The sequence below is a fragment of the Ascidiella aspersa genome, chromosome 3 (assembly GCF_963924565.1).
Source record: "Ascidiella aspersa chromosome 3, kaAscAspe10.2, whole genome shotgun sequence".
Taxonomy (NCBI): domain Eukaryota; kingdom Metazoa; phylum Chordata; class Ascidiacea; order Phlebobranchia; family Ascidiidae; genus Ascidiella; species Ascidiella aspersa.
The window spans coordinates 28,637,013-28,691,981 of record NC_139449.1 but is presented as its reverse complement, the minus strand read 5'-3'; the positions used below and the strand labels follow the sequence as shown (position 1 = coordinate 28,691,981).

Below are 54,969 nucleotides of genomic sequence, written 5' to 3'. Positions count from 1 at the left end.
CCCATTTAATGTTACAAATATATTATATAAAGTCTACGAAAGTGTGGTAGGATTCTAGACCAGCGCCTAAACTTTTCTCTCCTTTGTTCTGATGGCAAAATAATAAACGCGTTGCCTAGTTTATGCTGGTAACAAAGATATCAGCGATTATGTAGCGGATACGTTTGACGTATTCGAGATAATATGAAAAGACTTCCCTGATTAACGATACGGAATACACACAGATAACATCCTGATCTAAAACGGGTTGAAACTGTTAAAAGAACGAATTTATGAAACGTTATGTCGCAATGACTTGTTGTTTCGCACGGATTGCGACGCACATAAGAAATCGCGTTTCTCTGAACTCGCGTCGACTTTAAAACTCCAAACCTCAACGGGACAGGTAATTTCAAAACACGATTCACCTCAGACGTCAGTGCTGGCTCTCATCAACACTTTGCCGGCAGAGTGGACGTGTTGCTGCGCATGACGGCTGGCTTGTTTGCATGGACGCTTGAAATCGCCAACACCTCTGAACCCGACCGGTTCACCAGCCAGCGCCTCGAAGCAATGTGTTTACCGCCAAAACGGAATCGCGCATCATAGCGAAAACGCGCGGAACAGGCGTTCGCCGCGTGCACACGGCGTGCACACGGCGTGCCAACCCGGCACCACGTGCGCAAAACTGCGTGAAATCAAGCGCTTAGCCGGCTGCATTGTGCGTGGAGAGCGCGTCGGTGCAGCGATGTTGCTGTTGCGCAACGTGACCAGTTCCCTGTGTTTTCATTTCTGGCTCGCCAGTAGCTACCGGCGTGAGTCCGAGCAATTTCATTCATGCTATAAGGTGGATGACGCAACGTCGGGTGGAAAATCACGCGTTTTGTTGTGATTTGGCGAGTATATATAAGAGTACAGTCTGCTGTACTCCCGGCATCACAAAGGAAATGCGTTGTTCGAGAATTAGGTCGCACTGCATTGACTGCATTTGCGTGGCAAGCATGTTGAAGTGCAGTTGGTTATGTTATTAAGCAGCAGGAGACAGACAAGCTAATCCCGAGAAGGCAGGTTGTTGTTAATGGTTAACCAAAGCTTAAGCCGAGTCAGTACAATTCTGTTAGCTGACCTTTCTGAGTTCGAGTACACGGTTATTTGTTCATATTGAACCTAGTGGATTTTCGTTCGATATTTATTGCCCTGATTGATTTGTAAGGTAGTTGTCTTGTGACTAAACGTTTTGAAGAATTAGTGCAGAAACAGTGCATCAGAGGTCTCAAAACTTCGTTGATTATGGCACATAATGGGAATACCGGCTTCGTGTAATAGGCAAGCGCATTTAGTCATGTTTTTATTGCCTATATGTCCCCCTCATGCGCGCCCTCCCTGTAAGTCTATGTATGTGTGGCAAAACGACAGTAAAACCAAAATAGGTCTGGCGGCCACAGCCCGGCAGATGGTGCTGAGCTCATGGATAAGTCCGCTCGCTGATCACGCACCGATCACGCGTCGCCAGCGTGCCGCGTCTCGCAAACTAAGTCGATCGGAAAGCCGGCAGCAAGGCGTTGTGCAGGAGATTGCAGTCGGTCCTTGCAATGTTTGCTTTGTCCCGCCTCGAACGGGCGCTCAAGTGTACAGGCGTTGGGTTACAAGCTGATGTCGAAAGCTTTTGTAGAAATATGGAAGCCCATATAATACATAATATAGATATAATACATTTATATTATAGAAGTAGGTAACATTTTAAACGTTTCGAATAAAAATAACGTTTGATTCATTTTCAACATGATGGACTTTGGTATTCCTATTCGTCTAACTAAAACGCCAAACCAGTAGGCTTGATAGCTTTAGATTCGTTTATATACGACGGTTATCTCTTTTGCGGTGGGCGATTTTAGAAGTTTGTAGCGGAGCGAAACGCAGCAGTCAGATCAGTATGGCCGCAATAGAAAAACATGTTGACCGAATTCGCGTGCCAAAGCTCGCGCGAACTCGCGTGAACTGGTCAACACATCCGAGTCGCAATCTCGTTAGCCGCCGACGTAGCAGGTCGGTATAACGCGCATTGTTTTCGCAGTGTCAAACAGGGATCGGTTACCAGCCTTGTTCACTGCGCTTTGCTATTGTCGTTGCGCGCCGCGCTGCTCTTTGTGAGCCTTCTTCTCCGCGCAGAAGAAAGAAATCGCCGGCGAATAAGCGCCAGCAACAGGATACAGCGCTCTCGAGGTCATACGTCACGCAGCATTGGACGGCTGAACGTTCGGGAAAAAAGGAGCGTCGCGGCAAGCGACTTTGCACTGTGCCTGTGCTATTTATCGCGGCTCGCGTCTGGCCGCGGCAATTATTTCTTGCGCAATTGCAAACTGAAAGAGATAAATACCGGCATCTGTTGGTTGTTGTGCGATTTTAAGAGAGAACGAGTTATGGATAATGACGCGAAGTGTTGATTTTTGGTATTATAATAACCAATTTAAGGTCTTCCGCAGTGAACATAAGTTAATAAATAGCGTTAAAATTTAGTTGTTTGTCAGCCTGGAAAATGACTGGTAGTTTCTAGTTTGTGCGTGTTCAGACATATTTATATCGCACTAGAAAACTGGTTTATTTAGTAGTATTTGTGAGTTTTTTTGTCTTGTGCAGGCCAAAAATGGCGTCTTTTTAACCTAGTCTTTTGCTTTTTTGTGTGTGCAGAGTTAATTTCATGACAACCTAGACTTTTGCAATTCCCACTCAGGGAATTACACGAAGAGAGAACTACAACAAACAAAAATGGTGCTGTGTGGATTATCGCAAGAGCAGGAGAAGTGCAAGCACGCCTCCTACCTCTTTAACGAGATGAGCAAGTTCCAGAAGGTGGGCATCCTCTGCGACGTTCAGGTCCCAGGCCAATTGCACGTGGTAGACGCCCACCGGATCGTACTAATGAGCGCTCGACCCTCTTCAGACGGGTCTTCCTGCTCAAGCCTTTCCTCTGCCACCGATCAAGTGACCAACGTCGATTATCCGATGGAGGACGTGTTCGTTGAGCAAGCCTACTCCTCGGCATCCTCAGCTGAAGACAGCGGTGACGAAAGCGATGACAACTGCGCCGGGCCGCGACGTGAAAGCCTTGGTGAGCGACTTGGCGCGCTCAACGACCTTCGGCTGCACCACTGCTGCTGTGACGTCACCCTGGTGGCCGACGAGATCCGATGCGATGCGCACAAGGTGGTCCTTGCCGCGTGCAGCGACTACTTCCGCGCCATGTTCACGTCGAATATGCGCGAGGCCGCCGACCGCACCGTTACGCTTCGCGGCGTCGGCGCCGGTCAGCTGCGACGCGTCGTCGACTTCATGTACACCGCCGAGGTGAGCCTTGACTTTAACGACGCCGTCGACCTGCTGAAGGTCGCCCTCTACTACCAGATCGCGCCCCTAATCAACCGCTGCCAGGCCTACCTGCTTGAAGAGCTGAACGCTGACAACTGTTGCTACCTCGCCTGTCTTGCGCGCGACCTTGCCCTGGACGATTTTGCGCTTGCTTGCTGCGAGCGCGTTTTCCAGCACTTCCTCGAGCTGGACGCCGACGACTCCGAGGTTGAGCTTCTCCGCGGGGAAGATCTGCTCCGTTGCCTTGCCGACGGGCGTCTGGGCGGCGACGCGTCCGGCTCCTCCGCCGAGCGCACGATCCTCCGCGTCCTCCTGCGTTGGCTCTGTTCCAACCGCTCCGAGTGCGACGACGTCGAGCTAGATCGCATCCTCACCGAGGTGCGCTTCGCGTTGATCCCAGCCGACGAGATTCTGTCCTGCGTACGTGAATTCGCGACAGAAAACAACAACAAAAACAGTGAAGAGGAGGACGACTTCATTGAAGCGTATGGTCCGGTGTTCAAACGTCATTTGGGCGCCGCGTTGGACTACCATAGGCGCGTGTTCGAGCAGCCGCTTCTGCAAACCGCCAAGACGCAGCTGCGCGCTTGTAAGCCGCAGTGGGCTTGTATCGACGGCGTCCTTGCCCAGAACCCGGTGCTGCTGCCTTCGCAGTCTCGTCGGATCACGGTTGGCATCCAGGACGCCCCGGCGCCCGTGCAGACGACCGACAACGGAGATTCGTGCAAACAGCCGATCCGCGACCCTTACCACAATGTGGTAGAGCACAACGGCTTTCTTTTCGCGCTCGGCTCGACCCGGAAAGCGAACTGCAGTTACACGTGAGTTTACATTCAAGCGCATTGTGTTGTTAAGCGCATTGTGTACAACGAACAAAGGGTTCCCGGCGTTAATCGTTAGTCATAAACAACAATGGGTAAACGCCATCGTCATGCGCACTAGCGATTCTATTTTGATGATGACAATTTGGCCGTGCTTCGGCCGTTGTCTTTGTTGTACAAAGGAATTGGGGCCGGGGTAGTGACATAGTTGAATTTTTAAGTTTGACTTATATCCACAGTTTAAATCGTTCTTTCTATAAATAGTTTCAATCGGCCTCAAAATGCAAGACTCTATCGCCGATGGCATACCATTTGCCTAAATCTAGCCCTACATAATACGTACCGTTTCGAATTTTGTTTTGAACCCGAACTTGGACTTATATGTAGATTTTATAACGTTAAATTGCTAAGATAGTTTACGCTTCATGACGAAACTGTTTACACCTTACAGGCGCACAGTGGTGCGGTACGATCCTCGCCTGGACTGCACGACCAGGCTGGCCGACATGACCGTCGAGAGGGGCGACTTCGTGGCCTGCGTCCTTGGCGCACATATTTACGTCATTGGTGGCCGGAACAGACACGGCGCCCTCCGCTCCTGTGAGCGTTACGACATTCGAAACGACGTTTGGGAAAAAATGGCCGACCTGCCGCAGGTAAAAACTGCGAAAAAATCGTTGTTAATGTTGGTCGTTTGAGTTGGGAACTCCTATGGAAAACGTAACGAATATTGGGCGCCATTTTGGAGTTGTTGTTTGCTACGATTTAAAGGACACGTTGACCGTTTCGTGAATCGTGGCAGTCAATAAGGTCTGGAAATTCCCAAGTGCGTTTTAACGATTTTGAAATTAAAGGGCTTAGCGGCAGTAAAGGCTGTGGTTGACAACCACCAGGCACTTGCCAATACACCATAGATATTCTGAATCCTATCTTTTAAATGATCATAACAATTGTATCCATACAGCTTCCTTGTACGAAATCCTTACAATGCTAAGCAATCATGAAAATAAAGTTACACCCAAGTTTAAGTTAATAATGCACATCCGTGCCGTTATAGTCGGTCAGTACGACTACAGACGAGCTTGGTCACAGATAATACGCATTTCGTGTAATGAATGTTTTAATACTTACAACTGTTCCCGTTAAAAGTCACTCGTTTCTGTAAACTGTGATTCAGGTAGCATATTTTGTCAACAGTGTCACTTGAATGTCAAATCTATACATAATAAGGCAAATGTAGCCCAGGGACGCTTCAGTTACCGAGCTCGAAATTAGGCAAATTAATAGTTTATTATATTATTTGTAAACCCGCTTTTTTTGTTCGCGCAGGGCCTTTACATGTCGTCGGGCGCCAGTCACGGCGATGACGCCATCTACGTGTGCGGAGGGTTTAACGACTGGGAGACGGTCAACTGCACGCTGCGATACTCCCCGTCGACCGATTGCTGGAACGACGTGCAAGCCTCCATGATGTGCGAACGCGGCTTTCACGCCTTGGTTCAAGGGCACGACGGGCGCCTTTGGGCGGTGGGCGGTGTCGACAACCCCTTCTCAGGCCGCAACGTTTGGGAAGTGGAGGCCTTTTGCCCACAAGACGAAACATGGGGCTTCGTAGGCCAGGTGCTGCCTGTACAGCCCTTCCTCTCTACGATGCGACTCAACGCCGCGCTCCGGACCACTGGGGTCGAGGAGAACGGCGACGCTGCCGCCCCGGATCGTCGGTGCCTGTGCGTGTTCGCCGTCACCGGCCCTCACCGCCTACCCATGCTCGAATACGTGCCCGCCAAGCGCATGTGGTTCGAGATGCGCTCGCGACTAGCCCTTTCCGAGGTTGACGTGGATTAAAGTGCAGCTGATGCTTTGGTCCTCGCAACGGCCTTCACCCAAAATTTGTTTTCGCTCTTTTTTTGACCGAAAAAAAGCGAGGCTTGCTTAGTACCGAATACGTACGTTCGGCGGCCCAGGGGTTTAATTATATTTGCTCGGGCGATAAAGGGTTCCGCTTTGGGCCCTATGCTTTAGTTATTTAACTTGAACGTGCGACGTAACTGTGTAAGTAACCTCAAAGGGTCCTAAAAGGTTAAGGTTGGACCCAAACCTCTAACGGGTTTATATTCTCCGCCAAGTTGGCTTCCTAATTTTATCTTCGTTTTAGCGCAACACGCGCTCGCAAGGCTTAAAATTTAAAAGCTGTGGTTCTTACCATACTTAATTCGGCGCTGACCGCGATAATTCCAAATTATTGTTCATGAAACCTGCGAATATATGAAACAACGTGATCTCTACGTTTTACCCATCTCTTAAAAATCGCTTAAATCTTAATTTGAGTGGTTTCGAACCTTGTATTCTCTATTTCTTTTATGGTGGTCGTTTTCTTTGTTGGCATTCGTTGTTCTTCGTTCGTACGAAACCCGTGGTATATGAGTACTGTACTTTTCGGTGCCAGTGTTTTCGCTGTGACGCAAAAACGCCAACAGCCAGTCGTTTTCTTTTGCTTTTTAATTGCTTTTTTTCGACGCCTGCCTGAAATTAGTTCGTTCTCGCCGACCGCGGAAAAAACTGTTCGCGAAAGTTCCATTCGCCCACTCCTCCTTCAACTGCCATTTTGCCCGACTCGTAAAAACGCAGCGGAATTCCGAATTCGCCATTCGGTCCGGCGCAAAAACGAGTCTCCTTTTTTTTCGCCTAATTTCTCTTTCGTTGTTTCGCTTAACGGCGTTATACCGGGTACCTCGAAACAAGAGTTTTCCTTCGAGAGCGTTGTTTGTAGCAAAGCTGGAAACGCATTGCTGCATCCACGATTCGCCACCAGCCATTGTATGTTTGCCCGCCAAATCGCGTTCGCTCGCCGACCCGAACAACTTGTTGTTTTTGCGCTCCTTCCCGATCCAACAGATGGATTTCAGTGTTGCTATACTCGCCTAACCTCCGTGTAACGTTAAGGTGTAGAAAACGGTGCAAGGGCAAAGACCGAACCACCGTAACTAGTTCTTCCTTTGTAGCCTCAAGTGAAGCCCCCGTGCTTTAAACGTTTGTATTTCCGCATTTCAGACTTACGTGTTTTACGTTGAACTGGGTTTCGTGTAATTCCGCAAATCCGCCCCTGTTCGTCAATAGAAACACATTTTGTTCTTAATCTCCCGGCCAACCTGTCGAGGGTCATTTTTTCAGCATACGTAAACGTTAAAAACGTGTCAGTTTTCTTTGTTCTGTTCGTGGTATAACCTTCGTTCTATTCGTACTGAATAATGTTTTTGTTCGGCCACCCAAGTGGCGCCTTCTTTATTTCTGTTTTTCGTTCGTTCGCTTGGATTGAAAATTCGCGACGAGCTCTATTCGCGCGACCAAAAACGCAAATAGATTCGAAAACACTAAATGTGTGTCACTATGTGATGAAACTTAGCTGCTGTAATCAGATTTCCTATTGGACAGGCAATTAGTCCCGATTTCTATATCGTTATTCGTGTTTAATAGTTTTTGGTTATGACTGTATAGCAAGCTGGTGCCTTAGGACCAGGCGATTTGTACAGCCATTAGGGATAGACGAGGCAGAATATTGTAATCATGGCACAAGTGCAGTCAAAACTATGTGCTGAAACTTAGCTGTTGTAGTCATTGGATAGGCAATTAATCCGGATTTTCAAACGTCCCCAGTCAAAGTAATTCTTAGTTATTGCGGTAGATCGTGTACCTTAATACCAGGCGATTTGCGATAGAGGATCTACAAGGCAGAATGTTGTAATGATGACACAAGCGTAGTCAAGAGTTGTTGGATAATGGTCGTTTGTTCAGACGAGTGTGTACTTGGACGCAAGTTAAGCGATTGGGTGAAACGCCCGCAAAAGAGCTTACATGTGTGCTAAGTATTTAAAACACGCAGAAACCAAGGCCTTCGATGATATTGTGTACGTGACCTTGCTATACAGGATAAATCTAGGTCGGCCTTGCATCTGGAAAAACACTCGGCAAACATGTTGCGGTTTATTGCCATCGTGAATAAACACGCATTCGAAATGCTCATACAAGGATCAAAGTTGGCTTGCAAAAATCGCTGCGCTGTGATTTATTGCATTGCTGACAGCACAAACCTGCAAAAGGAATGTTGCTGAAGGCTTAAACGTACAGACGCCAATGACTAGGTTATGCATTTTGTTGGCCTGATCCTGGGCGAGTTTGCCTGACCTTCTGCGGAAAACCCGCGAGCAGTAGGCCAGTGGGCGAAAAAATCACGGAGCTTGCTTCGCGCAATGTTGGGAAAATAAGTTCAATGCATAATAACTCTGAGCTTACGGGACAGTTTGTTGTAAGTCGCGTTCTGTGCTTTCACAGATAGAAATATGGATTTTTATGTGGACTAACACGCAAGTCTAACTCTTGTCAACGTTTGTTTTCGAACCCAACCCGTAGCTTTACAAATTATTGAACGGTTATAACAACAGACCTATTTTAAACTCTAACTAAATTACAATCATTTTTATTGTTGCTCGCGTGCAGGAACATGTTGCAAAAATCGCTGTTAAAATTGCGAAGAGAAAGGCGCCGTGCGTCATTTGTTTGCTCGTCAAGCTGTTATATTTCGTCAACGAACTCATACTGTTGTAAAAGGGAGAAAAGGCCTTCGCTGGTCGAGAAACATAAAGGCTTCGCGACAACAAGCCTGTTGTTCTTAAACTTTCCATACAGACTCGATGAGATTTGAAAGTTCCATTCTACGTCAATTGTAAAGGTCAAACATCGTCAAGTGTTCCTAAAAGTATAGTAAACTAATTCAAGGTCACTCTTGAAAAGTGCTTCACTCCACTCAATTTATATAAAAATAACTCACTTGACTTGCTTTAAGTAATTTTAGTTGAAACAAAACTTGAAATATTGTCACTTTCTTCAAATGCACACCATGAATTGCGTTCTATTTTATTTTAACGTTTATCACGAGAAGTATAAATGGGTATGTCGATTTTGTTTTTTACTTTTTACCAGTGTTGTAGTCAAGTTATTTTAAAAGAACTTAAGTCCCAGTCAAGTATTTTGAATAAATAGCAAGTCAAGTCCCAGTCAAGTCATAATTCGAGCAAGTGAATTTTAGGTGAAGTCCAACTGTACATATTGGAACTTGTACGATAAGCAATAACTTGAGCAACTAACAATATAAAAATATAAAAAATGCAAGATATAGCATGCGAATTGTTTTCTGTGCAAAAACAAATATAAATAGCCCATTTTAAGAAAAAATCCTACCGAAAACACTTCATTTCAACCCAAGTGCTTTATCCAAATCTCTTAGGTCAAGTCATGTTATTTGAAAACAGTGACTTAAGAGCACTTAATTCAAGTCATTGACTCAACAACACTGTAGATATTTTACTTGGCATCTAGAGCAAACGGTTTTTTGGATACAGATTTGACTTTCGCTTGGCAATATTAGAAGTTCATAAACATTGGTAATTTACTTGTAATTTGTACGTAAACTGCAAACCGGTATCGTGCAGCTTTTGCAAAAACACAAAAAAGCATATTTGCACTCCGGGTAAAAACACATAACCAACGGAACGTGGCAAGTCGCACGTTTTTGTCAACTCCACTCCTTGTTTTCGTCAAAAAGTCGTCTGAGTTGATAGGGTTCGCCGCGCACGAGCCGAAAACTCGACGGCAAAGGCGCAAACGGGCGGAATACACGGCGCGGAGACACAATGCGCGCGGATTAGCAATGCGAGGTGTTTTCGACGCTTGAGATTCAACAAACGGTCAACAATCTGGAACGTGCAAGCGGGCACGCTAACGCTGTTTCGACTGCTGTTGATGGTGACGAAATTTGTTTTGCTGCATTTTCGCCGACCGTGCCGATCGAGGCCTCGGGGCGACTCGAACTCAAAGCTCGGCCAAAATCTGTTATGTAATGCATTCATGTGTCTTTGCGGTTTGTCAACCGTTCGGGAGCGGCGTTCTCGGTCAAAACCGTCGTTTCGTAGAACCGGGTTTGTTGTTAGCAACGACAATCTGCCACACGTAACCACCGCGTGATTCCACCACGTTAAAGCACCTTTGACCGTGTCCGGAATAAATAGGACAAATATTTTTGACTTGGCAAAAAAAAGTTGTCAAAATTTACACGTCGGGTCACAATTTGTCAAAATTATGTCGGGCCAAAACCGTTTAAAACAGGGGTCGGCAACCTTGTTGGCCCTCCGGACCGGTTGGAAACTAAACTTTTTCCGCGGACCGGCTTTAAAAAACAACAAATGTTCAAAAAGGCAATTTATTACAACCCCTTTTTCAAGGAACCAATTAAAATGTATACGTTTGTTTCAAAAACTTTCCTGCATGAACATCAAAATAATAAATCATTTTGCAATGCATCTCATATGGTCACAACACACTGATTTGTTTTGAACCTCACCAGTGCTTAATACTAATTGAGATTTTTTATCATATCCATCAATCATGGAGTATGATAAAACGAAAGTTAATGTGTATTGAATAGAAAACTACATGTAATTGTTTTTGACTTACTTTTTAGTTTTTTCGGCACGGTTTGGGTTTAAATCAAAATTTTAATCTGGCAACCCTGTTACGGACCGGTAACGAACTCCTCGCGGACCGGCGGTTGCCGACCACTGGTTTAAAATATGCACGAAAATGGCTTACAAAACTAAGGAAAAATGTAAACACCTTTTCAAACTTGTCGTTCAGTTAAACATTTTATCAAAGTGTAGTTTTAATTAGATCCAATAACATTTTAATTGCATTGTATCTTCATTAAATTGTACGCGAGTCGGCCTAATTAATCACACCGGCATGTTTACCGTGTTAGGTTGAGCAATGAGCACTAACTTCGATTTTGCTTGAAAGTTGTGGATCTTTGGTCTCGGCAAATGCATTCGACAACATTTACCGTGTTTCTTTAGGTTGGGATTTGCGATTATCTCTTTCCGATTTGGATAATATAATAGGTCTTTGTTATTTTTGCAATTATTTTTACCTTGTATTTAAACCCATTTAACCAACAACTGTTTAAAAGACCAGCGCCCTAAATAAATTCCCTAATAATAACACAAATCCTCAGACGGATCACTAAAGGCAGAAAATAAACCAAGCCAGTTGCTGATGTTAAACTAGTGGTTCCCTACCAGGGTTCAGAAAAAGTGAGTGTTTTTGGACAAAATATTTCCGTGAGTGTTTTTGGACAAATATCAACTTATTTATTAAGTATGCCATAAATCATAGATAGCGTACACGATTAAATGCTTACATTTTTTTAATTCGAATACAATAAAGAATTTAAAGATGGCAAACATTTATAAACGTTGTACTTTTTGTAAAATGAATGTTTAAAGCCTGTAATAAAACTGTTAAGTGGCCTAAGAGTTCCGAAAAATATAAAGCTCCGAAATATGTCCATGACTACAAAAACGTTCGAAGACCAAACGAAAACAAAAAAAGGTAACACTTTGCCCAAGATATATTATTCTTGTTTACCTTAAACTACGCGCGTGACTTGACGCCGAACATCGAATGCGTTTGCAAAAACGAATGCCGGATTTCGTCAAATAGATTTTTTTTTCCTTCAAGGCCGACAACTACAATTTGTAGTGTGGTTATGACATAAGTGCCCTTAATTGTTTTCGGGAAAATTGTTTTACTTAAATTGAGCCGATTTGATGTACGACTTGACTAGAACATAGTCCTTTTCGCAAATGATCTAAAATTCATTGCTTTATTTGAAGACATATAGTAACGTTCGGCTATTATGTCAATTTTTAGTAAATGTAAAAATCTTAGCTGTGCTATTTGTTATGTTTTTATGTTCGCTATGCGAAAGATTGCTGTTTTGAATGATAATGACGCGCCTTGGATATGACTTGTTGCAGCAATGACTTTTGACTTTGACTTATTTTACTAATGGCCTTATACTTGACTTGCTTTTTGTTGAAAACAACTTTGATTTTAACAAGTTGTTTCCAAAAAATATGACTGGAGTAGAACTTATGTATTCCAAAAAAACGTGTGTCCAACACGGGTAATTTGCGAAACCAGCAGTCATTGCAGAATCGCCACCCGCACGTTATGCCGACGTAAGCCTATATACCGGTTGACAGCAGCCTAGACCATGCCCTTGGTAGTTGATCGTATTGCTTCGCGAGTTCAGGAAGTTGTTGCAAATGCACGTTGTCGGAATCCTGCCTACAGCAGCGGCCGTTCGCTGCTGCGTTAGCTGGGCTTAAGCTGAGCTGAGTTTTTTTGCGCTTTGCTGCTCTTGAAACCAGACAGTATCTAACCACGAGGCAGACTCTGCGTTCAGCAAAGCCAAACCGCTGTGTTTAACCGCCATTGTGAGGCAACCTTGATACCGGGTGGTATATCTGGCCTTCATAAATCACTCCTGGTCACTTTGCTTTTACACTATCTAATCAAACACACAATACGAAATCTGTTCGACTTTTCTGTTGTTTCAATTAAATAAAGGAGTTAGTTTTAAACAAAGACCCGACCACTGACTAAACTGGGCAATTTTAATATATTTGCGCAAATTACAATTGGTATTAGTCATGTGAATAGGACAAAACACAAAGTTGCAATTGCATAATACTGAACCAGGTGACAGGCATATCGAACTTTTTGGTTAGGATTTTTTTATTTAACTATTCGCAGAGAATATGTACCAGTAAAACAAAAAATTAAAAATAACCTAAAATTGATTTGACTCAACAAAATCGATTCGCTTTAAAGTTTAACCAGAAGCCCCACTATATGGTTGCATTTTTGTTTTCTGAAAGGTTTGATCTGAGTATATGCTGGCATTCATATTAATATAACATTTAGGACAGTGTTTTGATTAATCTTTTGAGAAAAAACCAAGCGGAAAAATATAAAATCAATTTAAATAAAATGAAGCAAGTATAATTATATGGAAGTAAGCGGTTAAGCGTCATCAAGATTGCGTAACATTTACTGAAAATGTAAGCGCCAACGAACTCATGGGTAATTGCTCAACAAATAAGCCGTTGTTAACTTGGGACGGGCCGAAGTCAGCCCGACCCCGTTTCAACTCGTTACACAGTCGCGACAACCAAACGTTGGCCCACTTTCAGTAGGGAGTCGGTTGGACCCGGTAACATGCCGATTGCTCCAGCGCCGCTCCATAATTATTGAGCTCTGCAAAATGCCGACGAGCAAACAAAGCCGGCGCCTGTTTGCTTAGCAACAGCGAAGAGCGCGACGGCGGGTCCAATGGCATTGCTGAGCGCGTTGGAACACACTCAAGCCGGCACTCGCCGGTAAAACGCGCGCGTGTGTGTGCTTTCTGCGCATGCCAACGCCAAGATACAGTCGGAGCGCGAGCGCGGGTCACCTCCAAGTGAAATATGCTGACGGGTGAAGTTTTTTTTGGCGTTGTACTTAAAGTACACATCGCAATCGCGTGAGCTTAAACAAAGCACCGGAGCTGGATGCGGGGTCTTATGTCGACACGCCCACACAGATCTGACAAAGTGCATTTTAAAAAGTCCGAAGGCTATTTTTACGTCGCCCCGATGATTCGCCACCCGGCTGTGGGTAATCGCGGCCGGTTTCAAAGCTTTTCCTTTTTACCACTTTTGCTGACGTCTATGGCTATTGTGACCGGCGAAATTTGATCCAAGGTGGATAACGTTCGCTGGCAAAGCGAAATCCGATCGGTGTAAGGCTGTACGTGTCGTATATATAGGTCCGTACAGGGATTTGATGTGGATTGCGCAACAGGTGAATTGGGTCTGACAGACAAAGGGTTCCTCTAAAACAAAGCTTTACCTCTGGCCCAGATTGCTACAATTTTTTACTGTGGAACTAAATCTGAAAAATGTATTAAGTCTGAAAAATGTATTAAGAATTTGCAAAATTTTAGTTCGTAACCTGTTGGGAAAAACACAAAACAAAAACACCTACAGGCAAATTATATTTTCCTTAAGATAATTCGAAACTACTCTTTATTTAGAAGTCAAGTCATTTATTACTTTTGATAAATAACTACGAACTCTAATGGCCTCCAAATGCAATTCACCTGATGACGCATGGATTTTAGCTTTGACGTGATCAGCTGGGTTTATTTAAAACGTTAAATTCCAAAGCATTCACATACTTGACCTATCCAATAAAGATTTCTCCTTACATTTCCGGAAATTGTTGCCTGGTAGAATTTTCTTCAAATGTAGGTTTTACTATACATGACTTTTTATTGGGATTAACGCGATTAGCTGTATGACAACTTGTGCTGACCTTACATGAACCAATAAAAATGAAAATAATAAAATTTGGTAAACCAAAAAATACCAGAAACTCAGCATATATTAAGCATTTTGTTTTACGTGCAAAACTTGGGACAAATAACCAAAGTGACAAAAAATGTTAAACAAAAACACTTTTCATTTAAACTCGACTCAATGACTTAAATGTTAGTCAAGTGGTTTGTCTAAAAATATTTGCTAATCATCATTAAAACTTTGATATGTTTATTAGAGCCTTCGGCGATTGGTATTTTGTAAATATATATTTACATAGTCCTCCAGATTTAAATTGGGTTAATTATCTTCATAGCTGCCTTAACGAAGTAGGCTACCCGATTGGTTAAGACAAGTCCTGGCAAAGTTAGAATACGGATGGCGTGATTGCGGTGAACTCCAGTAACCCTGTGCATGGAACGCGCGCCTAACCCAGCTCTGATTGCCGCACCATATGCTAACCGTTTAGGAGCACCGAAGCGATATACCGCGGTGCGGACTCCCTGGTTTATTATAATAGCTTGAGAATAAACAGCCCGATCTGTTTGTTACCTGGTAGCATACAAAGAACGACCCAGGGGCTTTCCGGATTATATCATTTTAAAAACTAGCTATAAAGTACAACCGTAGCTTTTTACACATAATCGGTTAACCGTTCTCTAGTATTTTAGTTGAATATCTCAAATGAACTAATCAATATAATAAAAACAAATCTTTTGTTTGGATAATTTTTATAGTGTTGAGAGGAGTCTTTTTTTTCAAAAAGGCTTACCATCCAGACGTTGTATAATAAATTCAAACTTAAAATTAGTAGTTTTCGACTGTTTGGCAGAAATAAACAACATATTATGTGATATTCTTTAGCCCAAATTTTTAGGTGATTTACCGCGGACCACTAAAAAACTTTTTTGCTTCGCATGGACCAGTGTAGGAAAGAAACTATAAGAGATGACGTCATAAATGTACGTCATAATACAAACAGACTTCAGAAATTTGCTGTTTCCGGTCTAGAAAATCAGAAATAAAATTAAGTCTAAGTATATTCAGTAAAAAAACGTTTGATTTTTACTATATCCTACTCTTTTCTTCGAAAATATATTGCTTGAATATAAACTAATAGTTCAACTAGGCCTTCATGGATCCCCTAAAACTAGTTCACGTTCCCGTAAGGGGTCCATGGACCCCAGTTTTATAACCCCTACTTTAAGTGAAGATGCTAGGTTGAGAAGTCCAGCTTCTAGTTTAGCTTCATCCAAGGGTATAGTTTTTATTTTTTACCGCTAGATGTCACTGCGGAACAAATTGGCTGGTGTTCATTTTGTTGCCGAACTGGCTCACAGTTCACCGGGAAAAATGTTCTTAAAAACCTGTGTTTTTGATAAATCACCTTTGTATAGCTGACTTGTGAGTTAATAATATTCATTAAAAGAATATATAAATTCGGCGCTCTTTCACTATTGTACGTGAAAAGTTATGCAAAAAAAAATAATAATACCGCTTACCACAACGCATATTGTTTGGGTTAGGGTGCGGGTTAGCGTTTGGTTGAGGGTGGGTCAAGTAATATTATGTTTATTATTAATAATAACTTGACCCACCCTCAACCAAACGCTAACCCTAACCCAAACAATATGCGTTGTGGTAAGCGGCATTTGAAGAAAAAAAAAATTTATTAGTTTTTACGTACAAGAGTGAAAGAGCGCCATAAATTCTTTGATTGCAAATAAAGTGTCGGAATTCTGCAAACGACAGTGCATTTACGCCGATGCTGGACGTACAACATCGTAAATGCGGCGAACAAATGTGTTTTGCGTCGTATATCCCCAACGAATCGCCTATCACAGGTCCCGGCGCCAGGTAACCCCAAGTGCCGATTTATCCCCCCTCAGGCCGCAACTTCCACCAACCCCGATAATCATGTTACGTAAACTCGGCAATGCTCAGCAAAGAACTCGCGCACGTTAGGAGTAAAACCGGATTGGCAACGAACGAAGGAAGTTTACTAAAAGAAACAAGCGTGCCTCTCTTTCAACGTGGCTCCTCTCAGTGCGCCAATGAATGGCTCCAAGATTTTCGCCGTCGTGCAATGCCTGCTTTGCTAGTTAGGTTGTTTGCGTAATTATGCCAGGGCCGAGATGCGATGATTAAACTTTCGCTTAAAAGCGCAGTTTGGTAATCTGCAGTTGCTCTTTTTTTAGCTGAACAAGAATATTTGCAAAAGCAGAAGATTGTGTTTTATAACCTCTATTTTTTACAGCAGATTAAAACTGACAATAGCTTGCCAAGGTTGTAGCAAAACCGGAGTTAGGCTATTTGTTTAATATACTAACGACCAAATTCAACGGCAACTAATATGGATCAGCAGCAGATTATTACAAACCAGGTGCATACTTTTGCGAAACTTTGTGATGTTTTTTTACTGGTTTTACGATTTTCTTGTTTAAACCAATTTTGCAGCAATGTGTTAAATTTTGCAAAGTGCTTCAGAAATTTCATGTGTCGTTTTTGCCGTTGTTTCAGATAGATGAAGTTCTATCCAGGTACAAGTTGAGCGATGAACAATTGGAATATGTCAGAGATCAAATGATGTCAAATCTGCTGAATGGAATCGAGGGAAAAGATTCATCACTTAAAATGCTGCCATCTTTTGTGAGAGGAATCCCTAACGGAAAAGGTACATAGGTTCATTCAAATTATTCTTGTAAGATTTGTTGTTTCAAGTAGGAATTATGGCAAATTAAAAGAACTTATAATTTTTATTTTGCTGATCGTAGACCTTTAATCCGTAATTTGACCAAAATATGTGTCAAAAAGTGTGAAAATTAAAATTTCAATATTCTTGACAATTTAACTAATTGTTAGTACAATGAAAAGTGACCATTTTCCGCGCTATAATACTAACATAGATGGAGGATTTTTGTTTTGATTGTGTTTTTGTAGTACAAACTGTTTTAACAATACTAATAAAATGGGCATAAATTATTCCTCGTTATCTTGTAAGTTTTATATTTATTCGTTATTATTACAACTCAACTCTCCATATATTTAAAGTTAATAGTCCCTATATTATATAAGCAGCAAGGGTCCATTTTTAATCACACTTTTTCTTTAAAAATGCTATACAATGGGAAATTACTGTTAATCGGAACACTTATTTGTTGCTCCAAATCAACCTACATTTTAGTGATTTGTTTTGCCAACATTTAAAACAGAGCATGGCAATTTTCTTGCTCTGGATCTCGGCGGCACAAACTTTAGAGTACTAAGAGTGAAGTTGCCAGGCCAAGAAGAAGGAAGCAGGGTGGAGGTAGACAGCCAAGTCTACATCGTTCCAAGCCACTATATGACATCAACAGGTGTTGAGGTATATATCTGGTTATTTGAAGGCGTTTTTGTATGCTGAACAGACTATCAGGGTTTTTTTGTTCATACTTCATACCAATATTTCCTTTCTCATCGCATTATTATTTTTATAAAATTTTGAATGCTGTTTTATCCATTTTTACTTATTTCATTTTCTAATTTTGAACAACTCTAATTTTTTAATGTTTTATAAACAACCTGTATAAATACCAAAAAATGCGTTTAGACTTATCAATAAAATTGCCCTATGTGAAAAAAAAATAATTATGGTACAAGTTATACCTAGATGGTATTATTGTGCTTTAGTTATTTGACCACATCGCAAACTGCATTGAAGATTTTCTCGCCAAGCACAATCTCAGTGACGCAACATTGCCATTGGGCTTCACATTCTCTTTTCCTTGTGTACAAAAAGGACTAAGTGATGTAAGTATAACACTCTTGCTGTATATATAATACCAGTGTGAACGCTATTTTAGAGCTTTTACATTGTTGAAATATTCAGGCAAGTCTTCTGCGTTGGACCAAAGGCTTCAGTGCTGCAGGAGTCATAGGCAAGGATCTGGTGGGATTACTCTGTCAGGCTTTGGACAGAAAAAAACGTCAGAGCGGGTTGACTTACAACATTAACGTCAAAGCTGTCATCAACGACACAGTAGGAACAATGATGTCATGTGCCTATCAAGATCAACAGTGCACCATTGGGATAATTGTTGGTCAGTCTGTAGCCCCTATACTTGTGCTAGTACTAACAATCTTTAATCTCTAATCTTTTGTTATAATATCATGTATAGGCACTATCACAAGTTATTACCATTTTGTGGCACCACTTGTTTTCGCCAGCCTAACGGAAGTTAAATGTTTTCCAGATGTCACCTTATTGATTACTGTGTTTAAAATTGTTTTGAAATAAGTACATGCATGCACTAATATTTGGCAACATGTGTTCAAGCATTAATCCATGTTATACCTTTGGGTGTCAGGCACCGGCACCAATGCTTGCTACATGGAACGCGAGGCTGACATGGAGACTTTGGACGAATCCACAAAAGTGAACTCCAGCCTCATGTGCATTAACACGGAGTGGGGTGGATTCGGGGAGAATGGAAGTTTAGACAGCATCAGAACCGAATGTGACAAGGCAGTGGACAGGGAATCAATTAACCCTGGATGCATGATGTAAATTTTTTTTTATTTCACCTGTAACAATTTATTAACACCTCTACAGCATTTCGAATAAAAAAAAAAATAAAATAAAAAAATGAAAAACATGTGTCATAATTCATCCATTGTTTTACTGATTTTTGCAAAATACTGCATTCTGAACACTATAGACTACTTCACACAATCCTGTGCAAATGTTTTTGTTTTAGATACGAAAAAATGATAAGTGGAATGTACATGGGTGAGGTGGTTCGCTATCTTCTCCTTAACCTTGTCAATGCTGGGGTTTTATTTGGGGGAAAGGTCACCCCTGACCTGGCAACTAAAGGAAGATTTCTCAGCGCCTTTGTTACGCAAATAGAAGGGTGAGAATGAATTATGGTCAACTTTATTTGTGATATATTATATTTTTCGACTTCTCTGTCCATAAAAGCACAAGAAAACAAAATGTTTTTAGCATGTGTTTGGTTTTAACGAGTTGTTTTCCACCTATATGGTTTAAACAGCATTTGGGCTGCTTAACAAACTTAATGTCAATTTACTTAACATAACTGAAGCATAGTACAACAATCGTAGGTGTGTTTAAGCATAACTTAATCAATTCAAGGCCACCTTTGCTTTGTTAGTTCGCTATGGCATGTTTGGCTAGCAATAACTGCTTGATGGACTGTAAACGCTGTTAATTGTCTTTACTCTGTTTACCATCCTTATTTTACCCTGTCATGACAGCCAGCCAATTGTGGATGCATTTTTTTGGTATATATATGGGTAACGGCTGATAATTAAATTTTCTGTATTATGATACTGACATGAGCAAAAAATCATAAACTAATGTGTATCTTACTGATCTTTTAAACGCTTTTTAAAGCGCTCTACTTTTTTGTTTGTTTGATATATCGATGTTGACTTTGATGTCACCATTGTAACCAAATTTATGTTATCTTTTTTGAGAACTGTTGGTATCTATATTATATGACTTTTCATGTAATGCTTTCTTTTGCAGTGACAAACGTAATTAAGGCCAAATTGCCTAACAAACTTTTGGTTTGTTATACCGTGCTGCAGAAAGACCTTCTGCCTTTCCTTTAACCAGTAAGATATGTTTGCCTTGGTCCCAGAATGTAAACATGCCAAAGGAAAAATGGGCCTACGTCTGAATACTGTTTGACTTAACTTCGTTGAAATACGCCATAGAGTATTATGACGCTTCTCTCCCTCACATAACAACTTGGCATGCTTTGTTATATCAGTCGCTGCTCAGTATACAGCCCCAGTGAACAATTGTTTGATTTGTCCTTGTTATGCAACGTAACCCGATCGCTGTTTCCCAGTAGTAGTTCTTACTACCAGAACAACACCCGTCAGTGTATTGTAAGGGGCTCACTATAGGCCGCAAAGGTTATCTCCACTTCTTGTTGTTTGCGACGTACAACGTATACTGTTTCAGGGTATAGTGTTTTAAAACTATGTTTTCCATAGTCGAAGAGGCCCAACCAGGATGAAACGTCCTCCGTGCAAAAAAAGTGTTTATAAATTATAGGTTTAAAGGCAATCTGTCTATGGTTGAAACGACTCGTTTAAGTCTACGTTTACACACCAATAAAGCGCTGTTTGGCAGTCAAGTTCACCTAACCCCTGTTTTACGGTGCACCATTTAACCATTCAAGTACTTCAACAACGGCCTTAAACGCACTCGCTGCTCTACTATTGCGCATTCCGCCCAGTCTTTCGAAAACTATGCGAATCTGTACGGACGCCGTTTTGCGTGCTTTTTTTGCGATTAACACTTAGCTCGAGTTTTTATTGGCTTTAACGACTATGTTGACTATTTGGCTGTTTTAGCGTGTTTCATCTAGGTAAGCATTTACGTTTGGAAACGAAACTTGCAACCTACGCTAACAAAAATGTCATGTTCGTATAAACATATGTTATTTGACAAAAGCGATTTCAGGTTTTTGCAAAAAAAAACACAAGTCCAAAATTAGTTGAAGTTTTTGGTTGTCGATATAAATCAAAAAATCGAAATCGTTTGTATCATTTATATTTAGTAATGTTGTTACTTTCACATTGAGTGACCGAGGATTAACTCAGATTTATACGGTAAATTTGGACCCTAAGGTATTAGTGAGATTCACGTAAACCGTCATTTGCTTTGACTCAGTAGTAGCATCACTCACTACACAATCTACATTTGCTTAAAACAATTAAGAATTTAATCGAGTTAAACTGGATCCTTGCACAGGCGCGATCCCATGTAATCGGCTTAAACTTTAAAAGAAGGGTCACGTTTTACTGCACAGTCTGCGGTCGCTCGGTCGGCTGGTTACGAGTACAACTGTTAAAACCGACTGCCTCTTTTCAATCCATCGGTTATATACGAGTCTTAGCGACGTAGCGGTAGTTCGCTTAGAATTAGATCTACTCCTTTGCATACTTTGGCTTTTCCGTTTTGGCTACCTGTATCCATCCTGGAATTTTAAATTTGTGATTTTGACCTCTCACAGTCCAAGCCGCCATCACAGCGCTTTTAATCACTACAAAAATACGAAGAATCCCAGATGTTTTTATCCAACTTGAAGCTTTTGGATTTTTTTATTAAAGCTTAATTTAAAGCCACGGGTTGGTGTAACAAGAAAATTTTGCTGAGCATGTTTCGCATGTGTTATTATAAAAAACACCGACTAAAACGTATACCGCATAAAAATATGCTGTGTTAGTTGATATAATGTGTATCAATTTTTTTTTAACTTTTAGAAGCCTGATGTCGGAAGCATATGCTACCACTTCCCATAGGGCTTTGCAGTGTTTCTGAACCTTTATTCGCGGCAAACCAAATACTAAGTATTAAGTATAGCTGGGAAGCTTTCTCATCGCTGAACATTTTGTAAGCAAACGAAACAGATGACAATAGAATAAATAAGTTCGAATTTAATTAACATGATCATGTTTTTGATGCCTTCCGCAATTTTCTAATTTTATTGAGAAGCCTTTCTCAAAAAAAGCATGTAAAACTACTTCAGTTGACCACCCAACCAAATCAAACGGCGACTCAATTTTGGGTCACGACCCAGGGGTTGAGAAACATTCTCGGTTCCCATTTTGTTGGGCAATGCTAATTATTTCCCTCCCTCTCGTCCGAACAGTGACCGATCAACGCAGCTCAAGGCCTGCTCGCAAATCCTGGAAAGCCTCAGCTACCCGAACGCCACGCTCGACGAGCGGCTTACAGTAAGGCAAGCCTGCACCACAGTCAGCACACGAGCCGCCCATCTCTGCGCCTCCGGGGTAGCCGCTTTGGTTCGACGTTCGCGCGACATTGAAAGGAAACAGAGCGATGATGCCAAGCCCTCCCAACGCTACCGAATCACAGTCGGAGTCGACGGCACCGTTTACAAGAAACACCCGAGGTGGGTGGGCGTGGTTTGGGCGCGGTTTCCCACTTTTTAGTGGTTCGGTCGCTCTACGCGCAGCTTTCCAAATCGTTTTGCCCTTTGTCTTTTTATCGTGTTGTTTTCGCTGAGCGTGACGGCGCTCTACCGTTTCCTTACTGTAGGCCGGAGAACGGCTGGCGCGTTTTTTCTCTCTCTTTTAGCTTTAGGCCAAGTCCTTTTTGTTGTGAGGTTAGCTTGCGCGCTGGACAGTAGCAACCGCCCGTAATGTCGCGGTCGTTTTTCTATTTGCGCAGTGAGCCGACCTTGTATAGGGCAACTGTTGAAGTGCTGTTAAAGCCGTTTTTTGTAAAAAATAGCATAATATAAGAAGCGAATTTCGATGAATAGATTTGTCATAATAAAATAGCATTTAATTGCTTTCACATTTTTGGAGCAGGTTATATGTCCAAGGGTATTTAATAATAAGATGGCAACATATTGCTGAATTGCGATAAATTATGCGTGTTTCTACATTTAACATATAAGCTTAAATTTATGCAAAACTCGCATTAAAATGCTTTTCGGCATATAACCAAAATGAGCTTAGTAATTTTATTTTACCTAAAGTAGCCTAAAATAACGCGGGCAAAAAAACACGACCGACTTGGGCGTGCACCAAAAACAGATACGGCAAACGTAGCAATATAAAAGCAAACACATCGCAATCCGAATTTCGAGGCTCGATTTAATCGCGAGCGTCAAGAACGCTTACAAAACTAGCCGGACTGAAGTGCTGACAAGCTGCCTAGCTGCGGGGCTCAATTACTTCCAAGAACTGTTCTGTGCGCCACACGTTTTCTCGCAATACTGCCGCACGTTATCGAGCCCTGTGCAGTCGCCGATAGCGCTGTAGCACCTGCCGTTGCACGATTTTCCGCGAATCGACGCGATTTTTAGGCCCGTTTTATTCGCTTTTACGAAGCTTTGCCTGCGTCCTTTTGTGTCGCGGACGTGTTTGTTGGGTGCAAACCGGGGTAACAACCGTGCTAAAAAAGGCACAAAAATGGACTTGAGAAGGTGCAGTTGACTCGATGTACCTTATGGTCTTTCGTCGCACCCTGGAACAAACAGCTGTAATTATTTTTTTGTAAAATTTATACTGCGTTCTAGTCGTTGCAGTTTAAAAAAAAATCTTTCTATTAATAGAAAACAGCTCAAGCGAAGTAAACTTGCTACTGTGTGTTGTGTTTGAAATCGTTTTTTAAAGCTTGGAGAAAAAGCCTAAACGAACAAGCATTTTTTTTAGCTTAAAACAAATACTTTTTCTGCTGTGGTTACATATATTTTTAAACAAGCGAATACTAAACCGAAAACTTGGCGAATAAATCGCACTTGTAAAACAAATTGGCTTTAAGAAGTAAATACGATCAAACGAATGTTGAGTAATATTTAAACTGATCTAGGACAACAGAATGAAGGCGTCTACGTTTATAAACGTTTTGTAAGCTATACACTATACTTTTGCAAGCAAAAGAGTTACGATGTTTGTCAAAGTTCGTTTGGCGTCGCAAATTCGATCTCGAAACTTCAACCAGCGAGCGTGGTAAACTTTACTGCGTCGGCGAAATTTTCCACTGCGTCTTTTTGCGGGGTTGTTTGCGGCAGACAAACAAAGCGACCACGCGTGAAGCTTATTATACGTCGTAGTAAACATGCCACAGCCACGTTGCACAAATACCTTAAAGTCGATTTCGGGCGTGCATCAGGCCTGCAGTGGGGCAAAGTTCCCTAACCTGGCCGCCCAATGTCATTTTTATTGGCATGCCAGCAGGGTGTCGTGTAAGAAGTGACCCGACTTGACACGCGTGTTGTTCCATCAGTCTTGCCTCTTGTTTTCGCGAGTATACCCTGCGGAGTTTGTTGTTGTTTTGCAGCACTTCACAACCCACTGGTGAACTGTTGAAGGTCGCTTAAAAATGTGTGTTATTCCCAAAAACAATTGTTTTTAAAAAAACAAGGGGTATTTAAGACAAGAATAATTTGCGTTAAATAACTAATGCACACTAGAACGTGAAGGAATAATTTTGGTTAAATTTTGGAATAAAATATGGATTAATTAAATGAAAAAACATTTATGTAATATTTTTTTTATTTTTGTGGAAATAAATCACGGTACTAAAACTGTTTAAAACGAGCGTGAAAACATAAATGTTAACATCGTTCATACCGAAGTGTGTTTTAAAATACCAAACGGCTGTTAAATCAAAAGAAAAATTTAACCCGGAGTCTGCCTAGGAAAAAAGTCCTGTACGACGGTAAATTCATCTACTGGTTAAAACCGATTTGATTTTTAGTAACTGGCTAAAAACGTAACCAGACTTTTTAAAAAGAGTTAATTCGAACCTTCTTTGAAACTGTAAAATAGGTGTATATCCGTGAATGTATACTCCTTGTTTGACTTGTATTTTTATCGCTGAGTTTTACTTCTTTGAAACAATGTGTTAGTTTTTTTTAAATAGTTTTGAGAATGTTCTAGTTCATGGTTTAAAGTTTTTTAATCTTTTTAAGTTTTCGTAAGTTCGATTTTAATTCCTATTTTTGGAGCATAATGACTGAAGGGTGTAGCTAAACGTAGATTAAATAACAAAGCCCATACAGAAGTATATATCATATTTTGAATCTTTCCAATAATTCCTTATTTGTTTTTAGCGTCATGAAAACAAATTAATCATCATTCGAAACGTTAGAAATATGCTACCAGCTTCTGGTATGAGCTTTAATAATATTTCAAATTTAATTTAAAAAAAATCATGGAAAGCTCAAGTTTAAGCTTAATCTAATTTAAAATTTGGAAGCGTTTTGGGTCACATTTCTAGCCCTTACCAATTTTATCCCCAAACAACAATAACATCTTCCACCACTCGCTTTCCAGCTTCCGCCACCTGCTCAGCGAAAAGGTCAACGAACTCTGTCCCGACTGTGACGTCACATTCCGCGAGTCGTCCGACGGCAGTGGCAAAGGAGCTGCGCTGGTCACCGCCGTCGCCTGTCGCCTGAGCGCCAGCGCCGAGCGAGATTTTTCCAACGAAGAGGGAGGATGAGCATTATCACTCCTTCTCATATTCTACTCTTCGCGCACACAGAAAAACACACCACTCCTAGAAATACACAAGTGAATCCACACAACCTATCGTGCTCCGGCTTCGTTCCGGTGTACAGTGCTCTGCTGTCGTACGTAGCCTGTTTGTTTTTAAATTTAAACGATGCGTCCTTGATTGTGACGTAACAGGAGCGCCTCGCCTGCCAAAACTGTGCTCTTCCGTCGTCGCCTTGAATCGTTCTCAAGTTTCGCCTAAATTTGCTTATCTGTAACGTGGAGTTTTAGAAGACACACACATGAGCTTGCAAATACTCCCCAAAGCAATTGTCAGTTTGCGTTCTTTTTTATTAACCTGCCGCAAATCGTGTATGTGTCGTGTTTTATTTTGTGTCATTCTAAACGGAACAGAGCCCAACAAACAAATACGCACAAGGTATTGCAAATTTATAAATAGCCCATGCGGATCAATCTGCAGTATACAAAATGAAAATTTGATGTCCTTTTGCGGCAGGAAACCTGTCGAATTTTGCTTGCCTACGGTTCTTAAATTACATTAGTATTGAATAAATATCACGATCTTCGCGAAGGATAAGATTGTGGTGGCCCTTCTTCACTGTTTCTCACTAAGCATATTTTTAACTAATTGGGACAAGAGCATCCCAACACAAGATTTTGGCCCCTTGTTATGATGCCTCCGATTTTAAAAGCCCATTTATTGCGTCTTATAGATTAAAGTTTGAGATGGAAGAGGGTGTTTATTTGCGTGCTGCAAATTTTTCAACCTCTTTTGAGGCATTTTTAAGTTGTATTTACATCTTTGAGTCACGACAAACTAGAATAAATCATGTTGACAGCAACGATTTGATGACTTTCTCCAACGTTCCCAATTCTCTTCCGCCATTGCGATGACATCACTAAGTTTTGAACGACAACGATCAAAAAAATTGCAAAAGGCGCATGGTAGCTAATTTTGCGAACGTGATTGCGAAACACGGTTTCGATAGCTGCTTCGCCCTTAGAAGTGCTGCGTATATTACTTGCATCTAAAAAACTAAACTCGACCGTTTTTATAAGGCCGGTTGGTAAAAAGTTTTGCGCATTGCAACAAACACCGACTTTCTCTCAACAGAACCGTCGCCTTTCGCCTCGAGTGTAGTTACCGCGGCTTGTTGTTAAGCAGCCGGTTGCAGCTTTGGGACTTTCGGCAACCTCTTAATCTTTCACGGAGTCAAACCTGAAATACCGGTATTTTTAGAGTGGCTTAGAAATGCACAGCACGCCGATACGCAATTGATTCCGCTAATCCCCACCCTATAGCTCACAGTAACGTATAGGAAAACGTTCACAGTAACGTATAGGTCACAGGAAATTGTCCCACCCCTTCTCGATCCATAATTGTTCTTCCTCATCCTAAATAGTGTCTAAAAGTAGACCCTGATATCCAAAATTCGGTGTCTGAGTTTCTGTCTGTTACGTGTTTTGATGTTTCTTTTTCGCTTCACTACGCCTTCTCATCGCGTATTCTTGTAACCGACGTCGTATTTTTTCGCAAACTATATTTCTATAGTGATTAACTTAACCCCGTTGCCTGAATTAATGTAATTTTTGTGACGGGCAAACGGTTCAGCGTCTTTAAGGCACGTAAGCCACAAGTCGATATTCGATCACAAAATCTTTTTAAAGCGAGAGTGTAAACACATTTTCTGCGCCGTAATTCCTTGCTGTACAAATCGTATTCCGTTATTTGCGTTGAATCCAGCTTTGAAACGTACTTTTTTTCGAAAACAGCGAACTAAGTGGTTTTGGACGTAACCGTTGTGTGCCATAAGGCGCACAGGCTTTTTTTTATTTTTATTCACTGGCTGTTTAAATCACGTCATATTGCATCGTCCGCTATTTTTATCAAGGCCGAAAAGTCAATCCGAAGCGGCGGGCACAATACGCGAATCTCGCTTCCTACTTAGAAAAATGCCTGTTTTGCAAAGCACCCTCCTTCCTGTACAAAATTCATGTTTTGCCCGAAAATGTGGTGTCACCAACCCAACGCGGTGCTCCTATCCTTTAGCTTTTTTTCTTCCTCAAAGTGCCATCTCCCAGTTGGTAAAAACACGCTTTTTAGCCGTCGCTGTGTATTCGGTTTAATTGGCTCGTTAAGAACCCCCGGTTAAGGTCAAAGTATTAAATCCTTTACTTAGCTAAGTTCAGCAAAGAATCGTGTGGTCGGCACTAACGCAACAACACAAATGTTCTGTAGCCCGTAGCTTAGCGTATAGTTTCCTTTCGAACTAGCAAAAGTCGCTTGCGCCTAAATCAGTCTGCAGCGCCCGCCAGAGCTGTTCTTTTAAACCCAACGTCGAACGGATCTAATGAGTGCCAAATATAACCAAGGCTAAAATCTGCAAAGCTCGCCGCCACCAAAAACGATTTATTTAATTTAGCGCGACATTGCGGTAAATTAACGTGGTCATTTTTAAAAAGCGCCCATTTTGAAGCTGGACGGTCATTTAGCACGGGCGTTTTGGAGCAACCATCCTTTTGTCACCCTGCTGGTAAAAAGGTGTAAAAAACAGGATCCAGTCTGGTACAAAGCGGCGGTGTATAAACCAGCCAAAAACAAGCGCAGTACAAGTCCTATGGGTCCGCCTTTGCATTAAAACCGCGAAATCAAGTCACCGTTGCACAGCCGCCGAAGCGCCGTGTTACGGTTACGCGTCTGCGGCAAGCAACCGAGGATGGCGCGCTCGGCTCGACCTTGAAAACAATCAGCGCGTTCGCCTCGGCAGCTTGAACCCGAACGAGTTCGCCTCTTTTCCCGCTCCTCGCTCGCAACAACGCCGCTTCTATGAATTGTGGTCGCCTGTAGCGGTTGCTAATTCGATCTGCTGTTAAAATCCGCGGCTTCCCTGTGTTGTTTCAACCGAAACGTGACTTTTTTACTCTTTGTATGTGTGATTTACACGTTAATGATCAGGCTTATATAAATTGTCCACAATGTTTACTTCTGTACGGATTTCGGTTGTTTTGTTTGTAGAAATGCACTTTAAAACCCCAAGATAGTGAACAGGTTTAATTCATTATCGACCAAGATCACCAACCGCTTTTCCATCCAAAAGCGCCCACTGCAGGGTTTTAACGCGTGATATTTGCGAACATTTAGAACATAAAAATCGCTTCCCAAAACCAGCCGAAAGTCCAGACACAACGGTTTGGTAAAAACCAGCGCCTCGAATTCCCTTCCGTCTCTGACAAGGCGGACCCTTGTTTCTCGATTCGACAAACCCGAGCGACCGTATCCCAGCAGCTTGTAAACTCGAAGCGCTATTTATTAACTCGAATTAACCCGAGTTGATGCCCAAGGTCGAGACGTGACGACAAGATTTGCAGATTTGCATGCATGGATCTGAGCCGTCTCCTGTCCACGCGCAGAGATTTGCGAAATAAAGCACAGCTTACCACTCGTTTTTTTCGTAAATGGGGTGGATAACAGCTATTGGTAGTTAAACGTATCGTTTGATTTCGCAAAACATCGGAATTTATTAGAAACCCGAAGATGGTTTAAAATGTGACGCGTTTTAGGAAACTATTACCGTAAGGTTTTTTTGTAAAACACAGTAAAATGGTTCCTATGAAAAAGGCGCAAAGTGCCAATTGTCGTTTTGGCTATTTCAAATCTGCCTAAACCACTAAGGTCGCTTTATTTTTTTCGGAAACCAAAACACCTAAAAGTCAAAGTTACCGTTTGCCTTGTGTGCCGTTGCTCAAATTCGGATAATTCTGAACTTTGAAAGTTTTGTAAATACGGTTTGTTTTAAACCGACCCGCCGTTGTATTTGTTGCGCACCTGCTTACTTAGTATAGCGAAACGCAGACCAATCCATAAAGTTCCAACATTTTCTGTAACGACAAATTTATTTAGAGCGCATTTTCGCCCGCTAGCCAATTGACCAAACGTGTGCTGGGAAAGCGTCAAGTTTCAATTGAAACGTTGACCCTATAATACTCTCCTGACAAAGAACTAAATGACCTCCCGTAAAGAATGCGAAAAGGCGTTCTCACTATGTATAAAACCCGCCCCTAATATGCTCCAAACAAGCACCCCATATGCCATGTACAGCTATTAATCGAATCATGCGACATAACACGATAACGGTGGCCGCTTGCTATTCCATGTTCCGCCATGTCGACGTGTACCTTGGCACACGACAAGGCTCGAAATGCCGCCGTCTGTACGTGTAGACGAGCATCATTTCAAGCTCTGTGTGCTGTTCAGGTTTAGCGATTTTAAAATGAAAACAGCCTCGGCAATTTTCCCTATAATCAGCCTGATTGTGAGTACTTGTAGCCCCTTCTGTGCTTTGTACAGCCACTTTGTCTAACCATTTTCGTCGTAACACGTTTCCTTCCTAGTTTTAACCTGTACGCGTTTTAGGTTGTACGATAAGATAATCCGCGCGCCTGAACCCCCCACGTTGGTGATGTGTACATAGGTGTATCGTAGGCCTAAAACAATTTTAGGGCGTGTCCCTTAACGAACGCCCCACCCCCGTTGTCCAGCCTACACTGTAATTCATCGTCTCCGTCAGCAATCGATGTACAAACGAAAACTTAACCCTTTTGTTTATGTTTTTTCTATCTCTCATATTACCCTCCTATCTCTGTACATTTGCTCTTCCGATATTCTCAGTAATTGTTTCAGCCTTCGTTTCACGCGGCCCTGTTCGAACCAAAAGTTCCACTTTAGGTAATCGAAGTATTAACATTAATAATAAATTGGTCGCGGGATATTATTTATCTTTAGGGTGTACATTTGCGGAGCGCGCGACCTCGCTTTTTAGCTCATTTGTAATTAGGTTTTACTTCGTTGCGCAAACGTTGTCATTTCGTCAGTGGTCTAAAAGTTTTCCCAAAACCTTCATTATTGCCCGTCTTTCTTTTGTGTCATGCTCCACCATGTGCCACATAAACCAAAGTAATATTAATCTTTAATCGCTAAATGAATCTACGGCCTTTATTTTCGTCTGTGCTTTGATTTGTTCGCTTTCTTTGCTGAATACGACTTCCAGTTAAATGTGTTTTCTTTGTTTTGTTTTGTGCCTAACACATCAAAATACAAGGACTGTTGAAAAAAGATACTTGAAGGGGTTTTGTTTTCCGAAGAACTGTTGTAGTAAAACAAATTTTGTTAAGCTGTCCAGTTTTGCAGTAACAGTGGTAGCGTTTGACATTTCTTTGCTATCCTTGTCATAATTAGCGAAGAACATATTGCGTTATAAAATGGTCGAAATATAATGGAAAATCTGTTTAGAGTTGTCATTTTTAAATCCGGCCCTATTAATTAAAATGGGGACAATCTCTGACATAAACTAGATGGATTTGTGTGTGAAAATCTTAAACAGCTTTGCGTCCAGAATTTCGGATCTGTCGCAGGTCCAGAATAGACCTATAAATTATCATGCATGTTACAAACAAAAGTTTTTTATAAATTGGTTTGTAGATAGAATTATTGGAGGTGCAATGGATTTTCGCAGTTGTTTAAATAGGAGAAATGCGTAGGGCAATGGACCTACACAATTAGGAACATCTCGTCTTTTCTGGGTTATCCTATTGTAAACTCCGATTTTCCATTTCCTTAAATCATTCCACGTGACAATGTGAGGAAATTGAAAATTAAATTTATCGCCGTGACTCTTAGTGGCACACATGGACTCATAAAAGTAACGCTATTATCCAAATAACCAGTAAAGTAATTCCATCAAAATAGGAAAACCTTAGTATATCAAGAAACACATTCATCTGATCGATATTTTACTGCACCCGCCTCTAATCTGCACTTGCTGAAACCAATCCAAGCCAGACATCGTTGCGTCCATACAAAAGGATTAAAAAGGATAAAAAAATCCGTTTGGCGGTTCTTGCTGTTTGGATTTAATGCCCAACGAAAGCCTGGTAACGTTTTTTTAACACTGATGTTGTTACCATGTTGAAAGCTATTGCGTATTTACAGTGCTGGTGTACAGTGTTGTGATAGATATACGAATATGCTTAATAATGCTTAATCAATGTTTTTTAAAAGACTTGGTGTTAACATCTGGTTTTGGCTGGCGTGAACCCCAGCATAAGCAACTGTTGGTGATACGGTCCCACACGTAGGATCTTTGTATGTATTGTGTATTCAGGGAATGTTTTCCAATCGTGTAGCTATTAATCAGGAAGTAAATTTGGTTTGAAAGTGCAAGTAAAATTTAAAAACATTAGTTTAAAGACGAGTTTAGGCCGAAAAAGGTATGAGAAAAGAAAATTGAGGAAGTTTTGATATATTTCTGTTTATGGATCAGTTTTACGTTTTAATATTTCCTTAAAAATGTCATTAGACACTTGGATTTTAATGCTTACAAGATACCGAGAGTAAAAAATGCCCAAGGTGATATTAGAACCCAACAACTTCCCAGACACGGTCTACCAACAATTTGAGTATTTTTATAGTTGGCCAGCACGGCTGTTTGAAGTATGATGTATGTGTACCTGTTTAACAACAGCTACACCTATACTTAACAGTACTAACTAACTTTTTTATCTGCCTATAGCCATTACAGTCGCACTTTAAATCGATTTGAGGAGCATATTGGTCTAGTAGCCTCTGAGAGTCTCAAAAATGTATTCGGTCGCGGAAGAAGATGAACTAATTCGGAACCGGTGTCAGAATCCGGCGGTGGTGCACGCCTTCTCGAACTGGCACCGCCGTTGCAGCGAGCGAGCCAGGAGAATGGAGAAGCACCTCTTTGAGGACGACAGCAGTTCCGACGAGGATGTTGAAAACGGCCACGCGAGTAAGCACCAACCCGCCGACTCCGTCTTCCAGCACGACGTAACGTCAAAGAAAAACCTCTTGGCCACCCTGATAGCCTACCGCTTTCCTACCACCATCAACCCGGAAAGCGACGGCGTGTACCTGGCCTATCAGTTCGTGGTGACAGTGTGCTTTATGTACAACGCCTTCTGCGTGCCTCTGCGAGTTTCCTTCCCCTACCAGACGCCGGACAACCTCGGCGCCTGGCTTGTGCTTGATTACCTGGCCGACGCCGTGTACCTAATCGACAGCGCGCTCTTCCAAACGCGCCGGCAGTACCTGCTGGGCGGAATCGTGCAAACCGAGCGAGGCGCTACTTCTTCGCACTATCTGAAGACGTGGCGCTTTAAACGCGACCTGATTGCTGTTTTTCCCACTGACCTGTTGTATCTAAAGTTCGGCGTCAAGGCCGTGTTCAGAATCAATCGTCTCGCGAAAATCGACTCGTACTTTGAGTTTAACAATCGCTTCGAGATGATTCTCAAGCAGGCCTACATCTTTCGCGTCGTGCGCACCACTGGTTACCTGCTGTACGCAATCCACCTGGACGCCTGCCTCTACTACTACATCTCGTATATGGGCGACTTTAAGAGCGAGTGGGGTTATAACCTGGAGGGCGTGGCCTACATAAGGTGTTACTTCTGGGCCTTCATGACCACCGTGACGATCGGTAACGTACCAGAGCCAGTGACCACTACTGAGTACTACATACAGCTGGTCAACTACTTCTGCGGGCTTTTTATCTTCTCTATCGTGATCGGACAGGTTCGTTAAGCGTGAAACCGAATGAGCAGTGACATTTGGCGTTTACAAGATTTTTTTTTCGCAGCGGCGACGGTTTGAACTCGAACTGCTTATATAACTATAACCATTAAGTCGAAAGGCTGTATATTACTTATTTGTTTAAGATACATTTATATACAAGAATAATTTTGTTTTTATTATTTACAACCCCAAACAATCGTTGTCAATTAATCAAATGAGTAAATTTTGGGCCGATTTGTTCATACATGATACACTTCCCTATAAGAAGTTTTTAGAAATTAAAAATAATCCAGGAATAATACCCAAATTAGAATAACATAATCGTCCAACACAGTTCGAAATTAGACCAAAATACAACTATGGTATATCATAGTCGTAATAGGGTCAAAACCAGACACTTAAAACTATAGCATTTTAATGTAACTAAGAACTTGGGCTTATAATCAATGCCTGTTACTGAACTAGATATGTATGTTTTGCTATATGCTACAACTGGTATATACTAGAGATGTCTAGTATTATCTAAAAGGAGCCGATATCCTAACTTAGGGTAGTATCGTAGTATCGTAGTACCAAACTAATTGGTGCATTTATACATTGTTTTGCCATCCAGAATCGTTTTCTGCTTAAAAATATTTCCTTTTCCGATGTTTATTTGACTTTATACGACAACCGGTATATATTTAACTGTAGAAGAAGCATACACATTGTGTATATCAATCTTGGTTAAAAGTCACCTTGGTTGCCATATTCTGCGCCGATTAGTTTTTGTTTTTGCGTAGTTTATTCCTACCTAGAAATCATAAAGCAGGTTATAGCAAATTATCTGGGAACAGTTTGACTTTCGTGTTGTAACTAAACTGTGCATGCGATACTTTACAAAAAAGGACAACTGGTATATATTCTACTCTACAAGAAGCATACACATTAGTTTTTTCTTCACTTTAGGTTCGTGACTCGGTGCATTCAGCAGCCGCCGAGCAGGAGACGTACCGCGCGCACAAGAACGCCTGCATCAGCTACATGCAGAACTACCACATCTCGGTCGACATCCAACGAAAGGTGCGGCTCTGGTTTGAGTACACCTGGAACACGCAGCGCATCCTGGACGAAAACGCGCTGTTGAAGCAGATGCCCGACAAGATGCACACCGACATCGCCATCAACGTGCACATGGACGTGCTCAGCAAGGTCGAGATCTTCAAGGAGTGCGACCGCCAGCTGCTCTATGACCTGCTGCTTAAGCTTAAACCGGTGCTCTACCTGCCCGGCGACTACGTGTGCAAGAAGGGCGAGGTGGGCAGGGAGATGTACATCATTACTAACGGAATGGTGCAGGTAGGTGTTTTAATATCTTATGTAATTGGCGATGCCGGTTTACTTACTGCGTCCAACCTTACGGTGTTTTGTGGGGAAAGTGATACCCCTGTTTTGTAATTCACTGTCAGTGATGTAAACAAGACATTTTATAAATTACTATATATAGAATATTTGTTATATTTTGAGTTTTGTTTTGATATGACAGTTGGGCCTCACGAGTACTTTTTACCCATTTTAAAATCTGCCAAATTCGTGTAGGCCTAGGTAAGAACACCAAAATTACCAAAAAGGTATCTATTAGGAGAAATAAGACTATAGTATGAGCAAAATTTTGTTTAATAAAAATTGCCGAATTACATGTTCAAATAACTCGAACCAATTCTAAATATTTTCTCAAATCAAGTCGGAAATCAGGCTAAGGTGTATGTCTAGAGGTAAAATCACTTTAACCTCGGTGCAGGTGGTGGGAGACACTCGCTCTACAGTTTTCGCGTCGCTCTACCCTGGCACCGCGTTCGGCGAGATCAGCCTGCTGGCGATCGGCGGAGGAAACCGGCGTACGGCCAACATCTACAGCCCCGGCTACACCACGCTCTTTCTGCTTCTCAAAAACGACCTATACGACGTGGTGAAGAACTACCCGGAGGCGCAGAAGATCCTCCGCAAGAAGGCAATGAAGATGTTGAGCAAGGACAACAACAAGGCTCCCATCGCGGCAACCACCTCGATAGTTCCAAGTCGCTTCCAGCAGACCAAGGAGGACGCCAAGCAAGGCACCGGCTTTATACAGGCAATGCTGCACGCCGCAAAGCTCAAGAACCTCGAGCTCTCCAATGTGAAACGTGCCGTGAACAAGGTTGTCGGCAAGAACGAGACGAACGGTTAAAACTTGTTTGACTTCATGTCAACTTGTGTATACTATATCGGGTACGTATCGGTGCCGATCCGTTACCAAATGACTTTGTGCATTTAAGCTTTGTTGTTTTTGCCAACTAAAGTAGAGTTTTCTACCTTTAAAACGAAAATTTGTTTGAAAATATTATTTGAATAGGACTTCTAACCCTAAAGACACTTTTTTATTTTACCACACGATTGTGTCAGACATACCTACTCGACTTCATACGTAACCGTATATCAAACTCTCCTTCAGTTTCTATGTCGTATTCGTTTAAGCAGCTTCAATACTTCGTAGTTGGTGATTTCTCAAAGATTTTTTCATTTTAACCATTTAGATCTTGCGGCTAGTAAATAAAAACAAGCAAGAATTGTGCCGATTAGTTGCGCTGTGAAAATGAAGTATTTGGTTTATCGTCGTTTTTGCCAAAAAAATTCAAAATGTTGTTTTGCATTCAAACGAAATAGTACCTCATTTATTTATTGTTTTTTTTTTTTGGTTAATTTGTGATAAAACGTTTTACTAGCACAGACTGCAATATATTAAAATCTTCCAAACCAAATTTCGTTTATATAGTAACCCTCCCCCAGTCCTCCTAATTCTAAGAATGGTGAAGGTTTGAAAAGGTTAACGCCAGAAAAAAACTTTAGCTTGCAAGTTTCCATCACCTCGAAGAATTACGTTGACGAAAGTTTTTAGAAATCCCCTATAGTTAAATTATTAAAGAAAATCTAGGTCTAATTTACCTGTTGTTCGACAAACACACGTATTTTTGTGCGTTAAGTTACCTTGTTCGTATTACTGTAAAACGAGAACGATAAATAATAGGTATGGAGAGAAAATGACGCTTCCCACACATCACACAACTCCTTAAAATGCTTTCATGAGATGAACGTCAAATGTCCTTCAAAAAGGTATTCTAAGGAATGGTTGTTTTCAGAGCCGTGCTCGGAAACTTGGTCGTTGTAGGCAGTTCCCGTTCATAATCGGGCAATCTTCGAACGACTCCTTTTCGAATTAAAAGCTCGCGAAGCACCTTGATGTCGCCGTTCAGCCTCAAAATCATGTCGCGTGTGAAAGGGTCGAAACCCTTTCTTTTGCCGCGCTTATAGTTGCCGGCCAGCTGCTGGCCGAGGCAGGCTAGCCTTTCTGCGAAGTTGCTCGGGATCTGGTCCTTGTCCACGAGGAAGTGCGCGATCCGGTTGACGCCCTCAAGCGGCTTTAGGAGCATATCTTCGTAAAAGAGGACGAGGCAAGGCTTGCCACTGGACAGCAACGTCCCAGGTACGTTCCGCCACTCGCCGATAAGTCTTTTGAAGACGACCGGAAACTCTAGAAATACAGGTTTAGAAAAAGCCTAAACCATACACTGCCGTACAGTGGGATTGTCTGACGTTAAACTGCCCGCTAGACGTTAAACTGCTCGCTAGGCAGTTTAGCTATACGTGTTACAGTAAAGTTTTCTTGTCTACAGGATTTTTATAGAACGACAAAAATACGGTTAGTTTAAACACGCCGAAAAAAAATTAATTCTCGATTCATTTTTCATCCTCCAGTAGAGTCCCTTTTTATACAGAGTCTGCCTTAGTAGTGCTGAAGAAAGCAGTCCATATTATGAACTGCTTTTTCACCACGTTGAAAATAATTAAAATTATTCGAAATGTATAAAATATGCTACCAACTTCTGTGTGGTCTTTAACATTATTGTAATTAATTTCGTCACCAGAACGCATTTGCTGTAAATTTGTCGTCTTTGAAAGCTATATTTTTATCTTTAAATATTACTACTTTTGATTTTTAAGGCTTAGTAAGTGCTATGTGGGTGCTTTCCGTGTGTTAGACTTAGTATAATCAAACAAGTTTATACTAGATAAAGACAACTAAAATTGTATGCAGTATTCACAGGGTGCATATCAATTATTGTTATGCCCATCTTACTTTCCCTGTACTGCTTCTCGGTTGCGAAACCGGTGTGATTTCCGTCCGTTGCGTTTCGGTTGAATTCGGCCAATATTGCATTGTAGGGATTGCGAATGATGAGAATGAAGTCATCGTACTTTTCTGCCTTTTCCAGTTTGTGGATGTGGTCTTTGATGACCCTGACCCTCCCTTCTATCGGCTTGAGTAGCTCTCCAAGAAAACCTGCAATAGTAAGATATAGTTTGGGCAAATACAGCTGTGGCTAACTATTTTAAATCTAGTAAAATAGGCGTCGCCATTAGAGGAAATTTATTATGCGGCCATAGTAGTTTGTAAATTCAAAATCCTTTAATCCAACAACATGAGAACTAGTTCAAACTTATTGTATATTATAAACGTTGCTAGGCCTTCTAAACGCTTAAGTTTGTTACAACATTACCTTTAGCTATGGGATACCTATCAGGATCTAACTATATAGTAACAAAATTTCCTGTGATTTACAAATCAGTAAACCTTGACCTAAATGTCTTCGCATGCCATACGACGAAAAACCCAAACCAACCTTCCTCGTGAAGAAGAATCTCGTTGTAAGCGCAGCCTGAATAAAAACCGGTGGCGAGTTCAATCATATGGCGTGTCCACGTGTTGCCGGAGCCGGGAAACGACACCAGGCCGGTCTTTTTCCTCCTATTATTTAAAGGAAGCAGCTGAAGGAGCTCGCATCGCGGATCCTCCACCATGGTTCTGTAGACGTCCAGTCGCTCCTCTTTCGAGCAGCCAGGGAGCCTTTTGTTGTAGTGAAAACTGAACACAAACGTCAACGACGTAGATAAAAGTCGAGCTCATGAAACTATTATGTGTGACTTGTGTGTATATCAATCTTGGTTAAAAGTCGCCTTGGTTGCCATATTCTGCGCCGATTAGTTTTTGTTTTTGCGTAGTTTATTCCTACCTAGAAATAATAAAGCAAGTTATAGGGATTTATAGTTTAATTTGTCCATAGTTTTGTTAAGGTTTATACTAATCTAACACATATTGTTTTACAGCATGTTGTTTTTTATATAGTGTTGTAACTGCTCTCGGAACAGTTTGACTTTCGGGCTGTAACTAAACTGTACATGCGATACTTTACAAAAAATGGACAGCCAAGTGTTGTTATACATTTAAATCTTTCTAGTTTTAAATAACATCAGTTTTACAGGTTACATTCTTAAACACCCGAGTAATTTCAGTAGATTCGCTATTTAAACAAATCGACTTCATCGAAGCCTTGTTAAACACCATATAAGGGCATAAAAAGGGGCCATGTATGTCGAATTGTCGAGTATGACTTTATAGCAAGTCACTAGAACGTTAATCGAGTCAATTTGAAAAGTAAGTGTTTGTACCCCACTTTACCTCGTAGTCATTTGGCCGCAAAAACACACCCCGGTGTCGCTCTGTACCGCCGCCAGTGGCCTTTTTCTGGTGTTGCAAGCGTGCCAGCATCCCGCCGGCGACGAGAGGGGAGCCTTCACCGGCCGGAGGGAAAGGGGGTTGACGTCGGTCCCAAAACAGCCGATGTGTTTTGAGGACAAGAATGATTCCTGCAGCGGCACTGTTGAGGGCAAGCAAGGCTTATATTAATACCACTTTAACTATCGTTTGCACATGTCCGGGCAGCTTAACAGTCTCAGAGTGGTGCTTAGTTGCAAGCAATCCATAAATGCACTAATTATGCTGGAAGCATCCACCGAAATGTTTAAAGAACTTCTAACAACTTTGTTCTAAATTTATCCAGGGTTAGGTCTTCTTCAGACAAGTTGGAATCGCATACTGTGACCGTGACCCCTCAAAAGTCAGGAACTGTATTTATTTATCTGTGCAAAAGTGTACATTGTTGTGTGGCTGTGAGATACCTGTTCATTTAAATTAGGACGAACTTTTGTTAAATAAACATGTTTGTTGTCAAAGGACGATCAGTGGGTAATTTGGTTTTAGAGAATATTTATATTTTGGTCTGGTATACTTACACCATCGTTATCGAAAATCTTCCGCCAATTAAAAAAAAAAGCATTCAATTATAGGCAACTTTTCAATGCAGCTCATGCTTTTAGATGTCTCATAAAGTCAATTTGGTGCCGTTGCATTATACCAGGGTAGGTTATTCTAACTTGCCAACATTCCAATGCGCTCCCGAACAAGTTATGATTGTGTGAATCTGTCTAAGGTTGGCGGGCAACACCTTTTCGACTTTGGGAAGTACTTTTCTGTTAAAAATTCCATCAACATAACAGTAATAAGCATATATTTCTTAGTTGCGTGGTTAGTATTGCCTTAAATCAGTAGTTCTACAACTGAAGTCCGGATTTATTTTTATCAATTTTTTGCATGGAAAACATATTTTAAATATTTTGACTGAAAAGCTGTTTCGAGCAAAAGCAGTAGCACATCCTTTTTCTATCTAGTTTAAAGATAATTAAATACATGTTGTTTACAATATTTAGTTGTTTATTTAATGCTTTCACCTTGCTTTTGATTTTTTTTAGAAAATTGGATAGAGTCTCGTATTGTTTCAAGAAAGCAAAATGTGTCCGCCAGTTGAAAAAGTTCAAGAACCTTCTATAATTTTAGCCGCATATATTTGATATAGAAGTTTGCTTTAAGTCATCGTACATCATTATTTTTATATTTGCTGTTTTACCTGTTTGGCACTGCTTTACGAAGAAGGTCTGCACGGTTTCTCCCTCCGTTTCACAGTTGTCTTTTAAGATGTCTGAGCACTTCCCCTGGCATCCTAGAGCTTTATCGAGATAATCTGCAAAGGCTCTGATATCACGATGACATAAGCAATTGGTGTCCTGGTAAATTCCCGCGTAGGTCTTTTGCCTTAAAAAAACAAATAAGGGCATATTTAGCCTTAAGATATCCCTTCAATACTTGAAAATAAATCAACAAAACAAAGAGTGTCCTAAATTAAACTTTAAAACATGGTGGACTCGATAAAACTTAAAAAGTATATGCAACCTAATTAAAATTAAATTTTATTTAAAGGTGTCATTCCTATGGGGTCACAAAAATAAGGGTTAAAAAACTATAATTTGTTGTTTTAAAGTAGAAGTTCTTAACAGCGGTGCCGCGACGCCATGGTGTGCCATGTCCATTTCTATTGCTCAAGGGTGCCGACAGGTATTTGATAATTTCTACAAATCTGTTTTTTGCTCAATTGGTAAGCCTCTTGATACACACATTTGTGTACGATGAGAGACCATTCTATCAAATGACATTTTCTACATATTTTAAGTTGATTGTATTGTTTCAGTTCCATTTATAGTGGCATTTCAGTAAAAAACTGAACGAAAAATTCCAGCTGGGATGCCGAAAATCTATTTATTTATTTTGAAGGGTGCCGTGACCAAAAGGTTAAGAATCACTGTTTTAAAGGCTTTGTAAAGCTACTTCGGTCGCCTGCGATGGAAACTTTTGTGATGTTATCATTTTGCTTCCTATAATGCTGTACACCATTAATGACAGCTGTACAACATTGTTGTTTAGACTGGCGAGCAAACTGCACTGTTTTTGAAAAAAAAACGTGACAATTTGATATATCTTACTTCAGGTTGCAAAATCGTATGCAAAGCTTGCGCGTCATTTTAGGATCCGAGAAGCGAACCAATTCGGTCCCGTTTATCTTCTGAGCTCTCGGCAGACATCCCAGATAACGGTCTGCAAATTAATGCAGTAAAGTAGATTAGTATATTTGCAAACAATAAGTCAATTGCCAAACTTGGCTCGATATAGTCCATAGGTAAATTGTTAAGTTTAATAAACTAATAAATGATTACTTTGAACATGGCATGTGATTTGGCAGAATATTATTTGCCTAAAAGCAGCCTGTATTTCCAAAGGTTCGCTTTCTTTATTTTTAGTTTTGTGCGTTGGCAACGCATTGCTATCGGCTAGGTTAGACTCGCCATACGTCCCGGTTTAGCCGGGACAGTCCCGGTTTTAGGGCCTTGTCCCGGTGTCCCGCCCGGTTAACCAATTTGTCCCAATTTTTTTAATTTGAAATTTACAAAAAAAAAAGAAATTAAAAAATGTAAAAACTTTTGAGTTAGCCATTTAGCAATTCTTTCTCAAAACTAAGTAATACTTTTTACTTTTCATTTTTGGTTGATAAGGCTGTCAAGCAATTTGTTTTTAAATAAATTAATTATTTTACCAGCGGGTGTTAAGAAATATTTTTCTGGGGGTGAGGTTGCTGGGGATAGTTTCTTTTTGTGTGTGTGGTGAGTAAAAAAATTAAATGGATATTATTCGGCGGGTGCTGTGGAAAGTAAGCGAGCGCCGTCGCAACCCGGTCACCGTTAAACAACTTTTATTTTCAAGGATTTTGTTTCACGTATGACTCAGTCTGGTTCCGGTATTATTTGCTTGAATATTACGCGTCTAAACAATTGCTGTTCCAACTTAAAGTTTAACGTTTGTTAGTAATTCTATATAGATAGATGTCAATTAAATTCATAACATACTGATTGCTTTAATATAAATAAGTTTTAATGTTTCCAACTTAAGACTTATATGTTTAAAAACTTCTTGATGTCTGTTTACTCTATTACCGCGTAAAATTTAGAGAGTTCGCATTTTATGCGGGGTTTTAATAGTAACCAATTTTCAGTTTCAAAAGAGATTTTATTTATACGTTGGACGCAGAATGGTACCCAGGATTACGTATTTGCTGAATATCACGCAATGCGAACAATGGCTGCTATACAACTTAAGGTTTCACGTTAGTGAGTGGTTCCCTATTGATATATGTCACTGGTTTTCGTTACGTAAAATACGTTTGACGTGCTTAGCCGTATTTAGCCGTTTCACTTCAAATAAGCACAAATTATTTGCAATTTTGTTGTAGGTCTACATAAAGTTTATTTACAGTTTTCAATATGCGTTCCGTATTTACGTTTCTAAAAAATGGCAAGCTTGGGCTAGATGCAAGTAAATCTAAACACTACAACATATTTATGAACCAGTGTATAAATAATGTGGGCCTGAATAACACTCCTCTTCATCTTTACTTGCAAGTATCTACTTACATTCACATACGCGGTCGAATTCTTCTTCGAAAACTCGTGGGGTCCTAAACATATATTTAAATTAAAGCCAGTTGTAAAAGTATAAGCCGGAACGGCGTTTCGATAAAATAATTGATTTTTGGTATACGTATAGTTATAGTATCTACAAAAATGTTCCCTTTATGACGTAACTTTTGTGACACCATGTCTGAGAATTTATGGGTTCCGGTAACAAATCTTTTTATCTTTACGCTAAGAAAATTATTCTACTTTCACCCTAAAAATTATTCTACTCTCCCCCTGATTAAAAATATATCCATTTTCATCAGTTTGAATATCATAAAACCGTTAAGGTCTCAACATTGATAATATTTATAATATATTTCGATTCTTTGAAAAATCGTAACATTTCGACATTTACCAATGATAAAAAGACAATTTTCATTTGCCAATGAAATTGCGAAAATAGGCCTAATTGTTTGCAAAGAAATAGTTTTAACAGCTTTTTCAAAAAATCACTTTTAAATTAACCAACCTTTTCGGACGTTTTAAGTAACGTGTTCGACTGCTGCCCAAGCTATTCAAGAAAACATAAATGACACACAACCCAAAAATACCAGCAAGGAGTCTGTGATACTTAATCATATCTGAATAGCACCTCAACCTGTAACTTGAAACAACAACATTATCGTTTCATAATACCTCCATGCTTTTACCAATCTGTTTACAGAAAGTAAAATTGTTGCTTTAAAACGCTTTAAAAAGGACATTTTAACGCTCTCTCCACAAATCAAAAAATAGATAAAATGAAAATTGGTAAAACCAAATTATTTTGCTGACTTTCGCGAAAGCCAAAAGTAACTTCGTTATCTCAGTATACTTGTACAGTCCAATTTATATTTGTTGTCCTTTACAATTCATTTCCTTTCATCTATATCAGCGGTCTGCAAACTTTTTTGCTTTTTGCACTGTGGACCGGTTAAAAACTGGAAATTTCTTTACATGGAAAACACAACAAATGTTTCAATAATGGAAATCTATTACAACTTTGATTTAATGCGAAATCTATAACAACTTTGATTTTAATAAACAACTAGTTTTGCCGCAACACATTTTAAAAGTACAGAACAAGGCAACACACAGTTACGTCATTGAACAACTTAAAATAATGTTAATAGCAAAAAAGAACGCAAAACTGACACCTGTTGAAGTATAGACTTAACAAAATATTCGCAAACGGCACTGATCTGCAGTATACATCTGAATTAGATTGTAAACCGTATAGGAAACGGTCTTACGGACTGCGAATTCTTTATTGCCGGATATCGCCAGGCGGTATACAGACTTTTGTATAGCGGCTATTTAATTAAAACAACGTCGCACTCTAACCCGTACCAGATAGATCGTTTGTTGCATTGTGGCATGACGTGTAATTTAGGTTAGCACAATAAACATTTAGAGCTTCAAATCAGACTGAAAACCTCGTTGAAGAGCTGTTTTTCTCTTCTTTATATCGGTCATTTTTTCAGATTAGCCTACAACATTTAGTTCCAATACAGACGCGATATTTAGGGCAAATGTTTTCGATGTACCAATTGACGTCATGTATCTACTCAAACAAGCGAAATACTTAAGAATTAAACGTTTTAAGTATTTGTTTTGTAGGTTGTGTGTTGCCTAAATTCATAATATCACTTCAGCACTGATGCTGCCCTAAAATCAAAGAACCATCTAAACTACCACGTGGATCTTGGGTATTAGTTCCAGTCTTATACTAGCCCAGTGGTTTTCAAACTGGGGCCTGCGGTCCTTTTGGGGTCCGCGAGACAATATTCTGGGACCGCGCAACAACTAACAAAAAACAATATGACGCTCCTGAAGAAGAACTTTTTTTGTGCAATAAACTTTTCAGGCCACTTACTTTTCCAAACCATTGTTCATTCACTTGCACGCTAAATGGTCTATTGTGACGTCATAGTGTTGCGATGTGCTAACGAAAGTTACGTTTTTACAGCTTGCTGCGCTGCCACTGTTAAAACTGTTCGTGATTGCTTCACTCAAATAAAGTGATTCGTTATAGGTTAACATAGCCGAGCTGATAGCAAAGAAGCAAGTGCATCCGTCCCATTGATACCATTAAAAACAACGTGTTATTTTGTGTTTATTTTTGTATATTTTTAGACGACCGTGAGCAATTAAAAAATCAGACATCCCGAGTCGCTTAATTCAGACAACCCGAGTCACTTTTATGTCAAAGTAATCGTTCACATGCGAGCAGGTAAATGGCGAGCCTGTTAGATAGTATTTCAAATCCCTCAACAGTGAGGTATACCACAAGGCTGCGGAGTCAAAGTCGAACTCGGGACTCGACTGAGTCAGTTTGTTTTGCTGTAGTCGAAGTCGGGACTCGAGTAAGACCACGTAAAACAACCCAAGTACGCGTGCGCAGTATCAAATTTCGAAACTGACAGGCAGCAAACTGTTTTTTGTAAAATTGTAAGGTGGAACATTTTCCAACCACGTAGAGTGAGTGAATGAGTTATATGACACTCCTATGTGTGGATTGCTGTGCAAAGTGTGCATCCATCTTATTTTAGTTGCGTAAGGTTTTCATAAGACGAACGTCAAATGTCCTTTAAAAAGGTATTCTAAAGAAGTTTTTTTTTTCAAAACTGTGCTCGGCAACTTGGTCATTGTTTTTCGACACCTGCTTTATATAACTGTTAGTAAGGCAGTTCCCGTTCGTAATCGGGCAATCTTCGCACGACTCCTTTTCGAATTAAAAGCTCGCGAAGCGCCTTGATGTCGCCGTTCAGCCTCAAGATCATGTCGCGTGTGAAAGGGTCGAAACCCTTTCCTTTGTCGCGCTTATAGTTGCCGGCTAGCTGCTGGCCGAGGCAGGCTAGCCTATCGTCGACGTTGCTCGGCATCTGGTGCTTGTCCATGAGGAAGTGGACGATCTGATTGACATTTTCTAGCGGTTTTTGAAGCATATCTTCGTAAAAGAGGATGAGGCAAGGCTTGCCGCTGGACAGCAACGTCCCAGGTACGCTCCGCCACTCGCTGATCAGTTCGCTAAATACGATCAGAAACTCTACAAAACAGGTTTAGAAAAAGCCTAAACCAGGGTTTCTCAACCTTGGCCCCCGCCCCCCCTGGGGTGCCACAGAGCGGTCATTGAGGGGCCACGGGGCATAACTCTCTAGCTAGATATTGCAAAACCAAAGTGTCACTATTTTTTTTAATTTGCCAGTTCCCTTAAATTTGTGTTTTTTATTATGACAGTAAAACTTTCCAGTAACGTTTTGTAACACATTTTTCTGACACCATGTGTGTTTTATCGCGGAAGTTACCCCTAATTCAACATACGCAAGTGGGTGGCAAATTTGATTAAAGGCCTGTCGCTGTGGCAAAACAATTACTGTGCTGCTTTATACGTACAACCATGCAGTGCGGCCTCGGCATTATCGGGCGGCCAATTACTTGCCGATATCCTTCGCCTAATCATTAAAATGTGTGCGACAAATGCTTTGAGCGAGAAACTGTAATGCCAGGTACACCGATTTAGCAATTTTCCTAAAGGGCGTGCAGCTGAAAAAGAAAAACGACGCTGCAAAGTTACGCAAGGACAATTTTAAGCCAATATTCAGTTAGGTTATGCACAGCGTATTAAGTAATAGTAACGCATTAATAAAACGAAAATAGAGAAATCGTCCTGACGAATGTAGTGACATGGCTCAGCACAAAACAGAGCGGAGTATAAAAAAATACATGGCGGGAGTCCAATAACAAGCTTTGTAATGACTAACTAAGTTAATTTAAATAAAATTACTTACTTTCTAAATTGGTTGATTAATGGCTGTATTTGTTATTAAAGTCAAGATGTAGAACAAGTGAAAATACGTTAAACACAATGCTAGTTATTTTTATAAGCAGGGGGGGCACGAGGGTTGAAAGCATTCAAAGGGGGCCACGAAGCATAAAAGGTTGAGAAACACTGGTCAAAACCAATGCCGTCAGTTGGCTTGTCGTGATGTTAAACTAGCTGTCCGCTACAGATGAGTTGCAGTAAAGCTTTCTTGAATATAGAGACTTACAGAACGGCAAATACGTTTAGTTGAAACGCGCCGAAAATCGTTATCTTGATACATTTTTCATCCTCTATAGTCTAGTCCCTTTATCCAAAGTCTGCCTTAGCAGTATATATATATATATATATGGACTGCTATCTTAACCACGTTGAAAACAAATAACATTTATGTGAAACGTTTAAAATATGCTACGTGCTTCTGTGTGGGCTTTGACATTATTATAATTAATTTCTTTACCAGAACAAACACGGATTTGCTGTAAGTTTGCCCTGTTTAAAAGCTATACTTTTATCTTTATTATAACTACTTTTTCTTTGTTAAGGCTTAGTAAGTGGTGGGCTAGGTGCTTATCATGACCGAACAAGTTCATAGTAGATAAAGACAACCAACATTGTATGCAGTATTTACAGGGTGCATATCAATTATTGTTATGCCCATCTTACTTTCCCTGTACTGCTTCTTGGTTGCGAAACCGGTGTGATTTCCGTCCGTTGCGTTTCGGTTGAATTCGGCCAATATTGCATTGTAGGGATTGCGAATGATGAGAATGTAGTCATCGTACTTTTCTGCCTTTTCCAGTTTGTGGATGTGGTCTTTGATTACCCTGGTCCTCCCTTCGGACGGCCTGAGTAACTCTCCAAGAAAACCTGCAATAACAAGATATAGTTTGGGCAAATACAGCTCTATCTCTAAAATCCACATATGCGTTTTTTTGTGAAAATAAAATTCTGTGATCCAACTTCAAACATCCTACAAAATTAGTCAAAACTTAATGTAAAATCGAAACGCTACTTAAATAAGACTTAAATTTGTTACCCAATCAGCTGGCTTATGGGATACCGATCAGGCTCTTATGGTAACGAAATTCCCTGTGTATTTCAAATCAGGAAACCTTGACCCAAAATTATTTGCTTTCCATACGAAAAAAAAACAAACCAACCTTCCTCGTGAAGAAGAATCTCGTTGTAAGCGCAGCCTGAATAGAAACCGGTGGCGAGTTCAATCATATGGCGTGTCCACGTGTTGCCGGAGCCGGGAAACGACACCAGGCCGGTCTTCTTCCTTCTCTTCTTTGGTGGAAGCAGCTGAAGGAGCTCGCATCGCGGATCCTCCACCATGGTCCTGTAAACGTCCAGCCGCTCCTCTTTCGAGCAGCCAGGAAGCCTTTTGTTGTAGTCGAATCTGAACAACAACATCAAAGACGTGGATAACAGTTAAGCTCGTGTTATGTGCAATTGCTCGGGCTCCAATAGCACCCGTTAAAAAGGCGACTGTCGATAGAGCGATAGCGGTTAATTTAAATCGGTGAATGTCGCAACAGCACCATGACGATACTTTTCCCATTGTTCACTTAACAATTTTAGCCAAAATCCTTTATTGAATCCGACAACAAAAAAAATGGCCAGGAGCACGCACACCAAACACTGTTTAGCAAGAGCTCAGTAAAAGATTGAAACCAAAAAAGACTTCAACATGTTTTATTTTTCTAAAAATAAGAGAGTAGTAAAGGATTGAAACCAAAAGGGACTTAAAAACAACAAAAACCCTGCCGACAAATGAGGGACATCAATCCAGTTATCAAACCACGTTTATTTCTAAATTGTGAGCAATGGCTTGAATGAATTGCATCAGATGATACTTATATCGATTTTGCTCTAAAATGGTAATTCGTGTGTTCAAACGACCTATCAGGATATTCATTATTCACACCAGTAAACTTATCTCACAAAGAGAACAAAAACAGCAACAATTAAAACGATACGTCTGCGACTCTGTGGGCATATCTCTTTCTAATTGGCCAGTAAAGTCGCTATCGTAACAATTTCTGTTTTAATGCTGTCACCATTTTTGCTGTTTTAATGCTGCACTCGCTCTATCGACAGTCGCTGTTTTAAACAAATCGCTATCGTGGGGTCTCTCTACTGATCGTCGCCGTTCTAACACTCCCTATCCGGCCGGATCCCGTTATGTGTATAAAACAGTCTTAGTTAAAAGTGGCAATTTGTTGTCATACTATGCGCCTATTTGTTTTTGTCTACGCGTAGTTTACTCTTACCTAAAATTAATGAAGCAAGTTAGAGAAAAACTCGAATTATAGTCCAATTTGTTCGTAGTTTTGTCAAAGTTACTAATCTACACAGCATGTTATTTTTTGATATTGTTCTGTAACTGGTTTCTGGATGTTTGACTTTCGTGTTGTAACCATACTGTAAGGAGCGCATGCAATACTTAACCAAGAAAGACAGCCAAGGTTCGCTATAGGCCTACATTTAAATCATTGAAGTTTTAAGTAAAATCAATTTTACAAGTTACTTTGTTATACAACTAAATAATTCCAGTAGATTCGCTATATAAACAAATTTACTTCATCGAAGCCTCGGCACCATACTATAAGGGCCTATAAAAGCATCATGTCTATCTAATTGTCAAGTATGACTTCATAGCAGGGGTCGGCAACCTTTTTGGCTCTGCGGACCAGTTTCAAACCAAACATTTTTTAATATTCAGTAAAGGTAACTTATTACAACCTTTTTTGAATGAACTAGTTAAAATGCATACGTTTGTTTCGGCTGCCGATCACTGCTTTATAGCAAGTGACGAGAACGCAAATCGAGTTTTTTTTTAGTATTCGTACCCCGCTTTACCCGTGGTCATTTGGCCGCAAAAACACACCCCGGTGTCGCTCTGTACCGCCGCCAGTGGCCTTTTTATGGTGTTGCAAACGTGCCAGCAGCCCGCCGGCGACGAGAGGGGGACCTTCACCGGCCGGAGGAAACGGGGGTCGACGTCGGTCCCAAAACAGCCGATGTGTCTTGAGGACAAGAATGGTTCCTGCATGGGCTCTGTTGAAAGCAAGCAGGGCTTATATCAGGGGTGGCCAACCAATCAGATAGCAGGAACCGCATTTGTGTCTTGGTTAACCGCAAATAGCCACACCTTACACACATGGAACGAAATGAATAGCATATAACACCATTTCTCACTCACTCCCACAAAGCGCGAAAAAAATGTCTTTATTTAACTATAGACAAAATTTTAATTTATAAGGAGACTCGACGCACTGATTGAAAAAGACACATTTCTCGACATAATGCCATTTATCAATATTATTTAGGCTTTATTTTTGCGTTTATCTTGTTTCAAAAGTATTGCTAAAAAAACATCGGCCTCAAAGTAAACAGTCCTCAAAGTAAACAGTCGAGTCGGAACCGACAATAATCCATACCTTAACCAAACGAAATCGAAACATTCTAAAAAATCAAGTGCAACGTGAACGTAAGAGCCGCATACTGGGTAAAGAGCTGCGTGTTGGCCACCTCTGGCTTTTTTAATACCATTTTAATTATACTTAATGTACAGTTAATAAAAATGTCAGGCCAAACTCTGAATAGCGCGGAGTGAAGGTTAGTAACAAGCAATATATAAGCCACCAACCGAAATGTTTGTATCTTCTAACAACTTTGTTCTAGATTTATCAAGGTTATGGTCTTTCTAAGACGAATTGGATCCTCATATGGATAGGCCTAAATTGTTGGGTGGCTGTGCAATTCAATTCAATTCAATTCATTTTTAATATTTGGCACATAACGTTGATACAACAACAAAAGCAATAAAATTATTTAATATACCAGGAGGCACCGATACAACCAACAGGTTTACCAATAATCAAGCTGTGCGGTGCCTGTTCATTAAAAAAACAAAAACGAACTGTCGTTAAAAACATGTTTGTTTTCAAAAGGCGATTAGTGAGTAATTTTGTTTTAGAAAACATACAGGATTTGGTCTGGTCTATTTTACACCATCGTTATCGAAAATTTCCCGACAATTAAAAAAATGGGTTCAAATAATGAGAAACTTGTCAATGCAGTTCATTATACCAGGTAATGGTTGGCTATACTAACCAGGAGTTGGTTAAAAACAACCCGAGTCCGACTCCGGCAAAAAAAATACACCCGAGTCCGACTCCCTAGTCCCGAGTTCGACTCCGGCCATATGTAAGATTTTGTCGAGTCCCGAGTCCAGCTCTGACTCTACAGCCTGTATTTTACCCATTTACGCAACTAAATTAAGGTGGATTTTCTGCAATCCACTCATATTGGTGTCATAATTGATCCACCCGCATTACATGGTTTAAAAATATTTCACATTTGCTATTACACTTTTACAATTAACTTACATTTTGCCGTCTTAACAGTTTTAAAATTTGGTACTGCGCAAGCGCACTTCGGACTCGGGTAGTTTTACGCGGCCTTACTCGAGTCCCGAGTCCCGAGTCTGACTCCTGCAAAACAAACCGACTCCGTCGAGTCCCGAGTCCGACTCCGACCCCGCAGCCCTGATACTAACACTACACTAATGATCCTTGAATGACCTTTTTCGAAAAAGGTGTCAGTGGAAAAAGTCCAAGAAACTTCTATACTTTTAGCCACATATATTTGATATAGGATTTTGCTTTAAGTCATCGTACATCCCAATTGTTTATATTTGCTGTTTTACCTGTTTGACACTGCTTCACGAAGAAGGTCTGCACGCTTTCGCCTTCCGTTTCACAGTTGTCTTTTAAGATGTCTGAGCACTTCCCCTGGCATCCTAGAGCTTTATCGAGATAATCTGCAAAGGCTCTGATATCACGATGACATAAGCAATTGGTGTCCTGGTAAATTCCCGCGTAGGTCTTTTGCCTTAAAATATCCTTTCCATTTAAAAATAAATTACCAAAAGATAGAGTGTCCAAAGTTAAACTTAAAACATGCTGGTGGACTCGAAAAAACCTAAAAATAATATATATACACCTTAATTAAAATCTGCAGGTGTTTTACGATTTTACACACAATCTTATGTTTTTAAATGTCATATTTTACTTTTTAACTTCTATTATTGGCATTTTTACATGTTTGCTTTTTTGTACAGAAACTGACGAAGCCTTATAGGCGAAATATATTTTCTGTTAAAATTTAAGAAACGATTTTATGTTTTATTTGTTTTTATAAACAGTTTAAGATTATCTGATACAAAAGCAAGAATCTTTCTTTTACATTTTATTGTGTGCGTGTTTCAGCTCATCTCAATTAAACATTTAATTTTAATTAAAGGTCTCACTCCGATACGAAGTAAAAAGCAAAGGGTTTAAGAAAACCAAAATTTATTGTTTTAAAAATGCTTGTAAGGCTCCTGCAGTAGCCTCAGCTAGAAGCTTCTAGGATGCTATCACTTTTCTGGCTATAATGCTGTACAAAATTATCGACTGCGGAACAACATTGTTGTTAACAACCTTATACTTCAGAGCGAAGTGCACTGTTTTTGTATTAAAAAACTTAACATGTTGATGTTCTTACTTCGGGTTGCAAAATCGGATGCAAAGCTGGGGCGTCATTTTAGGATCCGAGAATCGAAACATTTCAGTCTCGTTTATTTTCCGAGCTCTCGGCAGACATCCCAGATAACGGTCTGCAAATTAGTATACTAAAGTCGATTAGTATGCCTGCAAACAATAAATCACTGGCCAAACTTGAGTTCAAGTTTTTGAATGACCTAATTTGACTTCAGGTGTTTTTGGCAGAAAAAAAAATAGTAATCGACCTGACTTGGCTTGATAGTCCTATTAGTATTAGTTAAGTTGTTAAGTTGATTGAACTAATAATTTGACAATGACGTAGATTTGGCAGAAATGCAGTGCTTTGGCAGAATAATATTTTTTCGAAAACAGCCTGTATTTTTAAGGTTTGTTTTCTTTATATTTAGTTGTGCGTTGGCAACGCGTTGCTATATAGGCTAGATGCAAGTAGGCTAAATCTAAACACTACAACATATTTATGAACCAGTGTATAAATAATGTGGGCCTGAATAACATTCCTTTATCTTTACTTGCAAGTATCTACTTACATTCACATACGCGGTCGAAATCTTCTTCGAAAACTCGTGGGGTCCTAAACATATATTTAAATTAAAGCCAGTTGTAAAAGTATAAGCCGGAACGGCGTTTCGATAAAATAATTGATTTTTGGTATACGTATAGTTATAGTATCTACAAAAATGTTCCCTTTATGACGTAACTTTTGTGACACCATGTATGAAATTTTATGGTTTCCGGTAACAAATCTTTTTATCTTTACGCTAAGAAAATTATTCTACTTTCATCCCTGATTAATACGATGTCTATTTTTTTATCAGTTTGAATATCATAAACTTTAAGTTAACAACACTCATATTAATATATAATATTTTTTCGATCCTTTGAAATATCGTAGCATTTCGAAATTTACCAATGATAAACAGACTGCGCGAAAAGAGGCCTAATGGTTTGCAAAGAAATAGTTTTAACAGCTTTTTCAAAAAATCACTTTTAAATTAACCAACCTTTTCGGACGTTTTAAGTAACGTGTTCGACTGCTGCCGAAGCTATTCAAGAAAACATAAACGACACACAACCCAAAAATACCAGCAAGGAGTCTGCGATACTTAATCATATCTGAATAGCACCTCAACCTGTAACTTGAATCAACTACATTATCGTTTTATAATACTGCTATGGTTTCACCAATATGTTTGAAGAAAGTAAAATTGCTGCTTTAAAACTTGGAAATTTTAACGCTCTATCTTCACTTATGTAAAAGCATATAAAATGAAAATTAGTACAGCCAAATTATTTTGCTGACCTTGGCGAAAGCTAAAAGTGACTTTCGTTATCTCAGTTTACTTATATTATCCAACAGCTGTTTGTTGTCCTGGCAATGCATTTCATTTCATCTATATCAGGAGTCTGCAACCTTTTTTGCACTATGGACCGGTTGAAAACTAACATTTTATCACGGGCCGTCCTTCAAAACACAACAAATGTTCAGTAATGGAAAACTATTACAACTTTGATTTAATGCGAAATCTATTATAATCTTGATTTTATTGAAAAACTAATTTTAACGTAACACGTTTTAAGATGACAGACTAAGACAACATAAAGTTACGTCATTAAAATAACTAAAATAATGTTAGTATAAAAAAACGAACGCAAAACTGACACCTGTTTAAGTATAGACTTTATAAAATCGTTGCGAAACGGCACTTATGTGCAGTATACATCTGAATCGGATTGTAAACTGTTCGAAACGGTCTTACGCACTGCGAATTGTATATTGCCGGATATCGCCAGGCGCTATACAGACATTTGTATAGCGGCTACTTAATTCTAATAGCGTCGCACCTTGACTCGTACCAGATAGATTGTTTGTTGCATTGTGGCATGTCGTGTAATTTAGGTTAGCACAATAAACATTTACAAATTCAAATCGAACTGAAAACCTTGTTGAAGAGCTGTTTTTACCTTCTTGATATCTGTCATTTAGAGGATTTCAGATAGCCTACGACATTTTATGACGATACAGATAAGCTACCCGATATTTTGTACAAAAATTTTTTCTATGTACCAATACGATGCCACGTCTCTACTCAAACAAGCGAAATACATAAAACTGAAAAGTTTGAAGTATTTGTTCCAAGTGTTTTTGTTTCCTACATTTATAATTTGATATCGGATCGGCACTGATAATGCCCCAAAATCGGACGAGTACCGATAGTACCACTTGACACCGGGTATTAGTTCTGATCTAACACTATCGGACATCCCGAGTCATTTTTATGTCATCGTTTACATGCGAACCAGTTAATGATGGTCTTTTAATCCATAATAAGGTTCACCACAGGGCTGCGGAATCGGAGTTATAATTTGTCCCATTTCTTTTAAACAGGACAATTACTTGAAACCTTAGAATGTAGGAGCTTTTAACAACGGGCAATGCACTATGCGGTACATCAAGTGTACGGATTGTGCATTGATTAATTATCCTACAAACGTAAATATTAATTTAATTTTTACCAAACTGAACGTAATTCAAACTGAGTTACCAACGCCAACCATAACTATCAAGTTCAATGTTAGTAAATTATTGTACAACTGACAATAATCGAATTAAAAAAATCAGATTAGGAAGCCTTAAGGGTTTGGTAAATCGCGGTTGATACAAGCGGTTACGTGCATGGCACTCGGCGACATTTTTATCAAGTTAATTTCGTCTCGAAAGTCAGGGTAAACCGACAGAGTGTTTGTCCTCTTTTTTTTCTCGTGTGCAACTTCGGATAACTGGCATGTGACCTGCCTTGTGACTGTGACACGGTCGTTAGCGCCAAACAACTAAACTTTGCACTCTCGGTCCTAGAAGGCTATTTCATAAATAAAAAACTATATTTGTTTAGACTTCTTCCCACTACACAGTTTAATTAGAACAACCAACACGAATAATGTAGGCATCAAACAGATTTGAAGAAATTATTGTTTAGGAAATAAACTTTACACCTCATGCATTTTCCACTGATCATAATTTTTTTTCTTTTTGATTTAGTAGTGACGTCATACCCCCAAAACAATCATTTTTATACAAATGCCCAACTGTTTTGTTTTGTAGTGTTGTTTTTAGTTTACTGGTTTTATACAAAAATAATTCTGACGTTTTGCAATTTGTGGTATGTGCTAAATAGTTAATGATTAATATTTTATTTGCCAACGATACTTTAAAAGTGCAGAGGTTTTGTTGAAAACGCAAACGTTTAGTAAGTGTGCTGTACATGCAGTGGCGTAGCCAGCCGAAAATTTTCTTTTTTGGGGGGGGTCA

At 40.3% G+C, this 54,969-nt stretch overlaps 5 protein-coding genes and 1 long non-coding RNA gene across 6 annotated transcripts; 3 read left to right on the top strand and 3 right to left on the bottom strand.

Annotated features, from left to right (window-relative positions):
- Positions 1-925: 925 nt before the first annotated feature.
- LOC146161384 (kelch-like protein 15) lies at positions 926-7,558 on the top strand. Its single transcript, XM_083383682.1, has 3 exons — positions 926-4,166; positions 4,618-4,822; positions 5,496-7,558. The coding sequence occupies exons 1-3, from the start codon at positions 2,746-2,748 to the stop codon at positions 6,009-6,011; spliced, it is 2,142 nt and encodes a 713-aa protein (XP_083239808.1). The 5' UTR covers positions 926-2,745; the 3' UTR covers positions 6,012-7,558.
- Positions 7,559-16,546: 8,988 nt separating this feature from the next.
- LOC146161383 (hexokinase-4-like) lies at positions 16,547-30,537 on the top strand. Its single transcript, XM_083383746.1, has 9 exons — positions 16,547-16,799; positions 16,937-17,090; positions 17,629-17,780; positions 18,086-18,205; positions 18,285-18,495; positions 18,763-18,958; positions 19,153-19,308; positions 22,087-22,350; positions 25,247-30,537. Exons 1-9 carry the CDS (start codon positions 16,770-16,772, stop codon positions 25,413-25,415), a joined length of 1,452 nt encoding a protein of 483 aa, XP_083239872.1. The 5' UTR covers positions 16,547-16,769; the 3' UTR covers positions 25,416-30,537.
- Positions 30,538-32,066: 1,529 nt separating this feature from the next.
- On the top strand, positions 32,067-35,232 carry LOC146161382 (cyclic nucleotide-gated channel beta-1-like). Its single transcript, XM_083385142.1, has 3 exons — positions 32,067-33,026; positions 33,975-34,364; positions 34,807-35,232. Exons 1-3 carry the CDS (start codon positions 32,067-32,069, stop codon positions 35,230-35,232), a joined length of 1,776 nt encoding a protein of 591 aa, XP_083241268.1.
- A 928-nt stretch (positions 35,233-36,160) lies between these two features.
- On the bottom strand, positions 36,161-40,792 carry LOC146161381 (sialate:O-sulfotransferase 1-like). Its single transcript, XM_083385141.1, has 6 exons — positions 40,755-40,792; positions 39,845-40,029; positions 38,560-38,758; positions 37,724-37,965; positions 37,180-37,383; positions 36,161-36,573 (listed from the first exon to the last, which is right to left on the bottom strand). The coding sequence occupies exons 1-6, from the start codon at positions 40,790-40,792 to the stop codon at positions 36,161-36,163; spliced, it is 1,281 nt and encodes a 426-aa protein (XP_083241267.1).
- Positions 40,793-44,938: 4,146 nt separating this feature from the next.
- LOC146161380 (sialate:O-sulfotransferase 1-like) lies at positions 44,939-49,644 on the bottom strand. The gene is made up of 5 exons (XM_083385140.1): positions 49,598-49,644; positions 48,952-49,149; positions 47,247-47,488; positions 46,750-46,953; positions 44,939-45,309 (listed from the first exon to the last, which is right to left on the bottom strand). Exons 1-5 carry the CDS (start codon positions 49,642-49,644, stop codon positions 44,939-44,941), a joined length of 1,062 nt encoding a protein of 353 aa, XP_083241266.1.
- Positions 49,645-51,643: 1,999 nt separating this feature from the next.
- On the bottom strand, positions 51,644-52,785 carry LOC146161379 (uncharacterized). The gene is made up of 3 exons (XR_014494633.1): positions 52,664-52,785; positions 52,190-52,233; positions 51,644-51,754 (listed from the first exon to the last, which is right to left on the bottom strand). It is a non-coding gene; the product is annotated as an uncharacterized LOC146161379 (long non-coding RNA).
- Positions 52,786-54,969: the final 2,184 nt, after the last annotated feature.

Bases quoted from the DNA above. Each gene is read 5' to 3' on its own strand.
- LOC146161384 (XM_083383682.1), top strand. From the start codon at position 2,746: ATGGTGCTGTGTGGATTATCGCAAGAGCAGGAGAAGTGCAAGCACGCC. The intron at 4,167-4,617 runs GTGAGTTTACAT...TACACCTTACAG, and splicing joins AAAGCGAACTGCAGTTACAC to GCGCACAGTGGTGCGGTACG. The intron at 4,823-5,495 runs GTAAAAACTGCG...TTGTTCGCGCAG, and splicing joins AAATGGCCGACCTGCCGCAG to GGCCTTTACATGTCGTCGGG.
- LOC146161383 (XM_083383746.1), top strand. From the start codon at position 16,770: ATGGATCAGCAGCAGATTATTACAAACCAG. The intron at 17,091-17,628 runs GTACATAGGTTC...CATTTAAAACAG, and splicing joins AGGAATCCCTAACGGAAAAG to AGCATGGCAATTTTCTTGCT. The intron at 17,781-18,085 runs GTATATATCTGG...ATTGTGCTTTAG, and splicing joins TGACATCAACAGGTGTTGAG to TTATTTGACCACATCGCAAA.
- LOC146161382 (XM_083385142.1), top strand. From the start codon at position 32,067: ATGTATTCGGTCGCGGAAGAAGATGAACTAATTCGGAACCGGTGTCAG. The intron at 33,027-33,974 runs GTTCGTTAAGCG...TCTTCACTTTAG, and splicing joins TCTCTATCGTGATCGGACAG to GTTCGTGACTCGGTGCATTC. The intron at 34,365-34,806 runs GTAGGTGTTTTA...ACCTCGGTGCAG, and splicing joins TTACTAACGGAATGGTGCAG to GTGGTGGGAGACACTCGCTC.
- LOC146161381 (XM_083385141.1), bottom strand. From the start codon at position 40,792: ATGACGCGCAAGCTTTGCATACGATTTTGCAACCTGAA. The intron at 37,966-38,559 runs GTAAAGTGGGGT...GTTTGTGTTCAG, and splicing joins TGCGGCCAAATGACTACGAG to TTTTCACTACAACAAAAGGC. The intron at 37,384-37,723 runs GTTGGTTTGGGT...TTACTATTGCAG, and splicing joins GATTCTTCTTCACGAGGAAG to GTTTTCTTGGAGAGCTACTC.
- LOC146161380 (XM_083385140.1), bottom strand. From the start codon at position 49,644: ATGGTATTAAAAAAGCCAGAGGTGGCCAACACGCAGCTCTTTACCCA. The intron at 49,150-49,597 runs GTATGCGGCTCT...TGCTTTCAACAG, and splicing joins AACACGCAGCTCTTTACCCA to AGCCCATGCAGGAACCATTC. The intron at 46,954-47,246 runs GTTGGTTTGTTT...TTGTTATTGCAG, and splicing joins GATTCTTCTTCACGAGGAAG to GTTTTCTTGGAGAGTTACTC.